This window comes from Frieseomelitta varia, unplaced genomic scaffold, assembly GCF_011392965.1.
Source record: "Frieseomelitta varia isolate USP_RPSP 00005682 unplaced genomic scaffold, Fvar_1.2 scaffold_324, whole genome shotgun sequence".
Taxonomy (NCBI): Eukaryota; Metazoa; Arthropoda; class Insecta; order Hymenoptera; family Apidae; genus Frieseomelitta; species Frieseomelitta varia.
The window spans coordinates 211,693-283,781 of record NW_025110062.1 but is presented as its reverse complement, the minus strand read 5'-3'; the positions used below and the strand labels follow the sequence as shown (position 1 = coordinate 283,781).

Genomic DNA, 72,089 nt, shown 5'->3' with positions numbered 1-72,089 from the left:
TCATTAAATCTAAATAACTATTATTACTTATATAATTTAAATTATATACATTATACAATGAAAGTTATCAAAAAGTTTAAATCATCAATATCAGGCGTCTTTAAAGAGTTAATTAAATATTCAATACAATTTTGTGATCTTTCTTTTGAGAAAGACTCTTAGAACAGCTTTCACATTATATCTATAATTGTTAAAATCATCAAGCTATAAGTTTCAGTTTATACCAATCACTATTAAATAACCTACTAGGAAACATTGTGAAAACAAAAGCAAGAAATAAAATATATCCAATAGAAATAAAACTCTTTTCCTTTTTCAAATTAAAATCTTCTAACTGGGTTTACTCAATTTCAGGTGTCATCACGTTCTGGTCCAATTGTTATTAGTTATTTCAATGTCTAATGATACGAATTAAGAGTTAAATGAAAAGAAAATATTCAGAGCAAACATAGTTACATTAATATTTATCATTTAATTTAATTGTAATATCAGAAACATATTTATTCTATTAACAAAATTTAGAATCTTCAGGTTCAATTTCTGAAACTTACAACGATAAAAATGTTTCTCTTTTCTACAACTCTATTTTACACATCTAATTCTAAAAATTCTTTTGCACCTGTTTGAATTTTGTCATAGTTATACTTGTGTTTGTAACATTTTATATGTAAATATCTTCCATGGAATTGTATAAAATGTATATATTTATTCATTTTTAATTGTACTAGAACGATGAACTATATTTAAATAGATAAAATGACGCGATGATCGAGGAAAGAAATATTTCACTATTTCCATTTTTTGCTTACTAAGCAGGGAGTTAAATGTTAAATTTTATTCATTATTACACGTCATTTCTAGCCTCCAATAATTTTACTCGCGACAGGATTGCATTTCAAAAAACATTTTCTTCAATGTCTTTAGCAGAGATCAAATTCGTACTGAAGATTAATTTACTCCAATTGAAGGCCCGCGAATTAAAACTTTTTACAAATAAAAATTACTCAATATGTTTGTGGGCGAAATACACGGACAGACGAAGCAAAATTTCCGAAATATGATCGCGTCGACGCGAAGGATGGTGGTAGTGGTGAAATGAACGGGAAAAAGAGTAGACGGGGAGGGTTAAAGGAGGATGAGACGAGAAAGAAAAAGCAGATGAACGGGGGTGAAGGGTGAGGAACAGGCGCGGGGCAGCCTAAATCTAAAATGCAAATACACTCAACAAATCACTATCGGTGACAGGCATCCTTACTTTTAAAAAAGAGGAAGGAGAAGCCGGTGGACGGACCCCCTGCCAGGGGTTTCGAGGGTAACTCCAGGTCCCCTGAAGGCGAGTTTACACCGCATGCGGTCAACGCCTGTTGATGCATCCTTCCACCGGCGCGCAGCTTCCTCGCCACGCTCTATTTGCATCACGAAGCGGAATACTCCGCGAGCAACGTCTATTTTGTCATTATCAAAAATAATTCGAGACTAGAGTAATTAGCTAAAAATTTCAAATTTGTTAATTGCAAAGAGAGTCGATAATATAAGTAGAATAAAATTCACATTGAAGATTAATCGTAAATTCGACTTTTTAGGAACTATGAGATCTTTAGGAAAAAGGATTTGTAGATTATAAATCACGCTCGGAAGTAGTAGACGAAGTCGATTGGATTCTATTCGAGTTATCGAACGAGCACTTTTTTGTACAAACGTCGAATTGTACAAACTGTATAATTATATATGTATTCTTTACATAATATTTAGTATCATTTAATATATTTAATAATAATTAAATATAAATATATATATATAACATATAAATTAAAAATAATATTAAATATTATATATTATTATTAATAATATAATTACTATATAATATTAATAATAATATAATTAATAATATAATATTTAATAATATTAAGTAATTATAATTAAATATAAATTAATAATAATAATATTAAATATTATTTAATATTATCAGAAAGCAACAAAGAATTTTATCGATATTTCAACGTCGGTATTATATGATTATCATAGAATTGTTTTTCATGATCAAAGTAATGACTGTGGTAACGAAAAATCTGTTACTAAATTGCGAATTTTCACACAGTTTCAGGAAATTTAAAAATGCAACAACGCAGGGAGTATTTTGCATGCTATGTGCAAAAATATATAAAATCAAGAGTATCATGATATTATAATATCATTGATCAATACTTATAATATCATTGCAATTTTGAAATATTATAATATTACCGTACTAGATATTAGAAGTAGAAATTAATTCAGCGATTTTTTGAAACAAATTTGCCATTTAATTTTGCTTTTGATTCGATGAAAAATTGGTTTCCAGATCTTTTAGTATTTTAGAAATTCCGGAATTTAATTAAATTATAACTGACAATAGAAATATAGTGTACCTAATCCTAGGATAGACGAGTGTTTAATACGGGAAAAATCTTCAGTATAAATATTATTTATAAATATAAAAAAATATCAACCTCAGATTTTCTTTTATCCGCGTACTGCACACATTCTGTTCATTTCTATACTCTCAAATTTCTTTCAAATGCATAAAAATCCTTCTCAATTTCTTTCGAGAATAAATCTCCGAAGATTCTATAGGGTGGTGAATTGAAGAGTTTGAAAAAGTCATAACTTGTTCATTTTCAATCTTTTTTATTTTCTTCTTTAGATTATAGAAAAAAATATTGAAGAAAATCCATTAATTATATTTCCAAATAAAATAATAAAAAAATTAAAAAGACATGTGTTTGCAAAAGTTAATTTTGTTTTGTATCATTCAATCTTTTAGTGACCACCCTATACATAACGTTCAATCCCACACAGTCGTCCTAAATTTTCTTTTGTAGGTTATAGAAAAAATTAATTATATTTCCAAATAAAATAATTAAAAAAATTAAAAAAAAAAAAAGTGTTTGCAAAAGTTAGTTCTGTTTTGTATCATTCAGTCTTTCAGTGACCACCCTATATATAACGTTCAATGCCACACAGTCGACCTAAATTTTCTTTTGTAGATTATAGAAAAAGATTAATTATATTTCCAAATAAAATAACAAAAAATTAAAAAAAACATGTGTTTGCAAAAGTTAGTCCTGTTTTGTATCATTCAGTCTTTCAGTGACCATCCTATATATAACGTTCAATGCCACACAGTCGACTTAAATTTTCTTTTGTAGGTTATAGAAAAAGATTAATTATATTTCCAAACAAAACAATTAAAAAGACACGTGTTTGCAAAAGTTAGTTCTGTTTTGTATCATTCAATCTTTCCTATACATAACATTCAATCCCACACAGTCGTCCTAAATTTTCTTTTGTAAAAGTTGCAAAAGTTAGTTTTGTTTTGCATCATTCAGTCTTTCAGTGACCATCCTATAACGTTCAATCCCTAAATTTTCTTTTGTAGGTTATAGAAAAAATTAATTATATTTCCAAATAAAATAATAAAAAAAAAAAAATTAAAAAGACATGTGTTTGCAAAAGTTAGTTTTGTTTTGCATCATTCAGTCTTTCAGTGACGATCCTATAACGTTCAATCCCTAAATTTTCTTTTGTAGGTTATAGAAAAAATTAATTATATTTCCAAATAAAATAATAAAAAAAAAAAAATTAAAAAGACATGTGTTTGCAAAAGTTAGTTTTGTTTTGCATCATTCAGTCTTTCAGTGACGATCCTATAACGTTCAATCCCTAAATTTTCTTTTGTAGGTTATAGAAAAAATTAATTATATNTTCCAAATAAAATAATAAAAAAAAAAAAAATTAAAAAGACATGTGTTTGCAAAAGTTAGTTTTGTTTTGCATCATTCAGTCTTTCAGTGACCACCCTACACAACACGTTCAATCCAACACACTCGTCGTCCTAAATTTGAACGAAACCAGCAATCTCCACCAAAATCCTCCCGAGCGCGGTTATCAATTTCGAAATCGGAAAGTGACAGGCAAAACGCAGGTCGTGGGGAAGGTAGCGGAGGCGTGTAAACGGTGCTTTAAACCGGTGGATCCTCTCGGTGGTGAGGTCCTGACTAATGGAATCACGCTTTGCCTCCTGGTGATACGTGGCGTCCACCAAGGGTTTCTCTCCCTTCGTTCGTCATCATTCTCCGTCTCGTTCTACTTAACAACGCTAGACAGCCCCGCGTTAGGGGACTCGTCTCTCGCAGGGTTGGAGTTACGCGCGTTATTTATACCGAGGGAAGCGAGACAGACTGGAAAGCGAGGCGGCGAGTGCTGAAAGTATCACATTTATTTCATTGGCCCCGGTTCGAAGGCCCCGATAGAACGCGTAGGTCTCGCGACAGGGAGCACTTTATCCAGTCGCCTAGGAAACAGTAGGGGACGTGTCGCCCTGAAAAAAAAACATGGGTTCATATTGGTACCCTTTTATTATGGCTGCCGTCTTCTGCCGGCCTCGTGGATATTTGTTACGCTGCTCTGAACTGTGTTCATACCGTGTACACGTATTTTTCAAGACGGCAGATTTTCCTCTCGATTACGTCGAAATCGAGTGGATTTAGGTAGCCTCGAGAGAGACACCAGTTTTACAAGATGGCGTGCGTCGATACACACGTCGTGTTACGTCTTCTTCGAGTGTGGAGGAAAAATGATCTAAAGATGAAAGTTTAAGATCCTTTAGACAAAGGTTCATCTATCTCAATCTTTTCTGTTTGCAGAGATCTTTAAAAGATCTTACGCCAGTATCAAAGAGTTTGGATACACTTTAAGGTGTTGCATATTTTATATTTAGTTTAATGATCCGTTATATATTATTATTAATTCTTTCTTGTACATAATGTATTCGAATGATTTGGGCGAGGAAATCATTATTCATGTCAGAAGTGTATTAATATTTTTCAAATTTTTGACTGATAACGTGTATTTACCTATAGAATATATAACAATATATAACATAATGCTATGTAATATATGTATATAATATTTAAAACAGAAAAAGAAGGATTTTTGACATTCCATCTTATCCTATTAATTTGTTGATCAAAATACAAAGGTAATAAATGCCTGGAATCTAAATATTCTTAAAAATATTGATCGTTTAGATCATTCTAAACCGCTGACGTTTAGACATACTCCGGAGGTGAAGATGAGCATGCCGAGGAACATTGTACCTGCTCCTTAAATCATCGTTGGGACTGTGTTGCGCTAATATCGTGTCTCTAAATGAAAAGTAAGCGTACACTGACTCAGGGGTGCGAGTTAGTTTTGCGACGGTAATAAAGATCCGAGAGCTGAAGGTGATACTTGCGAGCAGTTCGCGATTCCAGGGACGAGATTGCCCCGTAAATTACTTTAAAGACCGTCGGAGAACTGTCCGCGTAACTTTTCGAGGTAAAACCGTAATTTTTCGTCGTGCCAGCCTGCAACGCGGCACGATACTTAAAAAATATTAACGACCGTTCCTTGGTGTAAAACTGGAGGTTATTATAATTGAATCAGTGAGCTGGAGAATAGTGCAGGCTCAAAGATACGAAAGCAACAGTGAATGTAGAAAATATCCCTGCGTTTGTTAATAAAAAACCGATAATTCAAATGTTTTGTACTATTTTATGCTATATTTTATACTATATTTTACACTATTTTATACTATATTTTATACTATTTTATACTATTTTATACTATATTTATATTTTATATTATTTTATACTATTTTATACTATATTTATATTTTATACTATTTTATACTATTTTATGCTATATTTATATTTTATATTATTTTATACTATTTTATGCTATATTTTATACTATATTTATATTTTATACTATTTTATACTATATTTATAATTTATATTATTTTATATTATTTTATATTATTTTTTACTATATTTATATTTTATACTATTTTATACTATATTTACATTCTATACTATTTTATACTATATTTATATTTTATACTATTTTATACTATATTTACATTTTATACTATTTTATACTATTTTATACTATATTTATATTTTATATTATTTTATACTATTTTATGCTATATTTTATACTTATATTTTGTATTATTTTATACTATTTTATGCTATATTTTATACTATTTTATACTATAAAATTCTATACTATACTATAAAATATATTATAAATTTCATATACTATTTTATACAATAAAGGCTATTTTTCCAAGTTTATTTCAGCAACTAAGTTTTCCAAGCAGGCTGTGAAAGTTTGTTTCAACAATTATACCTAGTCGAAAACGAGAAAACAATGGAGTTTATATAGATCCGATTACACGATCCATATCACCCGGTTTCCGTATCACGCGGTGGAAGCAGGATCCGTTGATCTATCGGAGCGATTTTTTTCTCGCAGTGAACACCAGGGACCAACGAGGGAAACGAGAGAAAAAGGACAGCGGAATCCCGCGTATAAATCAGCCGGCGACCCGACGACAAGCGGGACATTAATTTAAAAAATAGAATAACATCGGTAAGGAGCGCGGTGAAATCGGCGGCGTCTCCGTTACCACGTCGTCGCGGTAATAGATTTACAAAAGTTGACTCGGTGACACGCGCTCGCGCGACCACGAGGATGACGCGATTAATCTTATCAGACGCTGATTGTGAGCCTCCGTCGTGGAGCGTGGTCGGGTCATTAGCCAGACAATCAACCACTAAGGTATTCAAGTTCAATATTACTCGAGGTGCATACGTATCTACGAATCCGAATCTGAATCGGTTACCTTGCAAACTTCATTTCGCGAGTTTCGAACGTGAAAATGCGCTTGCAACGTATTACATTGCAGAAAATACGATACGATCGATTGTAATGTAAATATACGTGTAGTTCGTCGCTGTTTATATATAATTTCAGGTTTTTACCTAAAATTTTTTTTAGTTTTCTAGGTTTTCATTCAGAACTTCACGCTATTATTTAATTTCTGGTTATTTAATGAGCTTCCTGCGAATTTGAACGATTGTAATTGATCGCACATAATTATGGTTAAATTATTAATTAAATTAGTATTTTGGATATAATTTATTTATATTAAATAAATATATATATATTGTATATATATAATATATTTATAATAAAATTGTACATATATATAACATATAATAAAATTGTATATATATAATATATAATATAATACGTATATTATATTATATGCGCTATTATTTAATTTCTAGTTATTTAATGAGCTTCCTGCGAATTTGTATGATTGTAATTGATCGCATATAATAATGGTTAAATTATTAATTAAATTAATATTTTAGATATAATTTATTTATATTAAAAATACATATATATATAATATATAATAAAATATGTATATTATATTATATACGCTATTATTTAATTTTTAGTTATTTAGTGAGCTTCCTGCGAATTTGTATGACTGTAATTGATCGCATATAATAATGGTTAAATTATTAATTAAATTAATATTTTAGATATAATTTATTTATATTAAATATATATATATATAATATATTTATGATAAAATTGTATATATATAATATAAAATAAAATATGTATATTATATTATGTACGCTATTATTTAATTTCTGGTTATTTAATGAGCTTCCTGCGAATTTGTATGATTGTAATTGATCGCATATAATAATGGTTAAATTAAATTAATATTTTAGATATAATTTATTTATATTAAATATATATATAATATATTTATGATAAAATTGTATATATATATATAATATATAATATAATATGTATATTATATACGCTCTTATTTAATTTCTGGTTATTTAGTGAGTTTTCTGCGAATTTGTACGAATGCAATTGATCGCATATATTTATGATTAAATTATTAATTAAACTAATATTTTAGATATAATTTATTTATATTAAATGTTATACATTCATGTATATATATTGTATATATATAATATATTTATAATAAAATTGTATATACATATAATATATACAACACATTTTATTATTATTATTATTATTGTATATATATAATAAGATTCGAATTATATTATTAATAATTGTATTACATACACAACTCGATGTATATGTCTTTAATATGTCTCACCAGCCACGATCATCCCCATCGATGTCAATCTATGTCTATCAACACCGCGATTTGTCGAAACGTCTGCCGTTCGCGACTGGCGAAAGAGCTGACAGAAGGGAAACAAGCCGTGCAAGAAGAGCAAGGGAAACAAGCGGCAACGAGCTACACGAACGAAGAAGAATCGTGGGTACGCGATCGCGGAGGAGGTGAAGATGCGTGAAAGTGGAGGTTGGTGGTTGGTAGCGATCTAATTATCTACGCGGCGGGAAGCCGCGGCCTCCCTCTGCGCTTCACCGCATTCAGGAAACAAGAGCAAATTGAAAGGGGCTCTCGAATGTGTGTTCTCTGGACTTGCGCTTCGGTTCCCGTATCGCGCGTCAAAAAGATTTACCATTGGCAGACGGAGACTTTGGATCTTATGGAGACAGCCTCGACGAGCCAAATTCGCGCCATTTTGAATCTGACTCGGAGGCAAAAGTTTTCTTCTACGAGTAGAAAATGCACGTCCCAGAGAAGCTGTAAACTATCAGTAATAAAGTAATAGAATATAGAGCGTTGGTGAAATTTCTTCGATTTACGCTAGAACGATCAACGACTAAAATTTTCACAAGAATCGTGCCAGTAATAAAATATAGAGCGTTGGCGAAATTTCTTCGATTTACGCTAGAACGATCAAATTTCGACTAAAAATTTCACAAGAATCGTGCCAGAGAAAAATGAAATGAAAATGCAAGGAAGTTTCATTCTGTTATAAACTATCATTAGAAGTGTATTTTTAAAAGATTGCTGAAATCTTTAAAACAACTTTCTACAACATTGTGAATCTGCAGAACTATCCTAAAGAGAAAAAAAAAATAATAAACTGGTCATTTCGATCGTTTTGGTAATTCTAGTATTAATCGGGAGAGAAGCAACTAAGGACAAGTAAGTGAAAAATGTTTTCACTATACAAAATTTCGTCTGTTGAATTTTTTCTATACAAAAGACAGCATGATCTTCGAGGGAAGAAATTTGGATATATAAATGCAAGTGAAAACGAACCGTTCGAATCGAATACGCTGGCAACTGACTGCGGACCGTAACGAGTGACCAAATAATTACCGTATACAACAATTCGTTTTCTTCTTGAACTCGTTGGTACGATATCACCGGATAGAAATTATTGACAAGTGATAATAAATTTATTATCCGTTTTGCCCGAGTTATACTTAAATATACTTAAAACCGAGAAGACATTGCAATTCTGGGACAAAAAGAATTCTCGACGTGCGTGGCAAGAAATTAAATGAAAACAAACAATTGAAAATATTATAAATAATTAATTCGAGACGGACAGCATGGATAATTGTGACCTGATTAATTAAAATCCCACTGTAAATATTAATTTGAATAGTTAAATATCTGGTGATAATACGCTGCTTGACAAAGTGTGTTTCTGTGAAAAAATGAATGACATAATTTTGTCAGTTGCATTAACTTAATTGCCAGTGGAACACACAGATATATTCGAGATAAAAATTCTTCAAAATTTAAAATTTAATAATATCGAGCAAACGAAGCTTTTCGAATTACTTTTTTTAAATATAGAATCTATTCATTTTTCGGCCATGCCACCAGATCGGAAACACTCGGTTAACTCTGACGTATGCAGATTCAAAGTGTTTCAAATCTCATCACAGGTGCAGAGATCGTCACGAGCGATCTCGATACGCGTTGTATCTCGCGGCGATCGACATCACCCTGATGATACTCACGTGCAATGGCGAGCGATCGTTTTACGAGCCAATATAGGGCCCCCGTTTCTTTCGATCGTTCTAACACCGTCGAATTAGCCCCTTCTGCGGCGCGGAGCACGTGTAAACACGGCAAACGAGCATCACGAATGATAAATGAAACCGGTCGAACGGATTAATTTGTAATCGTTCTTTTTTCACCGCGATGCGTGTGCTTTTTGCGGTAATCGGTGGCGCTCGCCTTTTTTTACAGATTGATTTTGCTTTTGGTTGGAGTGGGATTTCTTGTCTGTGTCTTTTTTTTTTTTTTTTAAGCTCATCGTTAGTCGGTTGCTCTTTTTTTAGCTTTTTTAGGTTTCAGCGTATTTCTGTGTATCTTTCGATTGCCGATTTTTAAGAATTACACACGTACACGGGGAATTTTAGAGTGCGAAATTGCACAGTATAATAATATATAATTGATTCCTTTTGGTCGGAATGAAACGAAGATAATAATAAATCTTGATGGTGATAGTTATAAGAAAAATTTACATTTAAAAATGTGCGAGTCTTACACGTTTCGTTAAGAATACAAAGTACATTTTGAGAAAAATACGTACGTTTATATCAAACAACATGATTGAAGTTCTTAACCTATAGATACTATCGTTAAATTTTAGTCAGATCACCATTGTAGAAATGTTATCCCTTTATATGATTTTGAATATTTCCTTTCATTTTTTCGTAAGAAAAATTTTGCAAAATTCTCAATTCTACAAAAAGTGAAAAATTTGTATTGAAATTTGCTGTTCGCAATTCTAATTTAGATCGAATGTCACCCTAGTTGAAGCATTCCATAAAATTCAGATTGAAAATTTTTAAAATAATAAGAAAGTGTCGCATCTTCGAAGAAGCTTGGGCAAAGCTGTTACCTCGCCACAGGCATTATCAAATTAATTTATTGATTCGTTATTGATAAGAGAAGAGACGGTCGTAAATTTACATTTTACTATACTATAATTCTTCGTCAAACACCATCGTACATTTCTATATCAAGCACTCGATAGTGAGGTTATCTAATACCGCTACTATTCAATAAAAATTCGCTCGCGAAAAGGATTAAAGTATCGCGAATCAACAAAGAAGACAGAAGTCGGAATTGCAGCTGCTTTTGATCGCAGTGATAACAAGCGATAACATTCTTATCTGAACATCTTCGTTATCGTTTCATTTTCTCCGTTACTTGAGTTCTCACTTTCAAACTCAGTTGTTTCCACTAATAACTGACGTTTATATAAGTCATTGCTCGATGTTTCTACTAGACTAAGTTATTGCTTAAAGCAATGAAAAAAGAAGACGGGAAGATAAACGCAATATATAATACGGTTTTATAACGCTATAATAATTGGTATAATTATAACAATAACCCTCGAAAACTATACGTATCATAATAAGATTAATTATATATATGTCTTCTTTCATGTTCTTGTTTATATTTATTTATTTATATATTCATTACTTGCTTTCATTTTTTTACATTCCATGGATTTATATTTATTATTTACATTTATAAGAACAATAGATTGGATTTTTAGGTATATTCATATTTTTGTAGGCACATATAAAGAAATAGAAATCTGTTGAAGATTCATTCCTCCTACTAAATATTTAGTAGGAGAATGTTGCAATGTTGGGACGAAATAGGTTTGTCGACTACAGATTTAAAGTAAAAAGAAATCCAATTGTTCCTAGATCCACGTTTCTTTTGCTCGTTTCGACGAATCACTCAGTAAACACTCTGTGCAATCTAAAAAATACCCTCTACAATCCAAGAAACGATCGCGATTTAATTGACCGATTAAATCATTTCCGGACGCCGGCGAGGAAAATCCCGACAAAAAACACGCGCGTGGTGGAGAGACGCGAAACAGGGGAGAAGAGATGGACAGAGGAACGAACGACAACGGGGCCCGAGAGGATGCGAAGAATGGCACGGCGGAGGGAGAGGAAGAGAGACTGGCCTCTTCGTTTCTCTCTCAGCCGTGAAATGAGAAAGAAAAGCGTCCACACGGTGACGGTCAGCGAAGCGCGGGCCTGAACTCTGACCCCTCCGTCCGTTGTCGTCCATACTCGTTGCCTGCTCTTTCTCTCCCACTGAAGGGGGGGGGGGCCCAACGACGTCGTGGGGCCTCGGCGTGGGCGAAGCTCGCGCGCGGGGGTGAGGGGGAGAGGTAGGGTCCGAGGTGGGCCGCGTGGAGAGGAAACTAAGAGGACGTGGAGGGGGAAGGGGGGGGGGGGTTGGGGGACGGAGGGGGTGACGAGTTGGCCCGCGGGCGTCCCGGGACCGTGAGAACACCACCTATAATATTATTTAGTCTGCCTCTCGGTGTTTGCCTCTCTTCCTCTCCCGAACCACGAGTTCTTCATCTCTTTCCTCGAGCTCTCTCTACTTTCTTCCTCGTCGTCGTCGTCGTCGTCGTCGTCGTCGTCGTCTTCTGCATTTCTCTCTCTCTCTCTCTCTTCCATCACTTTCTTCATCTTCATCTTCTTCTTACTCAGCAGTCGAGTTCGTTCGTTGCTGTCTTCTCCGCTTTCTGTTCCGAGTTCCTTTGGCACTCTGTACGAAACACAGCACGCGTGCACGGAACGTGTCCGTCTTTCTTGGTGGAAAAGGCAGCCAACTATAGGCGCTATACACGGTTCGCTCGCGCGCATTAATTGCCGTCGTAAATTGTTGCGGCTTTGCAGCCAAGTCGAAACGTGGTGGCGGCCACGTAACCCCACCCAAGCGTCGTCGTGCCCTCTTACAGAGGGGGGTGGAAAACATGGCCCCCCGATTCCGTTAGGCGTGATGATGTCGAAGAGATCGATGTTGCAGAGTGGGTCGTCGATTTAGAGGTTCGGATTAATTATGTTGCTTTTAAGTGTGCGATTGAAGTGTGATGGAATTCTTAGATGTATTGTCAAATGATGTATATGTATAGCATATATATAGCACTCGAGTATATATACATAAGTATATATACATTGTAACTGTAATATTTAATTAATATTAAGTAAATGTAATAAATATAATTAATCGTCAAAGAGTATTGTCGAATTAAATTATCATGATTTACCTTCGATTACTGAAATTAATTACATTTACTTTTCACCCCATATTCTCCACAAAAATGAAATTTGCTATTTTTAATAATTATTATTTCTACTAATAATTAACTTTGATAGAATTTTTACTTAAAATTAACTTCAATAAAAAAGTTTAGAAATTGAGCGATCTAATTATAAAGATTTGAAGTTTCATTAACCTCATAATCTGATGATAGAAGTACAATGCTACGATTGAGTGACCATGATAATGATTATAATAATCTTAATTATTATAATAATCTTATTAGAATTTAAGATTAAGAAATCTTAGAAATTAAGATTTTATATTATGTGACAGAGATTACTAGTCAAATTAAAAATCCCAAATTTCTCAAATTCTAAGTAGCCTAATTCTAAATGATCTAATGGAGCCTAAGTCAGGAATTATTAATTTTAAAATATTGAAATTGCACTGAATTGCATTTTGTAATTGTAGTATTCATATTTCTCAGAAAAATGTACGAAAGTATTTATTTCAATGATTCAAGAATACTGAATTATATTTCGAAATTAAATTTATAACTATAATATATATATATATATATATAAATACTTTCAAAAACTGTAAAAAATATTTATTTCACTTTTTTTAATAATTTAAACGTATTAAATTATTTTTCTGGATTGTTATATTATAATATACACAAAAAGATTTGTTTCATTTTTTCTCAATCATTCAAAAATACCTATATCTATTTTATTTTTCTGAAGGAAAGAAATCGTTGCAAATTTCTGATTGAATAAGTGACAAAATTAACAGAAATTTTCGTTTTTCTCAGTCGATATTCGTCAGAATGACGTTTCGCTAGAATGAAGTAACGAAAAGTAGATGAAACAAGATTGAAGGAACGCTGACGTTATGCAAATTGTGAGCTACATTGAGTTATATACATGTAGGGGAGGGGAGAGGGGGTTAATGCGAAAGTACCTGGAAAGTCTTTGAAAGTCTGTGTTCTCGGAGACTGATTATGATTGACTGGTGAAGCGATAGTTTGAGGAACTATGGTTATGCGCAACGTTCACAAGTAATAAAGCTGAAGAAGATATGGCGGACATAGATAGTTAAAATTCGCTTGTTACGTTAAGCGAAGTATTGCTATTGGTCTCATCGGTATATAAAATCGTGTGCAAGTTTGCAACTCATCGCACAGTGATCTATAGAACAATAAATCATGTTAACGGTACAGGTACGCTCATTGAACTTTTACACCATTCGAGGAGTTTTATTTTTTCAACGGGGATCCATCGTTTGTTTGTTTCATCAATCAATTATGCAACATGGTCGCTCTGAAATACTCTATTATTAATTAATTGTATTTTTCTTTTTAACTGAATGGCAGAAGTATTCGAATTAAATAGCAAAAGAACTTTATTAATAATTAAAACAAAATGGAAATACCTTTGCACGTTTGACGTTAGCATTATATCAACAAGTTCAGATAACAGTTTTAAGAGTAACATATAATATTATAAGGTAACATTTAAATAATTTTTCAGAGGCGAGCTTCTCGTGAAATATATGAAGATATTTAATCCTTGACGTTAATGATGATTCGTCGCTCACACAAAGTCGTATTATCTCGCATCACATAATTTTATTCCTCAAGCACGTAAACTTTATTTACAGGGAGTATAAATTAAGAAAACTCGAAGGATTATGTTATTTTCATGAAACTGTTCAAACGTGTGTATTCGATTAAAATAATCAAACCAAATCATGGGAAAATATATAATGAACATCAACATTAGAATGAATGTTGTAATAATTAGCAGCGGAAACAAATTTCTATCGTATTTACCAAAGTATAACATTGCACGAAGATCCACCCGTCTAATGATAACTTATATGATTTTAAGAGTAAAAAGCAATTTAGATTAAATTTAGATTCCTTAATTTTTAATAATTTTTGACGCATTTGAAATGTTATATCTATTTAAAGAATATGAGTTCTTTTTTTTAAATTCTCACTTTTTGAAAATGAGTAATATTATTAAGGAGTTTCAAAATTAACAGTCGAGATAGATTTATTAATTAGAATTAGGTTAAATTTTCTTTACTTTTAGCAACTTTTCATGCTCGAGATATCGTATGTTCAAAATAGTTCAACATTTTCTTAAAATTTCTCGTTTCTCGACTACTAATTTTGAAACTTAATAATTTTAATAATAATATTAATAATAATATTACCAATTTTATTTATACTATTATTCATATTATTTTATTTATATCATAGTTCCAGTTATGTTATTACCTTAATAATATTACCAATTTTAATATTATTATAACATATTACCACTAATAATATTAATAATAATATTACCAATTATCATAGTTATTACCTTAATAATATTATTATAATATATTATCAATAATAATATTAATAATAATATTACCAACATTATTATAATATATTACCAATAATAATATTAATAATAATATTAATAATAATATTACCAATTTTATTTATATTATTATTCATATTATTTTATTTATATCATAGTTTCAGTTATGTTATTACCTTAATAATATTACCAATTTTAACATTATTATAATATACTACCAATAATAATATTAATAATAATATTACCAATTTTATTTATATTATTCATATTATTTTATTTATATCATAGTTTTAGTTATCTTATTACCTTAATAATATTACCAATTTTCGAAAAGAGGGAATCTATAATAAAAAAAAAAATTTACCTTCTTTAAATTTACATTCTTTAAATAAATGTGACATTTCACTGTTTCACTCTGCGAGTATTTCCGTCAACGTGACAGCGTGTCCGCGTATTCGGACGATGTTGGACGCGCGAATAGCTCGCGAACGAACACGAGCTACGTCGCATTTACATTGTTTATTATCGAACGCGTACGTATCGTGACTGGTGACACACACCGTGACAGAATTTGCTGTTCATTGTTGCTTTCACGGTTGACGGCACGTTGCATAAGTATCTCGTAATTCTTAATTCGCGATGTTCTAATGATAGCCGCGGACACAGAAGCACGGTGATTTACCGACACGTTGCCTGACAGAAACTGATTTAACCATCGATCTGTGACACCGTATAAATTGAATGAAACGTCTTGCTAATTGGCGAACAGCGTCTGTCAATTTTAGAAGATTTTTATCCGTTGGTTCGGTTTATGTAAATTGGATGATTATGGTAGAAAAAATAGGCAGAGTTCTATTTATTGGTAGATAAATAAAGAACGAAAGATAACTATTCGTACGTTGAATTTATTGTCCTTCTAGTCACGTTCTAATCGCATCTTTTCGAAACACGCGATTTTCGAATTGAAACACTGCTTGATCGATTATCAAAATTTTTATTCGTTGAGCTTGATAGTTTAAATAATAATAGTAATGATTGATCGTTCTTTTTGGAAGAAATTACGTTGCTCTCTCTGTTTTCTCTTATTATGAATTTCGTCCTAATTAGGTGAACGTATATTGATAAGGTGTGTCACTTTGAACTGCTATTTTCGATTAAAAACATAATATCCAATTCCGTTCGAAACAAGTTTTCCATTTCTCCTGAAGAACGTACTTGTTCGAATTTGAAAAAGGAAATGCTTTTAATTAATTAACCAAAAAGTGTTAATTAATTAACTAAAATAATTCTATCATGTCCATTCTTTATGTTTCTTAATCCACGAACTTCCATCCAAAAAGTTGCCAATCCGAATCACCTTTGACCTATGTCAAAATCGTTGATACTAAATATCACCTACTGTTAGTGACGTTTATATCATAGTGTATAGGAAAAGAAAAAAAAAAAAAAATGAAAATATCCTATAAATTTGTAACTTTCATGGATTAAAAGTGGTTAACCATTCGAAAATGGCCACCAATATGCACCAGAAATGGTACGCAGTGTAGAGTTCAATACGCAAAATATGTAAAATTATGTTATTTCTTAGCTTTTCGAGAGTTTTCTGAAACTTCTTTGTTATTACAATGAGAGTACACTATACAAGAAAAAAAAAAAAGAAAAAAAAAAATTGTATTCATATGAAAAGTATAGAAAAATAGCGTAAAGCAGAAACTTCATTTGAGGTTACCAAATTCGCTACACGCTGGACTCAAAGTGTCAAGAAACACTACTTATCAAGACCTGGGTTGTTTCTTTCTCTTCCAGTTCTGGGAATTTTTAAGGGAATTAATGAAAAAAAATGCACGCGACGCTTCAATTAAAGTTTACGAAACTAGCGTATCGTTCTCAATAAAATTTCTCGAGGTTACTTATTTTCATATCTAATATTATATTACATTATCAACGTTAATCTATGTGGTCCGTGTTGGGAAGTTAGCTGGGAAAAAACGTAAATCTACTGGTCTCGTTGCAACGTTGATAGAAATTTAAAACACGATACACTGTAGTAATTCCCCATTAGCACAGAAAAACGATATGGTAACGACGACTCGAGGGGGTGGTCGTGGCGATGATGTCCCTGTGTCGACGACGTAGGCGCGCACGCAGTCACGCGTGTGCACGCGAGATTACGAACGACGCCGTTTACACCGAAACGGCGAGCAGCAATTGCGGGCCAGCTGTGGGGCTCTCTCTCCAGAATCCGAGGCCCCGTTCCTCGCTGACGGTCCCAACTCGCCTCGGATACCTGCCACCAGGTGTCTCCACGAGCAGTGCCCAGCAGCAAGAGGCAGGAGCAGTCGTCGGGGCGCCTTCGCACCGCCAGCATCGCGCGCGTTTCTCCTCGTTGTCGTTTCTACATTTCTCCACGTTCGCCGCGAGCATCCCTCGACGATCGCACGCGAAATCCAGCCGTGAAATCGCCGAACCGGCATGAGGTTTGCAACTCGAGTCGTCGTCGGCTAGTGAACCAACGATCGAACCTGACACCCCCCCCCCCCTCCCCCGCCCTGTCACCAAGGAAAATCGTCGGATCAAATCCTTCACCCTCGCCAATGCTGTCGGCAACACGTCGGCAGTTGCTCGACCTGACCCGTGACGATTCTAGCGACGGGGAAGGATGCAACAGCAGCAGCAACAGCAGCAGCAGCAACATCAGCACCAGGACCAGGAGCAGGACCGAGGGATCGTAACGGTCCTGTCGTCCTCCTCTTCCTCCTCTTCCATATCCGCCAGCACCGAGCAGCACCGAGACGCCGCAGTTAGCGTGACAGAAACCGGACTGCCGAATCTCACGTTACAAAGCGTGGCACTTGGACTCCAAGGAGCTCTCCTCGCCGCCCTCCAAAGGGTCGCTCTACTTCCGCCCGGTCATGCCGCCGCCGCGGCCCTCAATCTTCAGGCACTGGAGACCTATCTGACTCTTCATCGTCTTCATGCAAGCAGCGCCGCGCCTGGTGTCGGCCAATCCTCTGCCTCGGGGCTCGCTAATCACAGGTGTTCACCGGTTAACGTGGAGGCCGCGTTCACCGCTGCCACACCGTCGAAGAACGATCAGCTAGGTGCCGAACGACTGCTGCAGTCCACCGACGACGAGGAGGACGCCCGGTTGGACTTCATCGGCGATCCGGACGATGATCTGGCTCTGCTCGAGGAGCAGGAAGCGCTGTTGAGGGACACTTCCGTTGGCACGTCGTCGTCGAGCAATCACGAGGCGCTGCTGCGACGGATATCGGAAGGGAATCGCGCGAATTCGAGTTCGACTGGCGTCGCCGCGGCACCGCAGTCGTCGCAGATAGCCGTCTCGTCGTTCGCTTCGTCGTCGTCAGCCTGCTCCTCGTCTCCGTCGTCGTCGTTGACCTCCTCGTCGCCGCTACAAGCCACGTCCACCTCTGCGGCCGAGACGAGCATACCACGGACATGCAGGGTCGCCAGACCGAAGAAGCAATTCATCTGCAAGTTCTGCAGTCGGCAGTTCACCAAGAGCTACAATCTGCTGATACACGAGAGAACGCACACCGACGAGCGGCCGTACTCGTGCGACATTTGCGGAAAGGCTTTCCGACGGCAGGATCACCTGAGGGATCACAGGTAAGTCGGAGAATGGCACGTTGGTACGTAGGCGCGTGTCTGTGACACTTTTGCAAGATTTTGCTTCGAATTTCATCAGTGTGCCGTTTAGCATCCAGCATCTTGGATTTTCTTTCAACCTCTTGCGCTGGAATCACGTGCCAGAATACTTGGCCCAAAAGTCCAATATTTTCTCAATTTTAAGTATACTGAAATATCACCCAGAGTATTACCCTATTTTATATATTATTGTATGTTATTTTATATATTATATTTTGTATATTTAAATATTACCCAGAAATATTACCCTATTTTATATATTATGGCCCAAAATTCCAATATTTTCTCAATTTTAAATATATTGAAATAGTACCCAGGCAAAACGAATAATAAATTTATTGCTTCTTAGTAATTTGTTATATCCAGTGATATCATACCGACGAGATTAAAAAGAAAGCGACGAATTATTGTATACTTGGTTTTGGTCACTCGTTATGGTCCGCGAATCAAGTTGCCAGCGCAAGTGGTTGATGATTCTCTCACTTTTTTGGACATTGTTCCTCATCAGCCATTTTAAAGTTTTTTTCTTTTTCGACTTTCTTACTAACCAGGTTCTTTCTTTTGTGAGAATTTTTTGCTAGGTTAGGTCCTTTCTTTTTTTTTTTACTAGCATTTATTGATCAAAAGTTTATAGTAAAAAAAGTGTTGGCACATCTTCCTTTTTATTAGAAATTTGGATTTCTTTTGGACATTTTCGAAGTCACGTGAATTCAATCTAGATAAATGTATTTGATAAATTTAGGAATATAAAACAGGGATATCGTTGATCTAAACGAATTTTTTCCCTTAACGTAATATCATGTATTTAATTGTATTTTATATTACATATGTACTTGCATAATATCATACAATATTCGTATATAATATAAGCAATGGTCAAATTGGATTTAGGATGATTCTACAATTCAAATCGAGAGGAAAGTCCAGAACAACGAAATTCTGTTCGTCATAATGTTATTGTGATTGTTATTATTTCTATATACGATATAAATGTCAAGGCTTTTTTTTATTATTAATACGATGCATGCTTAATTTACAATTTTTAATTACACCATGTGTAATGTAAAATTGCATTCTTTGAATTGAGTTATCACATAATCTACCTATTACAGCGTATTCTGCATTTTTATTTCTTCAAAAGCTGCAACAATTCTTCATTAAATTACATTTAATTTACTCTCCATACATCGTAATACATAAATATACATATATTGTTATATAAATTATTAAATTATTATATATTATTATATTATTATTAAATAAATATATATATATATATATATATCTATATTACTAAATATAAATATATATACATATATATTACTTATATATAGTAAAGACCTAATATTACATCAAATGTAAAAAGAATCAATAGTAGTTCGTAGTGTCAATCGATCAGTATCTAGGCGCACAACAATGTGATTAATTTCCGAAACTCTCTTTCGTACGCATTTACAAACTATTCACACAGCAAAATAACACAATAGAATTCTGTCATTTTCTCTTTCTAGCACAATTTTCCAAAATCCATCCAGGTCCCTCAGAATACTTCATCTTACACGACACACAACAATAAATTAAAAACAATGTTTTCGCGTGAGAGAAACGTTGAAATTTTCACCAATCTGAAGCCGTGTTAATTGCGATTGTTGGCGAATTGAAGTGGACGATGATAATCGAACTCAATTTGCCGCCATTCAGAGATGCTAATGCCCTAGTGAAAAAATTCGTTTGGCCAGGGGAACTTCATCGCGGAAGAGACACGGAAGACAAAGCTGCCATTGTGTATGCTCGTTGGCGGTTGTGGGAAGTGTTCACGGGCAAAAGTAGCCATACCAATCACGCCACCTCGTGAAACGCGCTTTCAAACCCCGTAGGGTGTTCGCGCGCGCGCTTCAAATTGATTGCAATCTTCCCGCGCCGTCTAAACACGACGAAATGATACGGCCGAACGGTATAATTATGACGGCCGGAATAACGCCGCGGTGGTGTATTAATTACGTTGATCAACTCGTGACAATTTATCAGGCTTTTCGTATCTTCATCATCAATCAACGACGACATCAATCGATAATTGGATTCAGGCATTGCGTGTCTTCTTCTTCTTTTTTTATACTGTTATATTGTATGGTAGGTCATCTTCTTTTTCTTTTGTTTTGTGAGAAAGACGACGCACGGTGATTTTATCGAAACGGAGGGAAGCAATTTGGTGATCGATCGAGATAGATGGAAGTCAGTTTTAGCTCGTTTCAGATCGTTTACTTTTTCCGCGTTTCTGTTTGATTCGACATTCTGTTGTAAACAGTATACGCCAATAATCAGCCGTAAGCTTTAAAACTAATTGCAAGGGAATCTGTTCGAATTTATTTTTCAGGGGAAGAAATATCCCTTAACTCTCAAATATCATAGATAAAAGTGTAGAGTTCATATGAAAACTCAATTTGTATTTTACTTTTCTGCGAGAGAAATTAGAGATGAAATAGAATCAAATTATTATATATACATGATATTACGTAGTTAATATTATAAATTCAAGTATTATAATATTATATAATATCATGTGATTATTAATTTTCTCAGTGTTCGCATAATTTCAATTAGAAATCAATGATATTAATGCTGTCGTATATATTACAAAATATTAAATTCATCTCAAAGTAAGCAACAACAAATAATGTAATAACATTTTAATTGTTCCAGAGTTAATATCATCAACGATAAGAAAGCAAAATTTGTATTAAAGTATTTTCGAAAAATCATTTAGGTCTGGCAGAACGCATTTGTTGCACATTTGTATGAAAAATTACGAAGAACCGGTCACTTCAATTACTTCAATCAGTATCAGTATTAATGACCATTTACGCGTGCCACAAAATTACTTACTACCCGTGTTACCAAACAGTTACCAATATACTTAAAATCCCTTAAAATTAACACAAAACAGCCATTACTCTCCAACCAGGCCAGACATCATCTCTCATCCGTGTGTGAATTCCCAAACATCACCCTCACCATTCTCTGACGCACCTAAACCAATAACAAACCTAACCACTTTCACCGGAGCGCTCATTCGCCTGAAAAAAGCCAAACGAAAATTTCCACGCTCCGCTGGCTCCGACAATCATTAATCCCCCTAAATCCCTCTAATCCCATTACCGACCCATTCCAACCTCTCCGGCGGAGCGCGCGTCTGTCATCGAGAGCTCGCCAATCGTTTCGAATCACCACCGGGTGGATGTCGATGTTCCAGGTACATCCACAGCAAGGAGAAGCCGTTCAAATGCGCGGAATGCGGCAAGGGATTCTGCCAGAGCAGGACGCTCGCGGTGCACAAGATCCTCCACATGGAGGAGTCGCCGCACAAGTGTCCCGTTTGTGCCAGGAGTTTCAACCAGAGGAGCAACCTGAAGACCCACCTTCTCACGCACACGGACATCAAGCCATACCACTGCGCCTCCTGCGGCAAGGTGTTCCGCAGGAACTGCGACCTCAGGAGGCACTCGTTGACGCACAATTTGGGGGTATCGACGTCGCCGCCGCCGCTGCCAGGCACCGGGGCCGTCGTTCTACAGGAGACGTCCTAGTGATACTGTCGACCGATAGCGATAGAAATTTGTTCTCGCACGAGAGTGAGAGAGAGAGAGAGAGAGAGAGAGAAATTGTTCAGGTGGGTTCGTTTCGCTCATCCGATCGATTTCAGAGTCACTTGGACCAGAGTCTTATCGCGCGACTCCTCGAACCTCTTTAGCCATTTAGGATTCGGTCCGAATGAACGACGCTGTTTTCGTCTTTTTTTTTCCCCGAGCGTAGACGACGCTGCGGCGTCTCGCGGGCAAATCTGAGCATCAGGTAAATTTGATTATTCGATTTCTTTCGTAGAATTCTCCGTCATTCTTAACCACTGCCCATTGCGCTGGCAACTGGTCGCGCGGACCGTAACGAGCGACCAAAATACGTGTACAATAATTCGTCGCTTTCGTTTCCTTTCGAACTCGTCGGTGTGACGTCATCTGGATAGAAATTATTGAGAAGTAATATACTTGCTCGTTTGTTTTGTCTGTGTTACGTTTAATTAGACTTAAAACTGAGAATATGTTGCAATTTTGGGACGTCGTTCCAGCGCGAGAGGTTAAGAATGATTTGAAAATAGAAAACCTATGCAAATAAGGTGTGACTTTCAAGTAACAACGAATAAAGAATGTAATTGATTTTATTTTAAAACGACTGTGCAAATTTGTTCTAAATATTTCTCATAAAGATACTGACTAAAGTACTCAAAACTCGTATTTTCTTGTAAATTGCGGTACATGTTAGGAATTCTAATATCTATTTACAGTTGAAATTCGATAAGATTGCCGGCAACTCCACAGTGTCGTTGTAATCAATAATTCTACAAAAAGTGTCGTGATTCAAATTCACAAAGTTTGAGAAAGAAAAACGACAAAAATTTGGTTTCAAATAACCCTCTGGGAAGTCGAAGGAGAAAATTTGATATTTGTTACAAAAGTATAAAAACCTGCAAAGAGTTATGAATCACGGACGAGAATCAATGAACTCCTGCCTAACGAATTACTCGATTCGCGACTCGAATGAATTAAGATTAAAAATTGTAATAACGAAACACGAAGTTTCTTCATTGAAAATTCTATCATACTGATTCTTTCCTTCTACAACTCGTTTCCACGAGTTAACTCTTAACAGAGTCACGGGACTCTGAAAATTTTGCAATTTCCCAATTAAAATTTCATTCTCGATCAATTTTACGATTAAGAATTACTCGATCGATATGCTTGATCGCGACGAAATACAAATGTTCCACTCTATCGGCGATGTCGCTTAAATTTGTCTCGAACGTGTCATTCGTGATAGAATACGATTTGATAGGTGGTTGTTATCACATAAATGAAATATACGCGAGACTCGTTACTGTCCTTGATTTTTTAAACGTGTACTTAGCTGCGTATGTATTTCGTAGTTGTTAATATACGTAGGGTATAATTATAACTGCATATCAGGATGTTATTCACGGATTCATGATCGTTAGATTTGTAATTATGTTACGCACGACGTATTATATGTATAGGTAGCTCGGAGTAGGACATACAAGAGGGTCGCCCTCGTATTTTTTTTTTTTTCTCACACTGTGTACCTACGTGCCCATGTTGTGTTTCGTTTGTACGTGTAAAATAAACTTTTATTATATTATTTTTTAAACTGTTGTCGTTGTCGTCGATATCCTCTCGGCCAGTCCCTCTCCTTGAAGATAAGAATTTATTTCCAGGATTTTTAAATGGCTCATGAATCCAGATGTTTGAATTTAATTTGAATTGGTTTGATTTGGTTGACTAAATAATTGATGATCACTATTTATAGCTGATGTCAGCCAAGATAATTTTGGAATTTTTAATTTGATCATTGAGTTTGTCGATAATCTCTAGCAAAAGAAAGGAGACTGTAAAATAGAAAATTTCAGTAATCTAACACTGATTGTTATAAGTGTTTACACTATTTTGGTGTTAATGGAATATCACGTCTTCTGAAATTTCATTTTAATTTACTACGGACATAACATAACAATAGCTATTGTTTGATGCTTGATAAAAGATCTCAGAGAATGTAAAATTAAATAATCAGAAAGAGCAAAATTAAAATAAAATTAAGTAGTCAATGTATTAAAATTAAATTAAAAATATCCAAGATTTCAGCAACATGTTTAACCCAACTATTTGCTTTTGATCGAATTTTGCATTTAATTCACTATTTCATCGAATTGCAATTAAAATTTTCAAGATATGCAAACTCTTTGGCATACAACTGAAATACACTATGAAATATCAAGTTGTACGTGCGAAACGAAGTATTTTGCAGCAGTCACCGACTATGCTCATATCACAAGTAGATATGTATGATATTTAAAAGAAGAGTAGCATTTAATTACGGTATAATAAGATATAATTCGAAGTAGAAGTTGCAGAAAGAAGAGCAAAGAGAACGACGAAGAAGAACTAAATTATTTGAGGGTTAACTCTTTTATTAACCAGCCTATGATTTGTTTTTGCCCATAGTTTCGGAGTCAACTATCTTGTAGACAATCCGTCAACGCATATGTTTAGAATGACTGGTTGGTTCTTATTAATTAACCACTTGCGCTGGCAACTGATTGCGGACCATGACGAGTGACCAAACCCGTATACAATAATTCGTCGCTTTCTTTTTCTTTTGAACTCGCCAATATGATATCACTGGATAGAAATTATTGAAAAGTAGCAAATTTATATAATATATACATATCCTTATTATAAACAATATTAAATTGTTATATAATATATATATATATATATAATTATTTTATTTGTTTTGCCTGGGTTATACATAAATATACTTAAAACTGAGGAAATATTGCAATTTTAGGAGAAAAAATTCTCGACATGCGTGGAACGTCATTCCAAACAAGCAAGAGGTCAAAATCACATAAATCAAGACTCGTTGAATTTTTGTTAATCGAATTTCGTATCATAATCACATCAAAAATAGTGTCACACTCGATTCGACTAATTCTTGATTGCAAAGCCAAGAAGATTCTCTCGATACTCGATCGTTTCGAGCTCGAGTATTAGGCGAACAGCTCCGAAGAATTCGTGTTGAAGAATAAGGGCATATCGCTACAAGATAGAAGTTGAAGAAGAAGAAGAAGAAGCAGCAGCGAAGACAACGACGACGACGAAGAAGAAGAAGAAGAAGAAGAAGAAGAAGAAACGCGTGTATCGTGTTACAAAGAACGAGGCCGCCAGGTGCGCGGGGACATGACACCGCGATACGTCTAGGGTTACGTTTCTTTTTCGAAGGTAGGTGCCGGAGAGGCACGAGGTGGGCCCCGAGCACGCTATTTTGGTGCCCGGGGAACGGGCCCGAACGCGGGACAGCTCGCGTCGATAAGGAGAATCTCGTACGACCGGTCGGCTTCCACTTCTTCCAACAGGCCGCTCTCCGAACAGGCTAGAGAGTTCGTTCTCGAACCTGGAAACTCGAGGAATTCCGATCCGGATCAAAAATGAAGAAAAAGGAAAGAGACAAAAGGAGAGAGAGGGAGAGAGAAGGTGAAGGGAAAGGGACGAGTGAAACCTCGTGTCTCAGCCTTGTAAAGCGAATTTACATAATTTCTTGACAGCTAGTGTGGCGAAATTAATTCGCCGGGATATAATCCAGGTACCATTCGATACCACACGATCCAGATTTCGTTGTGCTCGTTGACGATCCTGATTCCTGGCTGCTTCGTCTCTTTGCAAGCAGATTTAGCTCACGTGAGCTTCGTTTGTGTCAGCCAAGATATTCTGATTTGTGCGATCGATTAGTCGTGATCGTATTCTTGCTGATTGACAATGTGTCACTTTAACAAACAGTATTAAACGTGAATTTTTGCAACATGAATGAAAAATCACAGGTAGAAGTGGGACAGAAGCGGATTTTTGTTAATATTGAATTCTAATTTATATGAAATATCGAGTATTTTATAGAGGATGTTGCGTTTTAATTTTGCTGCGCTGTTATCTTCAAAAGTATTCGTTTTATTGTAAAAAGTGTCCCACCAGATCTCAAGATTGTCTCTATTTCTTTTTTTTTTTTTTTTTTAATGGAATCATACAATCTGTAAAAATGTTACCTATGCATGTTGAAAAATTATTAGCTTAGGTTAGGAGATATTTTAACTTTAATTTTGTAAAATCTATGATAGATGTATGATAGATGTATATTCTTGTATTCATACTGCCTTTCGTGCGATACAAATTGTTTTATAAACTTCGATTTAGAATATCACTCAAACTAATAACTTTTTATATATAAAGCTTTATATATATATAATATATATTATATAATATATATATTTTATATATAACATAAGCTTTTTATATATATAAACAGCTCAATATAAACAGATTAATATCTTTTTTTTAAAAGAATAGCTGCGTAGCATATTGATCAATGGATGGAAGTGATCTTGAGATACCGGAAACGCCACCACCTAGACGAATCGTAAAATGTCCCCATCGAAACAGAACAAATTTTATTTAAACACTTCTTCGAACAATGAACAGATGCGAAGATAATTGCGTGGAAAGATTAAAATGGGACACTCTGTATAAAACATTCACGTGATATATATTATAATATTATAATATTATAAACTATATTATAAACTATATATACTATATATACTATATATTATATATTATAGTATTATATACTACAACTTAACATTTTCAATATATATATATATATATATATTTAATATATATTAGGATACTACATACATATTACATATATTTTATATTATACTACATGTTAAAATATAAATTCGTATAATCGAACTGTTACTATAGTTTCGTTTAAAAAAAGAAAATGCAGTTGATTCATTAAAATATTGCTTGCATTAACTTCAATTGCTTTTAATTGCAGTTGTGCTAATTTTTATATAAATTAGAATTAGCTATTACATGGTTAGAGCTCATTAAAAAATAAAAGAGAGAAAACGAACTACTACCATTGAAAATAACTGAATAATTTCAATTAACAAATTCAAAAAATTAATTCACCAAAATATAAATAATCCAGATTGGATCGTCTACGAATCATTTCTCGGCGATTTGTAAGTATTATTTCTATTATTTAAAAAAAAAAAAAAATCGAACGACTACGTCAGATTTCGTCGATTCTGAGTTTTTATTATCAATTATTCATTTGCGTTCCGCGTTGGTTCCACCGTCACCGATTTGGAAAGAGGGAAGAGGAAATAAATCAGAACCGTCGTCGAGGAGCGGAAAGCGTATCGTCAGGTAGAGACGCGCATTAAATCGCATATTAAGTCTGTCATTTCCTCATTTAAAAGCGAAGGGAGGTATAAACCGGTAGGATCGAGGAGAGAGGAGCCAGGCACGAGGCGAAGCGAGAGAGCGAGAATGCGATGGGACGAGAGTGGGACCCCGGAGAGTTCTCTCTTTTCCCTCGAGCATGGTGGAAGAGACCGGAGGTAAGGATGGAAGTTAAAGGGGACATAGAAGGACCACACGCACGCGCCGCCCACAGATACGCTATCACCTGGCTACGACCAACGTGATCTGCATGCGCATGTCCTCTCTTCGTCACGAACTCGGGAGAGGGAAAAAGGAAAAGAAGAGAAGAGAAGGGAAGAGAAGAGAAGAGAAAAAGAAAAGGCCGAGGAAAAAGAACGTCGAAGAGCGAGAGAAAGGGAAAGGTGGATCTGCCCTTCGCCTCTTCTTCTTCTTCTTCTTCTTCTTCTTCTTCTGCTTTCACCCCCTTCGCTCACCAACCTTCGCTGATTTAAGGGGTTGGCAGAGCGTCGATAACACGTCCCTGCGGAATTTCTTCTTCCTCGTCGGGATTTCTTTCTCCTCGTTTACACCCTCTCGTTCACTTTCCTTCGCCTGGATATCTTTTACACGCGCGCCTCGAAGAAAAGACGATTGGGTTACTCCTCCCTCGCGATACCGGTGTCACTATCGTACCCGTGACCGCCGGGCTGCTTGACCTGGCAACGCGATCTACAGAGGTGGACGAGAGACTCGGGCCTATTAATTGGAATGATCTTTGAGCTACTTTGTTTCTTGGATATTTTCGTGCGATACTTGAGGTATAGCACGTGTTGTTGAATGTAAGAATCTTGCAACGAAATTTTCTGAATTGATTGACCATTTAATCTGTTGCGCTGGCACGTCCCAAACTGCAGCATTTGCTCAGTTTCAAGTATATATTTAAATGTAACCCAGGCAAAACGAATAATAAATTTATTACTTCACAATCATTTCGAGCCAGATGATATCGTACCGACGAGTTCGAAAGGAAATGAAAGCGACGAATTGTATAGGTTTTGGTCACTCGTTATGGTCCGCGCAACCAGTTGCCAGCGCAGGGAGTTAAAACAATGTTGAAACTCTTCACTTGATCGACACTTTTCACCGTATCATAGCAAGTAAATAAAAAAAAAAAAAAAAACAAGCAAAGTAGTGGATGTTTATTGATTAATTCATATAGACGTGATTTAAAAATGACGTTGAAAAATGGCCACTTTTGACCATTTGTATTAAATAAATAGAAAACATTTGTTCTAGAAAGCATAATTATTCATTGATGTTATTAATTAATCAATTAATGTAAGAATTCATTTTCTCGCGTTCTCTAAAATTTTCTCATCTTCGTCATTGTTCGTAATTATACTAAAGTTAACACACCCCATGTCACTCGTTTTTTCAGAGCTGTTATATAGAAAAAAACTTTCCACAAACTTTGCACAAATCATTTCACACTATGAAGACGTATTAACAATAATTAATAATATCTTCTTGTAATAATTTCATTTAAAAAGTCGTAATCAACTGTTAGGGTGTCATTGTCTCGTAACAAAGGATTCAACTATGAAAATAACGTTTCAATGTTTTTACAATGTGAAAATAAAGATTTGATTCTTTAAAATGATCTCTGATCGTTGTATGATTTAGTTTACTGGTTTCTCCCAATTTTCGCTGGCTTATAATATTTTTAATATGACATTAAAAAAAAACAGAAAATAACAAGAACTATGTAACTTCTTTGACGTTTCCCGAATTGAATTCTTGTTATAGTGACAAAATGAGTCTCTTGTTAAAGAAACGACACCGAAAATTGGGAGAAGAAATTTTTTTAAACCAATTCTTTTTTTATCAAATTATAACAATTCAAATATAAACAATTTTTATAATAAATATCAACGATTTTAAATTACACGACAATCAGTGTACAGTGCTATATATAGTGTATAATGCGATGAACAATGGACGGTTTGAAACAGGTTGACACTTTAGATCGCGCTGGTAATTTAAATCATGCGAATCTTTTGAACATCATTCACGCCTCAAGTCTCGTTTGTACATTGAATTTAGCAGTTCGCGAATACTCCACTACACTTGTAAAGCAAATCTTACAAAAGAATAAATTTATGTTCCTTGAGGTTTCGGGTGAAACTGAAATTCATACTGATCAGAAATAACCAAACGAATAATTTATCACAATAAATACTTCAGCTTCTTGAAACCTCCTAAAATTGCAGATTCTAAATGATACGAAAGCATTAAAACGAGTCTTTGAAATATCCTTTTATAACTACAATATTAAAAAAGTAAAATTTAATTATTTAAATTAATTAATTTAAACAAATAAATCATAACATTAATTCGACGAAAATTTTCAGCGCACGCAGACAAATGAAAATCATAATAATTAAAAGAGGAAAAAGCGCACAACTATTAACGTGTTAATCTCATCAGCGTGATTCTCGTCGATACACGGACGAATCTTGATTAAACCTTTCCAACGAGTGGCTGCATGAGTAATTTCTATTCAGGCGTCGATTTGAACTTTAGATATCAGATTGCGAGAAACGATAGCCGTGTGTGCCGATGCTGTAATTATTTTCATGTTTCAATGCTTAAAATATGTGCTGCTCATCATATATCAAAGTTCACGCGAACGTTGCTTTGTTTCATCTCTCGGCACGTAATATTTCCCATTTTATTTTTTCTTCTTTCCTCTCGTTTCTGCGTGAGATCTCTGCGACGCAAAACTGATTGTTGTTTAGCATATTTGACAGATTGCGATGGCAAGGTGTTGCAACAAACGTGTTATTTAATTGTTCTAATCGTCTTGCGTCTTTATGATCGTTTGTTTAAAACCTGTCTTTGTTAGATTCGCTTCGACGAAATCCAATAATTGCCGTTTAAAAGCGCACGGAATTTTTATTTTGTTAGGTAACCTTGTGACAGCTTAATGAAATTAAGAATTCCTATCAAAAAATGTATATGATTTCCTTTGTGTTTAAAAACACTTTCATGCACGATGAAAAATGTAAGAGAAACGAATATTTTGTATGGGTATTAATCGTTTAAAAGTCTAACGAAATTATAAATTTCTATGAAAGAATGTGTATATTCTATAATTTCTGTTTTAAAATACTTTTGTACACGATGAAAAATGTAAAAGATATATTTTGATTGTAACATTGTAACCTTTAAAAATCTAGCAAAATTACAAATTTCTGTCCAAAGGTGTATAATCCTATTTTAGAATATTTTCACACATGATGAAAAATGTAAGAAAGAAATATGTATAATATATAATATGTAATAATGAAATATAATTTTACATGTATAAAAAACATGTATAACATATAATGCATACTAAATAATATACATATCTTTTATCATGTATAATATGAGTAATATTAAATTTATAATATGATTATGATATATTATAATAATATTATAATATGAATAATATGTATAATATATAATGTGTAATAATGAAATATAATTTTACATGTATAAAGAACATGTATAACATATAATGCATAATAAATAATATACATATTTTTTATCATGTATAATATGAGTAATATTAAATTTATAATATGATTATGATATATTATAATAATATTATAATATGTATAATATGTATAATATACAATATGTAATAATGAAATATAATTTTACAACATGTATAAAGAACATGTATAGCATATAATGCATTATAAATAATATACATATTTTTTATCATGTATAATACGAATAATATTAAATTTATAATATGATTATGATATATTATAATAATATTATAATATGAATAATATGTATAATATATAATATGAAATATAATGAAATATAATTTTACAACACGTATATAGAACATGTATAACATATAATGCATAATAAATAATATGCATATTCTTTATCATGTATAATATGAGTAATATTAAATTTATAATATGATTATGATATATTATAATATGAATAATATGTATAATATATAATATGTAATAATGAAATATAATTTTACAACATGTATAAAGAACATGTATAACATATAATGCATACTAAATAATATACATATTTTTTATCATGGATAATATGAGTAATATTAAATTTATAATATGATTATGATATATTATAATAATATTATAATATGTATAATATGTATAATATACAATATGTAATAATGAAATATAACTTTACAACATGTATAAAGAACATGTATAACGTATAATACATAACAAATAATATACATATTTTTTATCACGTATGACAGTATCGAAAGGATATCGTACATTATTTTGATAGAATTTCGCAATATTTTTCATTATGCATGTTTAATAAAAAAAAATCCGTCGTTTTACTCGTAAGCAAAGAAAAATAGCCAAGCTACACGCCAATTCTGTAACAGCTGCTTGCGAACGACACAACGCAAGAGCAAACACGCGTAATTACACGTACACGGGCGCAAACACATGGCAACGCCTTTAATATTACGCGAACGAATTCATAAAGCCATCGACCGATTATACCCCGTACCCGTTTTCGTTTTACGCGTCGTCCCGCGGATAAATAAATAAGCAACAAGCGGTACATGCTCTTGCGCAAGGGGTACCGGGTATAACGTCTCCATAGCCGGCTGAACGAAGTTGTACTTGCCGATATACGATCGGCGGATGCGCACGCAGAAGGTGGCCACCCGCAATTCCGCAGGCGTGTATCGTTTAGCAGTTGAACCAGAGGCCACGTGCGAATAGTATCGTTGATTTATATTTCGATAATCGGCAGATAAACGGAGTGATCGTCCGCTTCAACTCGATTGATCTTTCGCAATTGTTTGAAATTTCGAATTTACCGAAAAACCACTGAAATCGACAAGCAATTAACTTGCGATAAGAAGGTGGTTCAAAACTCCGAATTAACTAACGTGTAACTTACGATGTATGATAATTCGTCGAGGTGGTAAGCGAGAAGAGCAGCTTTCTAGGAGATGACTATGATTTCCAGAGACTTTAGCAATTTTCCAACTACCTTCTACTACAATTTCTTCTTTTTTTCAAACATAATGATATAATAAATATATCAAGAGCAATATTGCTGAAGTATGTTTAATCACGTTTGAAGACTACGCTCTTAGAATACGTGGATAATAATATTTGTAGATATAATAATCTACCTCTTAGAAATTTTAATAAAAATTAGAAAATCAAAAGAGGTAACGCAATAATAAATTGTATTAAAAATATATTAATAAATATTCTTTTCTTATCGTTTTAATAATAATCAGTTTTCATTAAATAATTCTTATTTTAGTAAATAAATTTTTATTTTAATGAATAAATACCGTCTTGTTTTAATAAATATTAAGTAATTATTCTGATAAACAAACCAAGTTAATGAACCAAGTGACTTGTGTGATATATTGAAAGAATCAATCCTTTCATCTGCAATATATATATATATATATATATGTAATTCCTAAATCCTTTTAAGACGCGAATTCTTCTAGAAATTTTAATAAAATCAAAAGAAGTAACGCAGCAATAAATTGTATTAAAAATATATTAATAAATATTCTTTCCTTATCGTTTTAATATAATCAGTTTTCATTAAATAATTCTTATTTTAATAAATAAATACCATCTTGTTTTAATAAACATTAAGTAATTATTCTGATAAACAAACCAAGTAAATTGAAATTGTATGATATTAAAAGAATCAACCCTTTCGTCTGCAATATATATATATATATATATATATATATATATATATATATATATATATATATATGCAATCCCTAAATCCTTTTAAGACGCGAATTCTTCTAGAAATTTTAATAAAATCAAAAGAGGTGACTTAACAATAAATTGTATTAAAAATATATTAATAAATATTCTTTCTTTATCGTTTCAATATAATCAATTTTTATTAAATAATTTTTATTTTAATAAATAAATAAAATCTTGTTTTAATATTAAGTAATTATTCTGATAAACAAACCAAGTAAATTGAAATTGTGTGATATTAAAAGAATCAACTCTTTCGTCTGCAATATATATATATGTGTAATCCCCAAATCCTTTCAAGACGCGAGTCCTCTTAGAAATTTTAATAAAAATTATAAAATCAAAAGAGGTAACGCAACAATAAATTGTATTAAAAATATATTAATAAATATTCTTTCCTTATCATTTTAATATAATCAGTTTTCATTAAATAATTCTTATTTTAATAAATAAATACCATCTTGGTTTAATAAATATTAAGTAATTATTCTGATAAACAAACCAAGTAAATTGAACTTGTATGATATTAAAAGAATCAACCCTTTCGTCTGCAATATATATATATATGTGCAATCTCTAAATCCTTTTAAGACGCGAATTCTTCTAGAAATTTTAATAAAATCAAAAAAGGTGACAACAATAAATTGTATTAAAAATATATTAATAAATATTCTTTCTTTATCGTTTCAATATAATCAATTTTTATTAAATAATTTTTATTTTAATAAATAAATACCATCTTGTTTTAATAAATATTAAGTAATTATTCTGATAAACAAACCAAGTAAATTGAACTTGTATGATATTAAAAGAATCAACCCTATCGTCTGCAATATATATATATATATATATATGTGCAATCCCTAGATCCTTTCAAGACGCGAGTCCTCTTAGAAATGTTCACCCTTGTCGATAGCTATTGGCACGTCTCGTAACTTAGCGGGGATCTCTCGCGAGCAATTAAAACGAGCCGGTAATGGGCCGGTGATTTAACGACAAGGTGAAAGAATGAGCGAGTAAATTACAATACGCCCTTGCCCGGATGTGACACTTCGAATGGGGCAAAAATCGCGCGGCTTGGCTTGCGTCCGCCGGTGATTGGCGGAACGGAGCCGAAGCGTGTGCACGCTTCGTGTTCCGCGAGCGTGTGCGTACGCTCGTTCGCCGGTGTGTCAGCAGACCGCGAAATATACGGGCGGGCGGACAGGATGACGGACGACGGGACGTCCTGGGCAACCGAGCGGTGACTCGCGCGACGCGGCCTCACACTCGCCCACGCGTATCTCCTCTCCTCGCGAATACGTATCCTCCTCCACCTTATCCGCTTTTCCTTCATTCATCCTTCACTCATTCTTCGCTTTCTATTTCCCTTTCATCCTCCTCCTCTTTCTCTCTCCTCTCCCGCTCTGTTTCATCTTCTTCCCTCGTTTTTCCATACATTTTGTTTTCGTTCCCTTTGGTTTCTTTGGCTTCAGTTTGCTTTGTTTTTGACTTCACAGGGGGTGGTTTCGGTAATGATTTCCCCTTTGCCTCTCCTTTCTAACGTTTCTTTTTAACGTTTCTACGATTTTCGTGGCAGACTTTATTTTTTTTCTGTAGTTTCTTGTCTTTCTTGTATTTTTACACTATAATATATATATATATATATGTGTGTGTGTGTGTGTGTGTGTACAAATAAATAAATAATAATATATATAAATAAATACTACTACCAATATATGTATATATAATTAATAATGTATAAAAATAATAAATATAATTAATAATATATAAAAATATGTATAAATAATTAATAATATATGAAAATATATATAAATAATTAATAATATATAAAAAATATATATAAATAATTAATAATATATATAAAATAATAAATATATAAAAATAAATACTACTACCTATATATATATATAATTAATAATAAATAAAAATAATAAATATATATATAAATAAATACTACTACCTATATATATATATAATTAATAATAAATAAAAATAATAAATATATATACATAATTAAATACTACTACCTATATATACTAGTAGTAGTATTTATTTTTTTCTGTACTGTCGAGTGATTTTCTAGAAAATTATTAATCTCTCTTTCTGTTCTTTCTTTTCTTCATGCTTGTATAATATTTTGGCAACAGTATTTATTCTTTCTGATCTCTCTCTCTATTATCTATTTTTAATCTAGTATCTATTTTCGGATGATTCTCATTTCTGAGTGATTTTGAGTATTACTCATTTAACGACGATGTTCGAAAAATATATATAAATAGTATTAAAACAATACAAAAGTAACAAAAGTAATAAAAAAATTAAAATCTCCTTCATTTGTACATTATTGTACCGTCTAATGACTTTACTCTTCTAAATTACTCACAATCACTACGGAAAATTAAAATTTTTGTATCAACCTACAGTTAAAAAATAATTGACCATTTCAGTATGCTGAAATAAATCATATAAATCATACGACATTTAGATCAATTAATGTTTGCTTTGAAATATATCTCTGGAAAATTTTGTGTTATTAGAAATTTACGTTACTTCGTCTTCAAATTTGAAAAAAGATACAACAACAAAGTTGGGAAGAAAATAGATCCTAAAGCTAAGTGCCCTCCTTACACTTTTACGAAAATTATTATCCAATTCAATTATTACTCAATAATTTAATTCTAGATTAAAAAAAAAAAAGAGAGAAATAAGTGCGTTCTGAAAAATATGTCACGGAAAAAGAGTATGCAAACACCGAGGGGAACGAAATTGTTGATTTTATTTACGACGCGTGTGTGTATAGGACGCGCGCGGACTTCCTTGTTCCTTTTCTTCTCTCTCCCTTTTCTTGCGGGCAGCCGCAAGTATAAGTCGGGGAACGCGCGACCATCATCATCATCATCGTTGTCCAAAGGATATTCAGGAACTACATCGAGAGGGATCATGGTCGGTCGCATAAGCGATCTCTTGCGAAACGTTACAACCTGCGGTCGGTCCCTGCGCTTCCCCTTCGCCTCTTTTCCCCTCTCGCCGTAACCGAATGCAAGCGCGACGAATCGAGGCATAAAATTAGGCGTCGCGTTGTTGCATCTGCGTATGACGTTAGTTGTCAAACCCTTCAGGCGGGGGAATTATTTTATCTCGCCGCGCGGAACGATAGGTGAGAAGGGACCGCGGCGAATCGATTCTGCCGATGGTTCAGCGTAACTTTTCAACTATCGGCGGTGGGGGGGGCAAGTTATTGGAACGGCGCGAGAGAAATTAAAAATGGCGCCAGGTGCCGTTGAGCGAACTTTTCCGCGCGTTTACAGAAATATTTTCAACCGAGTCACGCGACACGCGAACCGTCCAAAATATAATGATTTCAGCAATGATCGTGTGTTATCGACCCCCTTGCGCTGGCAACTGATTGCGCGGACCATAACGAGTGACCGAGACGTGCACAATGACTCGTCGCTTTCTTCTCCCTTTGAACTCGTCGAACTATGATTTGTTTTGCCTGGGTTACATTTAAATACGTTTAAAACTGAGAAAATGTTGCCATTTGAGGCAAAATAATTGGCACGTCATTCCAGCACAATGAGATTAATAGATTGCGAGTTTCTATGAATTTGCAGGAAATTTAAAAATGTAGGCAAAATAGAGAACGCGCGCGATATTTTGTATTTTAAAATATCGAAAAATAACTCACTTTTTAAAATTCAGTAGCGGAGAAGAAATTTTCACATGGACTTCGTTTCTTTAGTTAGAAAAAGTATGAAATTGCATAAAAATTGCCACAGTCCAATTGTTAATACAATAATGTAATAATTAATACAATTGATGTAATAATGCAATAATATATATCACGTTCAATAATTATATATTAAATTATTATTATATATAATTTGTATATTATTAATTTATTTAATATATTGTTATATATGTTTCATGTAAGACCAAAAATTTCTAAATCTCTCTTTCATTTTCAACAGTGTCAGACAAATTTCAAACAATTCTCGAATGCTTTCAGAAGGGAAGTAGAATTATTAAAGAACATTTCTTTTTGCACGAATGCATCCTTGAACATCACCTTGTATTGTTATTATACATTTGTTATTTTATTCCAGTGAAATTACTCAAATAAAATACTACTATTAAATGATTCAAGTCCTTGCTTTTGAACCCAAGATAAAATTAATCTCTCTGCGTTATATTCTTGAAATAAAAATAAGAGATTAAATGATTCGTCGTTTCAACGAAACGATGTTTCAATTTGAACTCGGAGTTTCGAATTTCATTGAGTTATTCATTCCTCCTGTAGAGCATTAAGGAAACAGGATAATTTACGTCGAGATATTCGACACGTTTCATTCGTCGTTTCTGAAAACTGCGAGACAAAGGTTTCGCGATAATTTCAAAGCATCAAACGGAACGAAATGATGCGAAGGTGGAAAGTATCAAGTAAGTACTTCACGACGTGTATACGTATGTATGTGTGTACGTACGTCGTCGTAGTCTCAAATTTCACAGAGCAATCGGGATTTCGAGATATCGAAATATGCAACGGAACCTTGAAAGGGGATGTGTTTAACAAAAGTACACTTGCATCTTGCTACGATATTACGTCTTTAAGGTAACGAAGACTGCTGTAATATTGATACAGAACGACCGCAGAGATCTCGAAGAATATTCTTCGATCGTTTCTCCTCTTTCCTTCCGTGGTGGCGCGTATCACGATCCCTACTACTTATTATATTACCGATGCACGTATACCCACGGTTAGCTACGTATCATTATTTTATTATTTCGCACATTTGCGTGCAAATTATTTAGCTCGAGTCGTACAGTTAATGTATTTTTTTTTTTTTTTTTCGTTCGAATGACGTCAATGTACGATCGATATGTATCTATGTTGTGATATTATAGTAAATGGTGAAAGTGAAATAATTTAATATTTATTATTTATTTGATATTAATATAATTTAATATCTGACATTTATTATTTAATTTAATATCTGATATTTACTATGTATTATTTAATATTTAATATTAATATTATTATGTTTGCACAATAATGTAATATTTCAAATTTTTAATTACGTTTCAAATATTTAAATTTCAAATATTCAAATGTTTAATATTCTAATTGTAATTAAGATCGCATTTCAATATAATCACAACTTTATACTTTATACTTTAATTTATTTGTGCTTTTCAGCAAACAAACGTGAGGAACGTTTGCTCAGGATTTGTGCAATTTTATAAATAAATTAACGTCTACAAAATTTCTGAATATATTTATAGTTACTATCTAAACGTGAAGTTTCGTGACTCACTGTAGGTTCGCTCAACATGAATAATTCAGAAATTGGCAAATTTCCGAATATGAAAACACCGAGTTAATTTATGCCAAGTCGTTCGAGTTTAGAATATTTTGATTTTATTCTGTATTTCATTAAAATTTCAAAATATTTGTAACTTGACTTGTAATTTAACTCTGAATTTTTGTAGTCTTCTATAACTCGGAACTTTCGTTTACAATTCAAAATCCTGAAACTGATCATTATCATTATAAATAGTAGTTTCATATTTTCGTGATTATATTGACGAATAAATATATTTTTGTAAATATGTCGACAGAGTACAATAGTGAAGCAATATGTATGCAAAGTAAAATTTTCAAATATAAATTTATGTAGCGAATATATGTAACTTTCAAGTAATAAATATATGAATATCGTTAATATAATTGTTGAATTATATATATATATATATAAAATATATGATTGTATTATATTAACTATATCATATGTAACATATATAAAATTTTGTAAATCGTATGCATCTTTTTCAATGAGATTTACAGCAATGCAGGCAAAAGAAGAACTTAAATTCTTGAACATCAGTGTCATTTCAAGATTACATTTTTTACATATCTGAAAGTTTATTTATTTATCAGCTACAAGATGCAATAAAAAAAGAAAAAATACACAATTGTATAAGAAAAAAAAGAACATCAATAATCTTGAAAACTTCGGCAAAAGTGACTTTGGAGAAGAAATATTCTTCTCAGTTATCGGTGAAAAATATCTTTTGTATCATCACACACAATTCCAAACGATATTTGACTGGCCTCACTTTAGCAGACCATATATATATATATATATATATATATATATATATATATATCTGTGTATATCAAAATATCTTAACGAATACAGCATTTGTTCATTCATTCCTCCTAGATTCACTCGTTCTCCATCGCGTTACTTAACTACTTCTGCTGGTTCGCGGACCATAACGAGTGACCGAACCGTATACAATAATTCGTCGCTTTCCTTTTCTTTCGAACTCGTCGGTATGACATCGCTGGATAGAAATGATTGTAAAAGTAATATATTTATTATTCGTTTTGCCTAGGTTATACTTAAACATACATAAAATTGTGAGAATATTGCAATTTTGGGGTCAAAAAATTCTCGACGTCGTTCCAGCGCAAGAGGTTATTAAGAACGAAAGAGAAAAAAGAACAGAGATTCACACGGAATCTAATAGTTGTATAAATTTCACGCGGTAGAAGCGACTTCTTTTCCGTAAAAGTATAAAAAGCATTGAAATCGTGCGAGGCGATCCGACTACTTATTACATTACCAATATATTCCTCCGCCTTTGCTCGTTACATTACTTCATTGATTTACACCTTTTACAGTTTATTCACGCACTCCTGTCTCCTCGCGCGCGCGAGATTGACCTGGAACATGATATCCGCTTCGCCTCCTATTGAAATATCGTCGGGCATAGTTAACCCTTTAAGTCAGTGCAGTGAATATATTCAAGCGGCTCGTTCTGTACATAAACCTATTTCAAAATGTTCGACCGTTCGCAGAAGGATTTGTTCGAGAGGATCTCGTGAAACTTCTCCGGGGAACGCGATGCTCCTCAAGCAAGAGTTTATTATTGCTCGGTGTCGTTTGATCAGACAAATTCAGGGAATCAACTAAATAGTTTCCTAACTAACTATAACGTGTCAAATTGTTCGAGGCAATTCTGCAGATCTAGGTTTCATGGCAACATTATTCAGAAGATTTTGGACGAAAAATGAATTCTTTCGAGCAACGATTTGGTCTTTGGAATGAGATAAGAATCACGAAATCACGATTAATGAGATTGATGCTGTTTGAAACGATTGGCAACTGTTTTACAAATAACGTGTTGCGAATTGTTGAAATGATTTTTAAATATTCGTTTCGCCCAATTCTGTTTTATATTTGATGCTTGCACTTGTACTGAGCTAAGCAATTGAATAATTGAGTTTTGTAATGTGTTTAGTTGAAATTATTTTCAAATTGTTTACTTGTTCTCTTCCAATCTTGATTTTCGAGCTAAATATAAAATGAAAAGTTGTGTATTTTGATAATTTGGATTAAAATTAGATAACTTTAAAAATTAAAATTTTTAAAATTAGATAATTTGGTTAATAGAATTTAAAAAATTTTAAAAATTAAAATTAATTAATTTCAAATTTTAAAAATTTTAAAAATTAGAATTAATTAATTTTAAAATTTTAAAAATTAAAGTTAAAATTTTTAAAATTAGATAATTTGGTTGATAGAATTTGTATTTAAAGCGTAAATTTAGGCACATCTATTCTTTGCTAACATTGGAGCCAGATAAAATTCGAATTCAATATCATTTTAGCATAATATCTCCCACGTGAATCTTATAATTTAATTATTTGCTTTATATTTCCATCGCCTTGGCTCTCAATAAATTAATTGCAATACCGTAGAATGTATGAATTGTTAATCGTGACGCGTTAAAAATAATTTGTTTGAAACAACTTGCCCTTTATTAACATTCCTCAGAATTTATAAACCCCGTTTGTAAAAGCTGATAAGATTCCCAAATTCTAGAAACAAAGTGACAGTTTGTAATGCACATTAATGAAGTTAAAGAGAAGCAGTTTCCTTCACTGCTAAATCAAGCCATTGTTGCATCTGTGTGATAAGTCGACGACGGAGTGATATATCACGTTTTCACTTTTGCCTTTTCTTTTTTTTTTTTTTCACCGCACGAAATGTCGTCACTCGAATAATTTATTTCGCAATTCGTATTTTATGCATTCCATTGGATTTAGTCACGACATTTGCCTCACCTTTCGGAATATTATTAAAAATAGACAAATGATCGGAGAGCATTTCTCACGGCTGGTTTCTTCATTCCAAAGACCTCGGGGCCTCTAAATCTTCGATCTCGATTGGACTGCTGCTTATTCGTTATCTCTAATCCAAGCAATGCAAATAATGCTAATGATAGTTCGAAGCGAACTATGAGTTATCAGATGCAAGTAGTATGCGTTCAACGTTTTCTTGACTAAGTGATAAAGTATGTAACATACAAAGATCGTAAGAAAAGAAAAACTGTCGATCTTGGTCGAGCACACTTGTTTCCATTGAAAGATGTCCTTTCTTTCTGGTGCCATCTTTCATTTCTCAGATACTTTGTGCATGTTTTCACTTTAATTTTCGATTTTCTGTATAACATATAAACAAACTTCATTCTTCTTTTTATAAATAATCAATTGGACGTTGAGATGTTTCTCCCTGTTGCTTTTTTCTAGGATCTGCGTGACGTACAATGGAATATGAAAATAAATATAAGACTAAAATGTAATGTATTTAGCAAGAATTGCACAAACAACAAAAATATACAAAATGTTTGCACATTTATCTGTGCATTGATATTAATGTGCTATTGAATTTATTGTAGGCCAAATTTCATCAAGATTCGTAATATTTCTGTATTGTTTTCGCCTTTAGAGTTTCATACGTATCAACATGTATCGCGTAATATTATATATCTTATTGTATACCAAAAGAAAGAGTATCAATATAGATACTTTATATTTTGGTTATAACTTTTCAATGATTTTAATTTTACTTTTATCTATACAGACTGGTAAAGTTTAAATAACATCTAGACCTCGGCGTCGAGAATTGTTTCTTGTCCAAAATTGTAATATTTCCTCAAGTATATTTAAGTAAAACAGAAATGGGCAAAACAAATAATAAATCTGTTGCTTCTCAATCATTTCACATCCAGTGACACTAGACGAGTTTAAAAAGAAAGCGACGATTTATTGCACACAGATTTTCGGTCACTCGTTATGGTCCGCAATCCGGTTGTCCGCGCGCAAAGTTGACACAATGGCGCAAATAAAATTCAATTATTATAAATCGCAGACGATGTCCAGTCGATGTTCGACGAGCTCCCTAACGCCCCATAGACTCTCTGGCTATCGGTTCCAATAAACCAATCCCCCCACTAGGGCCGTGGGGGTAATTGAAATGGTATTTCCGCGATTTCATTTTCAATATCTTCTCGCCTAAAAGCCCTTCTCGCGGCCCGCGGCCGCCGTGGCATTTAGCTCACCTTTCCAGTGTGAAACGCCGTTTGAACGCTACGCTAAGAGCGTAGCCATGGTGGTCGCCGTGGAAGATGGTTTCCTCGTCCGGGTGAGGGCCTGAGCCGCTTAAATCTCCAGAGTTTATGCGATCCTGCCGGCTCTCTCGATCGTTTTACGCGCGCCTCCGCCTCTACGTAGCCGGCACGACGATCTATCTACCTGTATCCCGAGTACTGCTCGCCCGGGACGTGTCTCTCCCCCTCGCCCCCACCCATGGAAACTAGCAGATAACGTAATTTTACGTGTGAATGCTTCGGGGCCAGAGCAGGTACCAGAGCTCCGGCCAATACCACAGCGTCTAAGATAACGTGCCTCGATAATTTACGCTGGCTGATTCATCTCTCTAGCGGCCCTCTATATCCGCTTGGTCAGGTATAGGCCCGTACTCGTGGCCTTATTAATTTGAAACGCGCGCGGCGACCGAGGGACCTTCACGGTGGGACGATTCGTCGATTTCGCGACACTACCGGATCTTTTTCATACTTGTTCCAATATCGATCAGATTGCCGCGTTATCGGCGACGTTTTTATCCGCGGTTATTCGTGGAAGGATTTTAAGGGTGGTAAATTTGTCGAGTTCAACGACTCTCTCTCTCTCTCTGTTATTGGCTGTTCAACGAAAGTCCCTCCAATTTTTGCCAATTTCAGGTTTTTTTCTTTCTACAATCTCTGAAATTTTAGTTTCAAGTTATATTTTATGAATGTTAATAGTAATATCAAGAGTTGCTTTTTTAAATTTTTTTTGAACGAAAAATTTTCAGTTATATGTAAATAAATTATCATTTAAAGGTTTATTTCAACCTTTTGGTGATTTATTAAAATTAATTTTTAAGGAGATATTTCATTCGAGGTTAAATAAAATATTTTATTGCAGACCTATATTTGTGTTTTTTGTATCGTCAATATTATGATTAATTTATCCATGAATTTATCAATAATATTAATATAATATATAGAATAATTTTTATACTTAAGAAACCTTGACTCTATATTTCTTCTGATTTCACATTAATGAAAAATTTAATGAATTCAATAAAATTTAATAAATTTACTAAGTTAATGAAAATTTAATAAAATTTATTAAGTTAATAAAAATTTAATAAAAATTAATAAACTTAAATTAATGAGTGACCAAAAAAAAAACCCTGATTGAACAGAAAAAACAACTCAAGTAAATTTTCGATCATTCTTAATTTTTCAGTTCGTTGAGCTTTCCTTGTTAATCAAGTGGATATCTGTATAGCCGTGGCCTTTTTAGTCGAAACACGCGCAGAGAGGGACCAGGTGGACCTTCGTCGATTTCACGACACTACCGGATCTTTTTAGGCTTCTTTCCCAACTTGATAAGATCGGTGATAACACCGTTGCCGAATGCATAGATTCATGGAAGGATTCCGGTTAGTTCTCGAAGGTATTCTAAATTGGTGAATGTGTGCGCTTGATTTAGTGCGTTCCCTGTTTGTTCACGAGGTGTTGGAACACGTATTTATATAGATAGGTTATTGGGAATGCTTGTTGGCTTATCAGAGTTTCGTGAATGAAAGGTTGGGTTCAGATAGGCGATTTCGAACTTGTTGGGGCTCTTTGATAATTACGATAGGAGGCAGTTTGTTCCCGTGATTCAGTTTCCATTACAATCATTTCTATTCTTATTATCGGTCTTTGGTGACGGGCTTCGTATTTTCCATTGTACACTGCGTTTAAGTGGAATAATATAGATTGTTTATGCAGCCTTTGTTATCGATAGCGTGTAACAGAGAACGTTTCAGCACCGGTCTTTATCTTTAATTCTTAATTGACACCACTCGGACGTTGAATTTCTTATTCACGCGATTTTATGATTTTATTACAATTTAGAGTATTTAATTTCATTATTTATTATTATTATTGTTAATTTCATAAGTAACTCGTTGTTATTAATTTCTGCCTATCCTAGCAAGATATGTATTTCACTGATATTACTTGCTAAATTATTATAGTCAATGAACACAAGAATGCAATAATGGAAAAATTTTCACTCGGATATGGATTTTATAGAGCTAAATTACTAAAATATACTTAAATATACTAAGTTTCTCGAGGTTATACAGATTTTTATGGAAAGTGTCGATTGATGGGTAAAAGTTCATTTAAGAAACCGAAGGTGATCTTCAGATTTCGACAGAAAAGCAACTATAATATTACATGCCTCTCTAGAAACATAGCTAGTTTCTCGTGCAATAAGTAATTTAATTATTTCGAGTCATCATGTTGTGAGACTTCAAATGCATAAGAATTGGAGTTGGACTCGTGTTTTCTGAATCTTGAATCTTATCTTCAGAAGTGATAAGAAGATATAGCGAGTATTGGTTTCATTTCATTTACAGTTGTCAATTACTGCAATATATTTTTTTATATAAATTGCAAACATTCCCCTCGCACAATTTACTCACCAGATCTGAACATACTCTTTGGACTATCGTTCAATCACTTCAATATCATCTAGTCGAAGAAGCAATTGTCTTGAATCTTCTCAAAACCGCGATCGGTTTCATAAAAATTCGAAGGTTGTCTGTTACAAGAGATAAATGTCCTCAAATCGTAAGTATAAGTGATTCATAAACCGAGATATTTAAAAATTTGCGCGTAGAAAAATCGACGCCAAACTTCCCAGGAGATTTATTTGCGTTTATTATCTCAGATACCTGCTCGCATTTCTTCGTATCGTCATTTTCCTATCAGTGACGAAACGAAAGATGATAATTATTCCTCGAACAAAAGATTTATTTTCTATTACAATAAATTTCCAGCGCAGAGCCTGCAAAAAATTAATTGACCCAGAGAACCTAGCAAAACATAATATCAAATCACCTTGCAATTATAATAATTCATAACTCCACGCCACCCTAAAGCGTGAATTTTTCTATTTCTTTCGTTTTCATGTAGGTTGAATCAGGTACAACGTTCGTCTTTAAGAGAACTGATTGCGGACCGTAACGAGTGACCAAAAACCGTGACCACGACAATTCGTCGCATTCTCTTTGTACTCGAGATCATTGAGAAGTAACCGATTTATGTAACATTTGTTTCGCCCATTATTCGCTTTACTTAAAATATACTTGATGCTGAGGGAACATTACAATTCTGGGACAAAAAAAAAGTTCTCCAGCGCAAGAGGGATTAAATGTCTCCTTCTCTCCTCCTCGTTCACGCAGCGACGTTGTACGCGCGGCAAGACAAGCGGATCGAAGCGGGTCGCGGTGCATTCTAACGAGCATGTCCGGAGGGTTAGAACGACGAAGCGCCACGTTGGAATTTATTCAACAGGTTTACAAAGTGACGACGCGGCGAAACATCCGTAATAGCGACTCTCCCCTCGTACCCTCGATTACAATATAAATAAGGAATTTATCGGCGCCGCCACGGCGTTTCGTTAGAATGTTTACGTTTATTAATTTTCCGCTAATGCTCCATCGAGTATCTGCCCGAGGAAACCAACCCGCTTTCCAAGGAGACAACGTCTTCTTTCTTTTTTATACAGCTTTGTGTTTTGTACAACGATGTTCTATACAAGGGTGTTTTCGTGGCGTGACAAACGAGGAAATCGAGGAATAAAGTCTTTCTATTGTGACACTTCGGTTCGATTTCGAACAATCGATTCACTTCGTGCAAATGTTCGTACATTCGTAGTGTGAATATGATTTGTGAAGATGATGTCCATAATGTCTCTTTGCAATTTCAAAAATTTATTACAAAGGCAAATGGAAAGACAGATAAATAAAAATTATTGCAAAATTAGACGTATGTATTTAAGTTTCTTCTGCCTCGGTTAATACGTCTCACAATTAGTTGTACAAAGCACATCAAGACAGTACTCGTTCGCAAGAGGTTAAAATGCCGGACATTTCAAAAAGTGAGTCACAATAAAAGTTGCAGCGTCAAGAGCAAAGGATCAACAATTTATTCTTTATTATCGTTTCACTTTTTGCGAAACTCCTCGTGCGCGACATCGAGGGATCACGCGTCGTAAATTTGCGTCGTTTGAACGATCGGGGTCGACGATTATGCCATAAAGCGCGGTGCAACAGGTGTTACTCTCACGCGTGCGTGGTAGAAAAGTCCGTGGCACGACCGAACCTGGCTAATAATTAATAACGAGTTGCGCCCACCGGCTGTCTCTCCATCGTGTTCACACTTTCCGCTTTTCGACGTAGGTGTCTACCTTAAAATTCCACGGCGGATTTAATCGTGATGCGTTTCGGAATCCGAGGGGCGGGGGAGGAGGAAAGAAATGAAGAGAGAAGAGGGCATCGGGTTTCAGAAGGTTCTTAAGTCGATCCGTGAGTCGTTCTTGACACCAGTATTTTCGGGGGAACGATTGCAGAGAGACAGTTTCTTTTTCTTTTTCTTTTCTTTCTTTTTTTCTCGTCTTACAATTCTCACCGGTGGATTCCATCTTCTTCATATCGTGGCATCGTAACGACATAATTATGCCTGACTGATATTCTGCCTTTTTCAGGAGTTTAGATTATAGACTCTCGTGTGAATTTCGACTTTGACAGAATTTTGGTAGGAACTTGTTTTATCGAGTAACTCTCCACAAATATACAAACATCCGCAGTTTATTACAATCGTCATATATTTATATTCATATACATTCGTTTACAATTCAATCTTGATGAAATCAAGACCACGATCTTGAAGATCAAAGTCTCTCCTTTACAACAACTGCTTAATCGCTTGCAGGTAATATGATTTTTAATTTATTCCAATGTACGAAAGATAAACGTTTAAACAATGAGGTAAGCGGTGCCGTACGATATTTTTGTTTAAATATCGAACAAGCTTGGCTTCAAAGACAAATGACGAATGATCGCTGAAAGAGTTAGCCAACGCCAGGATCAGAGAATTAAAGTCTCTAGAAGCTTGAGATTTCCTGACTGGCCGAGGAGGAAAATTACTTGTTAAAACAGATTTAGAATATATTTATATAGGACAGATTCTCGGAGACGATCGTACGATCAAGAAGAAACTTTCATTTAAGTTGATTAGTACCTAAATCATAGAATATAAACTGTATCGTTACGTATTTATTATATTTCTGCTATGTATCAGCGTAAATATTGCATCTATATTATTTATCAAAATAAAATTATTCGTCTACTAATTATAACGTAACTTTTTACTATTCCCTTACGAATACTTTTCCTTGTCAACTGTAAACTCTTAAATATTATAAAATGCTTAACTTTCCAATAACAAGCAAAATTTATATCTTGTAAGTATATATTCATTGTGAGGAAAACCAAACAATTGCAGCATGACAATAACAAATTTATTAAATTGTATTTAATAAATAAATAATTGATTAAATTTGCCATTAAATTAATTAATAAAAAAGAAAGAATTTTCGAAACTAAAACAGATTTCCCATGACTGAAGGGTTAAAGCACAAATTCGATTAATGGAATCAAGTAATTTCACTGAAGGTGATGATAAGATTAGAGATGTCATGATCAAAGTTAAGAATATTGACAGAAATGTTGACAAAGAATAGAAGACTTTGCTCAATTTCATTGTTGAAGTCCAATGTACGTATGTTCAAGTTTATTCTAACGTTGGAGTACCAAGTACCAAGACTGAATTAGAGTGATGATAATTTAAAAGATTTTAAAACCAACATAGATATTTTAGTAGTAGAAGATATTTCCAAAAAGTTCGTAATCCACAGATAGATAATATTTGAAAATATCTGATCAAAATACAACGTTGCAAGGCTTCTAAATGTCAGCGACGATGCGATTTTCCAAAGCAGACGAATTTTTCGTGATTTACGCGACTAATAAACTTGAAAAGTCGCAAGGGATATTTAGAAAAACGATTGCAAGTAATTAACCTTGTGGAAAATATAATATAATATAATAAAAAATATAATATTAATATTAATAATATTAAAAATAATATAATATTAATATTAATAATATTAAAAATAATATAATATTAATATTAATAATATAATATTATTATAATATTAATATTATATTATTTAATTATTAATATTGTTAATAATATTAATATTAATAATATAATATTAATAATATTGCATAAAATATTAATAAAAATATAATAAAATATTGCAATGAAAAGGGAGGATCTTGCCACGGAGTAAAGATGACAAACCTTCTGGTAAGAAGACTATGTCTCACTAATTTAGAACTCTTCGAATCTGAAAGATCGCAAGTTTCTCAAAATCTTTAACAATCTCTAACATACAGACGCAATACTACGCTTCTAGCATCCCATCGAAAGTGACTGAATTTCGAATTCGCGTACTTAACCACTTGCGTTGGCAACTGATTGCGGACCATAACGAGTGACCAAAACCGTATATACAATAATTCGTCGCTTTCTTTTCCTTCTGAACTCGCCGGTGTGATGTCTCCGGATAGAAATGATCAAGAAGTAATATACTCATCGTTTGTTTTGCCTGGGTTACGTTTAAATATACTTAAAACTGAGAAAATATTGGAATTTCGGGCCAAATATTTCCGACGTGCGTGACACGTCAATCCAGCGCAAGAGGTTAAGAAAACTTATGCAAATAAGGCGTCTTCGTTCAGTGTGACTTGCCAGTAACCAACGAAATAAGAGAATGATAACTGACTTTATTTTAAAAACGACTGTGCGAAATTCGTCAACAATAATCCATTTGTTCTAAATATTTCTCACAAACACCACTGATTAAGATACTCCAACCTCGTCGTTTTCTTTCTTACTTTGTAAATTGCTTGTAAATAAAAATTGTTAAACGAAAAAGAAAACCTCGGGAACTTTAGAAGTTCATCTCGAACACATCACGGTCAACAAACAATGGCCAATCACCGGCTTGAAATACGCGCGGCGGGGAGAGGCATTCCTGAATTAATCACCGATGTTCGTCCGTGTACTCCAGAAAATATCGATCGATGTTTCACCTTTGTCCGCGGTCCGCTAGAAAATCATCGAAACACACCGGGACGAAGAGAAACGGCGAGCCGATGCAGGGAACACCGTGAAAGAGGAGGAGGAGGAGGAGGAAGAAGAAGAAGATGAAGAAGGAGGAGGAGGAGGAGGAGGAGAGACATGGTACATAGGTATATTGTACGGGCTGGAAGGCAGTCTCCTTTGAAGTAACCCGTACGAGCCGGCCGGATGACAGGGAAGAAATCGAAATATGCGATGACTGCGCAGATGAAATATCCGTGTCCCTTAATGGCGAGCTCTTCGGACTCGTCTCGTGGGTGTACGAGAGGAGAGAGATCTCGTCGCCTCTCGTCGGGGCCACCTTGGTCCATTGGCTACGAGGATGTGTATAGGTGAAATCACGCGCGTGCTCGTTTTGCTTGTTAGAATGGCGCGAAAGAAGAGCAACACGAGGTGAGACCGGGTGAAGATAGGAGGAAGAGGTACTTCTTCATTGTTAGAGGGTAGTTTGGGAAAACGTTCTGGCTGGGGGACAAGAAGGAAGGACCAAGAGAGAGTGCAAGATATTGGAACATCGTTCGTGTTACTGTGTTTTGCCGTGTGCGAATGAAAAGGCCACTTTTTTGTCATCTCTCAGGTGCAAATCTCTTCATGGTTCGGACTCAAAGAGGTTCAAAAAAGTTCTTATCCTTCCCGAAAAGAAGAAACTGATTCCAACAATGATCAGTAGTGAAATTGAAATCTTCAATTCAAGTCAATTCTTCGAGACCAAATTCGAAGGCTCTTACACGTCTGGTAACTTTTTATAAGATTCTTTTCTATCTTTCCTCGGGGAAACATGACGAAAATCGTCCGTTTTTGATTTTCCATTGTGAAGATCGACGAGAGAGCAAATAATTGTTAACGAAATTGCTAACTTTCTTCTTCTGAAACAGTCTCAGTTATCAGTGAATGCACGATGAATCTGTGGTTTAAGATGAAGTTGGTTAATTTTAAGACGGATACATATATATCCATCTATTAGAAGAAAATTGCAATTACTTTTTGGCCTACTAACATCAAAACAGAATTTAAATTAACATTAAAATGCAAGAAAATAGGGAAAAATTGTACATTGTACGAAAAATAATTGAAATTTGTAAAGATTTAAAATTTCTAAACGTAAAATAGTGCATTCTTGTACCTAAAACTCGCAACAACACTAATAGTACGATTAGAATATTTTAGATTTCTACTACTTGTAACTAAAAACACTCTTTAACATTAGAATTAATATTGTGTGAAGTATGAGATTTGTAAATGCGAGAGATTTTAACAAGGAGCTAAAAATGAATGTACAAAATTTTTGAGAATTATAAATTGATTATTTTAATCACTCTGGCGGCTCTAGATTATTAAATAATTCATTTTGTTTTGAACGTTGTAGGATGCTCTCGTACAATTAATTATTCTATTCCTTTAAACGATCAGGGAACGTGCCAAATTTAATACCGAAGCAAAACAAGTAAGAGATAAACGTAGAATAGAGTTTAAAGAAGAAGATGGAACGAAGAATAATTATTATTTCCTCTATGTTGGAATGTAATAGTGTTGAATGTATGAAAGTTTAACCCAATGACGTGAACTTTTTGAAACGGAAGTATTCGTGTTGCTTATATCCAGTAAAAAAATAATATTTGACTACAATACGAATATTTGTATGTTTTATGTCCTTTTGCTAAAATAATAGCAACACATAATATATATACATATAAGTATATATGAACATTAACATCAAAAGAATATCTTAGAATAATGCAAAATATATTTAAAATTCTCACATATCGTCATGTAATATTAAAACTACCGACGACTAAGTAGAATATAAAATTCGGAAACATTAGAGCTCAAGAAACGAGAAAAGGTTGATGATACAATAAAGTATAATATATCACATTATTACAATATTTATAATCATTTATTTTATAAAAAAAAATTATTTAAATCCCTAAAAATGCATCATTTATAATGCAAGAATTATGAATAGTAATAATAATAATAAGTACGTTACAAAGCATTGATAATTGGACACTTAGGGCAATTCCGTCAGAAGACTGATATGCCTAATTTTATTTTGCTACTACGGTGTACAATCGATATCACGAGATCTTTGCTAAACTTTGCTAAATTTAATCTCAAACAAAACATATACCTGTATCATTCGATAAATAATTGACACTTCATAAAATTTATATAAACTGAATGTGACTAAAACCAAGTATTTCAAGCTTGAAATCACTCTCCGCAAAATTAGTTCAGCCACCTTCAATTGTTGCTCCTTTATTTATCCCATTTGAAATTGATGAATCGAATAAAATGTATCACCAATAATATTCGATTCGCCAAAAGTAATATATGAATTACACTTTGTAATACTGCTTAAAGTTGTAAACAGTGATACAAATTCAATCATTCTGTATCTGCGGATTTATTATTATACCCAAAAATAAGCCGTTTTAACGGCTAGAACTTGTCGTGTCTTATTTCTAAGACTTCAAGCTACCATTTAAAAGGAAAAAAAAAAAAATCCCGTCACACCAAGAAATTGAAGGAAATGAAAAAGCCGACTCCTTAGCCAAAGAAGCAACAACTGACCAAACAAAAGAAACCAACATCCCAATCCCACACCAAGACCTACTAGCTTCAACAATCAAAGTGGAAAGAGAAGAATGGAACAGAATTTAGACTACGACAAATAGAACCAAAATACACGACATAGCACACCATTTCTATCAAAAAAATACCAAACAACAATATAAGTAGAAAAGAAAGGATAGCTATGACTAGACTTCGAATCGGACACTCCAACATCACACACGAATACCTCCTAAGCAAAACAGAACCACCTTTCTGCAACACCTGCAACCAACAAATCACCACCCAGCAGTTGCTATGCTATGAATGCAGAAAATACTAAAACATAAGAAGTAAATACGGATTAAACCAAAATATCGCTCTAACCTGCCAGAAACAAAACGTTATCAACGTTATCTCAAGGAGACCCAATTACTAGACCAGTTATAAAGAGACAATTCAACACGTTGCTCGTAGTCGATGCGACGCTAAACCCCTGTTGGATTCCGTGTAATGAAGCCAACACGTTTACAATTTAGAAGAGTTTATTCCCTTACAGTCGTGGTCGTGTATGAAATAGGATGATAAACAATGATTTAGAATGTCTTGGAATATGATGAATGTCTAATGCTCTTAACGATATAGAATGATTTAGAATGTTTTAAAAGTTAGCGATACAGAATGCTATAAGAGTTCGCGATATAGAATGTTACAAGAGAGCTCAGATGTCTCTGAAGCATGTCCTTATATATATTGGGTTATCATCGTCAAGTGGAAGGGGAAGGAGCATAGATGACCAACTATTGGATCTTGCCCTTATGACTAAACTATTCACAGTCCACTTTTATGTGGACTGTTGCTAGCTTATTGTCAATATTTGCCTACATTCAATATTGTCCGGGTAGGTCATCCAACACCCCCATTAAAGAAAAAAAAAAGTCGATTTTCTGAAAATTTCAAACTATCCTGACCCCTTAAAAAACACGAACAATTGATGACAGCAATACTCCATTCGAACGAGTAAAAAACCAGCAACGCTGCCGAGGCGGGTTAAAAATAAATCGTGGAATAGACGATTTCGAATTCCAGACAGAGCGAGTGTACAAATTCCACGGCCGTAAATTCCGGCCGCGGAGGATCTCTCCTATTAACAACAATACCGACAACACGATAAAGAAGCATTCATAATGAAATCAGCTCGGGATTGGGACCGGTGATTTCGGTGGGCTCGCTGGGCCAGGAACACGAAGCAGGAGACTCGGGGCTGCCGCTTCGGCATCGGTAGGAAAAGGACGCGCCGGCAGCCCCCATGGAATCCCGTGGCGCGGAGTGGCGTGCATACGGGGGTGTGCCGCGTGCCAGACCCGAGGCCCTCTCCGTACTGGCTTCACAGGGGGCCCGGCGGATGGGGGCCCCGTTTCACCGTAAGATAAGGCCTCCTGGTGCGAGCCGACGACGCGCGACCGACAACCATGTCACATTATTACCATATAGGTACCAGTCGCGTCGTCACAACACCGCACGGCCAACCGTACCACCGCCGTTATCCGCCGCTTGCCACGGCCCAACAACAGGGGAAAAAAGGCGAGCTGAAAAAAAGGGGGGAAGGAAAGCAGCCTCTATTTTAGTTACGAACCGGTTCGATATCTTCCTTCTTCTGTTCATTCAGCCGTTCACCGAGTCACGTTTGTTTCCGTATCTCTCTCTCTCTCAAGAGAGAGAGAGAGAGAAAGAAAGAGAGTGGTGATTGGCTGTTAACCACTTGCGCCGGCAACTGATTGCGGACCATAACGAGTGGCCAAAACTCGGTATACAATAACTCGTCGCTTTTCCTTTTGAGCTCGTAGGGTATGATGATCGCTGGATAAAGAAATTATTGAGAAGTAATGAATTTGTTATTTGTTCTGCCTGGGTTATACTTGGGTATACTTAAGAGGAAATACTGCAATCTTGGGACAAAAGAATTCAGGCCGCGGTTTGAACTGCTTCGAAACGTGTACGTAGGTGCACGTGTGAAGATGAAAAGAATCGGTATTCGAAGATGGTATAATGACCAATTTTGGTTACTACGTCACTGAAAGAAGAAACCAATCCGTGATATATTCGCGAATATGACGAGCACAGGCCGTTTGTGTGAAACGATAGTGAAGCAAATATAGGATGGGCACTGAAGGGTTTGAAAAGAATCACGACTTGTTCATTTGCATTTTCCGTATTTGTGAGCAGAAAAATGGTGGTCATTTGAGGGATGTTGCTTTTCATGCGTAATACTGAGAAACATCCATTGATTATATTTCGAAATAAAATAATAAAAAATTTTTAAAAATATGTGTTTGTAAAAGTTATTTTTGTTTTGTACATCTTTCAGTGACCACTCGGTAGTAAGAATAATTACATTTGATTCCATTTCGTTTGATAAATTATAACAATCGCGCATTAATGAAACATTTAAAATATCTCCGTGACACGAAAAAAGAAATTTTTTAATAAAACTTGAAGAAAAAGAAGGATTTCCCATTTTCAAAACGAAACGAAGCTTTTTCAAAAAAGATTTGCAGTGAAATAGCCAAAATCGAGAAAAGCCGCCCAATTACTTTATTTCTGGAGATTTGTGAAATTCCTCGAAATTGTCTTGAATGCCTTGGGAATCTTGAAGATTTTGATAATTCAACTTGAGTCTCGTTGGGAAAGTTTTAATCGAGTCTGTAATAATTGCTGATAAAATTGCCCTGGAAATTGAGGTAGCACGGATCTCAAAATTACGTAATTCAGATAGAGAGTTTATATTATTTATATTATGAAGAGCAAGATGATTAAAATTTAGCTAGAAAATGAAGTTTGAATTTGAGATTTATTTTCACAACTAAAAAGACTACGCGATTCTCTTCTTAAAATATTACAATTGGCAAATGAGCAGTAGTAGTAGCAGTCTATATTTAAACTATAACAAATTATACCGTTCAGGTTAACACATTCAAAACACTGATTAATAATCAATATAAATATTTACATTAATCAATACTTGACTTTTTTATATTAATAATCGATATAAATATTTACGTTAATCAATACTTGACTTTTTTTATATTAAACGTTTGTCTCTATTCTAAAATATAAAATTATATTATAAATTTATTTCTCTTAATAATTGTATTTCAATTTTGTCAAATTACGACGTTTTCCCCCATTTTGTTCTTTAATCAAAGTTCCACTCTATTAACTTCATCAAAAGTTGATTTCTTCATTAATATTCTTACAGAATATACAGAAAGTATATCGAAGTATGAGAATATGTCCGTTAAGATTTCCAAGACTTAAGGCTACCAAAATTTTCGAATGATTTCTGAAATTACGAAGATTCGCAGGATATTACCGGGTATAACGAGCACTGTTCTTAAATTTCGACAGTCTTGAAGAAACATTCGAGTCGTTTCGAACATCCACCGCTGGTCCATCGGTATGACGAAGATTATTTATGAGGTTGAAGCACGTTAGTTTGTTTGGTTCGTTGTTTTTGGTAATTCGAGAGACGAGGCGAGAGTTTAGAGAAAGGTTGAAAGGTCGATGGCAAATATTGACCGTCCCCTTTGTGAGAGCTGGCCTTCTGGCTTGAGTTTAAGACGGAGTGTGTGAACACGTGCGACTTGGGCAAGCACGTGTAGATTGTTATCTGGTGTTGATAAAGGACCGATTTGAAGCTCTTATCCTCACGTGTCCCGATTTCTGTGTGCCTGAGTAGGATTTGGTGATACTTATAAAATTTCAACCCCGACGCTCGATTCTCCCTGCTTGAAATGAATTCGTCATAACTTGAACTCCAAAATTTGATATTTGGATTTGTATTTCCTCTCGTTCGTTATTTGAATGTAGATTCAAGTTAAATGAAACAAATCTACCAAATCTAAGATTATTTATATCTATCAGTTTCATCGAAAATAAAATATCGACAAATTAAATATTTACATTAATTAATACTCGACTTTTTTTTATATTAAACGTTTGTCTATTCTAAAATATAAAATTATATTGTAAATTTATTTCTCTTGTATAATTGTATTTCAATTTTGTCAAATTACGATGTTTTCCCCCATTTTGTTCTCTAATCAAAGTTCCAACTTTATCAACTTCATCGAAAGTTGATTTCTTCATTAAGAATATACAGAAAGTATATGGAAGTATGTATAAGAATATACGAAATTAATATTCACAGAATTTTTCATTAATATTTTATGCTTCATTCTTCATTCGGTGTTTATTAATTTTATCAAAAATTGCTTTCTTTATTTCGCATTTACGTGTGAGAGAATCCTCATACTTGAGTAGTTTCAAGAAAAAAAAAAAAAAAACTCTCAGATAAGTCAACTACTCACATTCAAGTTTCGAAAAACTCGGATAGATGCTCGAATCTAAATAGTTACAATTATTCGCGTTTTTAAGAACTCCAATTCGAATAATGAAGCATAATTTTGTTAATAAAACGAGAGAAAAGAAAAAGGACGAGCGGAGGCTATCCTCCAATTATCTTCGCTGATAAATTATTGTTCAAAGAAAAAAGGAGGAAGAAAGAAAAGGAAAGAACAAACCTAACCAACGAAGAAAGCCACCTATAAAAACTGTTCTACGATTCACCTTCGAATTCGCTTGAGAAAAGAACGTTTTTGACCTCAAACCCATTCGGCCCACGCCGAGACCGAAAAGACAGTGTTGTGTCCTCCCTCCGATTCCAAGGAAACGCCGATGCCTAACCGTGTTTTGGCAAAATCATTCAGAACTCCCACACCGAGGCCTGGCCAAGGCGTAACGATCGTTACTTTGAGACGATCGCTTCGAAAAAATCGCGTGGAAACCATCCGGCTGTCTCGAATTTCTCCGAAGGCGAGACCGAACGTCGCGTCGTTACCTTTCGAAAATAGCTACCGACAGCCGATCGATCGTAAAATGCCACAGTTTACTAAAACGAACGGTTCGTGGAGTGCTCTTTGAAGAACTCTGGACCAAAACGTACCGTGGAGATCATGAACTGGATTAAATCAAAATTAAATCTTGTCTTTGTGTGTGCATTTCGAGTAGATCAGAAGGTGCAAAGATGCACAGTGCCTATACAAAGATGTGCAAAATACAAGTATTATAAAATAATATTTTTTTACTAAATATTATTTATTTATAATTATTATTAGCTGTATATAATAATATAATATAATATTTATATTATAATTATTGTATATATAATTATTTGTATATTATAATATTATTTGATAGATGAAATAATTTTCTACCCAAAAGTTCTATTTTACGTAAAATATTCACGTAAATATTATACTAAATAATAAAATAATACGTATATTTTATACTGTATAATAAAATACTTACGTAAATATTTACTGTATAATAAAATACTTATGTAAATATTTACTGTATAGTAAAATACTTACATAAATATTATACTGTATAATAAAATACTTACGTAAATTTTATACTGTAAAATAAAATAATTGCGTAAATTTTTTACTGTATAATAAAATACTTGCGTAAATTTTATACTGTATAATAAAATACTTGCGTAAATATTATACTGTATAATAAAATACTCACGTAAATATTATACTGTATAATAAAATACTCACGCAAATATTATACTGTATAATAAAATACTTGCGTAAATTTTATACTGTACAGTAAAATATTTACGTAAATATTATAGTGTATAATAAAATATTTACGTAAATTTTATACTTTATAATAAAATACTTGCGTAGATATTATACTGTATAATAAAATACTTACGTAAATTTTATACCGTATACTAAAATACTTACGTAAATTTTATACTGTATAATAAAATGCTTACGTAAATTATACAGTATAATAAAATACTTGCGTAAATATTATAGTGTATAATAAAATACTTACGTAAATTTTATACTGTATAATAAAATACTTGCGTAAACATTATACTGTATAATAAAATACTCACGTAAATATTATACTGTATAATAAAATACTTATGTAAATATTATACTATATACTATTTTTAATTAATCGATTTGGAAAATGAACAATTCGGTTACTACCGTATAATTGCTGACTTTTATACATTTTTAAATATTTACGCATTATTAAATATTTAATGTAGCTGAAGAAACGGAACCTAAATAGTTTGTCCACTATGTATCACAACAAGTACCTCGTTTTGGACACTTTATCTATTTTTATACTAACATATTTTTTTTACCAGCTACATGATGCAATAAAAAAAAAAAAAAAAAATACATAGTTGTATGGAAAAATCTTGAAATCTCCCTCCCCCCCAAAAAAATGACCTTAAAAAGACAATATCTTTGCCAATTATTGATGTCATTGCCAAATATTCGATGTCATTCACGGCGAAAATATTTTTTTACATCGTCGCATTTCGAAGAAAAACATTTAAGTGGCCTCTCATAAATGAGCCAACGCGTTCCATGTTTGCATGTCTGCATCTTTGTAAAAATCCACGATCTAGTTACCGGTATTATGTCAATCAATCGATTGTATTATTCACCGCGGCAAAATCGGTGGATCGTTGACCAGTTGAAATCGAATCGGGCGAATCGGCCAGCGAAATCAACTTTCTGAAGGTACGGTACCTTCTCTCTCTCTCTCTCTACCTTCGTTTCTTTCGTCTGTCCACTATTTCCACCGAGTCTTGTTCCAACTGTCCCGGCTGTTAGGCGCGTATAGACACGGCCAGGTATGGAACCGCAGGTAAGAGCCATGGTGGTCGGTGGCGGACACTCGCGAGATAAACTTTACTGCGCCCGGGTAACACGTATAGGTACGTACGAGAGCAGCTCTCCACCGGTTGTGCATTGTAACCAGCCGGCCGTCTTTTATCGCGACGATGATTCGTAACGTTCGCACCTCACGAGGGATTTAATCGAGATTGCTGCCGATTTCCCGGAAATGGAATGTGACTCGGAGCGGTATAGAATTTCATTGAATTTTTTCATCGGGTTAAGAACTCGAGAGAGCCGTCTGGTTCGACACTTTTCCGGGATAAAGTTGTGAGCCACGTTTGCTCAATCATTTACCAAAAATAACTTTTTAAAGATTTTAAACACGTAGATGACAACTTTTAACTACTTTGAAAATTACTCCGCGAATATCTGTACAGTAATGTTAATGGTAAATTGTAATGTTAATTTCTGAATGTGTCTCTGAACTGTACTGTATTCAAATAAGTGATTGAAATATTATTTATTAATATTAAAATATTAGGGGTACCCACAAGTAATGTGGTCTTTTGATACTGTACAAAATTTTATTTTATTTAAATTATTCTTTTAAAATTATTATTATTATTAATAATATTAAATAACTATTATATTATTATAAAAATTGTAATAATATAATAATATTATATCATTATGTTAAACTATTATCATTATTACTATTTTTTAAAATTATCACTAGATGGCAATGTTTGTTAAATTTGAAGAAAAGAATCTAATACTGAGATAAATATTTCTCCTAATTACCATTGTGAATAAATGCATGATGATAAGATAAAAAAAATGGATTGATATTATTTTGAATTGCGTTGCTTTTTCAGTTAACAGAATAATATTTAATTACGTTTGAGATGTTTTCCACTTTTCTTGGAAAATATATTTGTCAATATAATACGATTCCAATTATAATTCATTAATCTCTTAATGTCTCTTAATCAAATTGTCATTCGAGCTAAATTTTTAAAACCATATTACAGACACAGAAATATCATTTGTCTCCATAATTACACGTTTGTCTTTCACAAAATATTATTAACTTATCAGCTACTTTTAGAAGACTTATATCTCTCAACATATCATCTTTTTCTGATACGTGAAATTCTTAAAATTCTTATTGTCTAGCAAAATGACAATAATAGAACAATGTTCAGCTCCTTTGAGTTTATTAGTTACTCGTAACAATTTCAAAGAATTAAATCGAGCAAAAAAGAGGCTCGAAAAAATTGGAGTTTATCGAACGTCGCTTTTAACGAAACGAACAAATAGAAAGTGGATTACTTTTTTGCGCCGGAAGAAGAAAACGACGTTCAAGGAGTGTTGTACACTGAAAGTGGACATTCAAGAAAGTCATTTGTTATCGTGTCTTATCGATACGTCGAATCGAATTTCCACCGAGAATTATTAGCACTCCTTTTTATTACATTACTGAGCATTCAAGTGCGTTGTTTTTCGGGACTTTCGTAATATCGGGAATAAAAGACATACCGATCATAAATTCGTAATTTATTATTCGATACCTTGCCTGCCTTCTCAAATAAAATGTGTCGCTGTAATCTCTGCATTTGTGTGTTCTTGTGAGGTAATTCAGTTTTTATTCGTGATTGTTTCGAAAGAGAAAGTGCGCGGCATTCTCAAGTTCACAATTCGGATACCGTTTAAAATGAAAATTAGTTGTGAATCGACTTACGGATCAGCTGAATCTGCTTCGTCGTGTCAGGGAAACTGCGAAAAGTAAAAAGATCATAAGTTAATTTGGGCCAGCATCGAACACATCCCTGGTAAAAACTTTCCGTTCAAATGTAAATTAAATATTGTACTTTATTATTATTATTATATTATTACTGAATTGAAATTTTTGAAGTACAAAATACTGTTGTATAACAGTTGTATAATACTTTGAAATAAAGATGAAGTAATTTCAATTCGTGTTTTTTTCAATAATTTCAGTATTTTGTATTTGATCGAAAAACTTTTTTTTACCAGGATTTAGTATCTTTCGCAAATCTACGAATGTACAATATGTGTATTAGTACACGAAATACCCAGCAAAATGTAAAATTTTCTGAATACAGATGAAAATAAATTTAAAACTTTATGTATGTTTTCTCATTATTAATTTAATACAAGATTAGACAAGATATATATAGTGTATTAAATTAATAATGAGAAAACATACATAAAATTTTAAATTTATTTTCATCTGTATTAAGAATATATATATAATGTTCATGATATATGTTGATATAAAGTATCTAGTATATAAAGTTTTTATTATCTTTATGAGTTTGATGAACTCTGAAAAAAAATTTCAAAGACATAGATATAATTCTAAACGATTATAATCATAATAAATTCAATAGCACATTGATACCAATTTTGTATTGCACATAGGTATATACAGCTTTATATTTCTGTTGTGACTATTTTAATGAAAGTTAAGTCTCATTTAGAAGTTTCGTTCAGGTATATTCGACAGACGATGTAAACTCGTGAGATATCTCGAGATAATAACTAAGAAACGATTATAAAATTATAATAATTTCTTTAAAAGAGTCAAATTATAAACAATATATAAAACAAATATATATTTAAAATGTATTTAAAAAATATATATAAAACAAAATCAAATTACACCGAATCGATCGGTGTGTTTCTCTCCGAATACTTTACAAAACAGGAATAAATGAAACTCGAAACTACAGCCGAGATGTTTGGGAAAAGATCGACAAAGGTGGTTAATTTAATTCTAACCACGCTTTCTATCTTCAGATTTTCCTGGCGAGCTTATTAGAAACCAAAAGAATAACGCCGAGTTCGTTGACTGCGCGTTTGCGTACTCTCGTCGTAAACAAGATACTCGCTTGGTTAATATTTCTGCCAAGGGTGGATAACGAGACGAGTTTTACGCGAAAATTTATCATCGCGCATAAACTGCGTTCCACGAGCACTTCCGAACCACTGTAGTGTCGATGATTACACGCGAATGAAACGAAAGTGGATAGAGCGTAGAGATAAAGTTTCAATTTCAGCCAGAGCTGAGAAAGTGTTGGAAATCCTTGGACGTGCTCTTTCTTCCGAATTTCTTTTTTTGTCAACACGAGCGTAAAGTTTTGAAATTTCTGTGAACTTGGCGATTGACGCAAAAGAAGATGAATAAGAATGGCGAAGTTACGATAAATATGAGAAATACACCAAATTTACAAACATTCGTTCGATTAACGAGTTTGATTCGTAAATCACCACTATTTCATATTAAGTATTATATAGTTTGAACATTGAAGTAGAAATTTTGACGCTGCTTGGTGAAAATATAACATCAAGTGGTATTATTGAATTCACATTTTACATTTCGTGCACTTGGTGTCATTGATGGTCTTGTAAAATGTTGGAAAAGTAAGTAACGTGTAAAACATCGCGAATAAAGTCTGACTTTTAAAAACAAAGAATTGTTTGAGAATTAATTTCATCTGAATGTTATGTTGGTTATTTCCTGTCACCGTCGATTATTTTATTATACAAAATATCTAAAATATTTCTTTCATTCGTTCAAAGAAAAAATCTTATAACTGTCAGAATACTTAAACTAAACTCGACGTCACAGGAACACTTATGTCGAGTCACACTCGACATTTCTAAATTTCCAGTCTAAAAAAAAAAAAACAAAAAAATAATTGAAAAATAATTCGGAATGCAAAGGATTAAGCACCCGACCATCGATCTAGATAGATCTTTCAATAACATCAACATGATGACACTTCCGCAGTAGCCTTATTCCATCCAAATTTCAAATCCATGTATACTCGTACAGAAATCAGTCGTCAATGTGGTCGTAAAGACGATCGTAAAGACCTAGCAGAACCAATCGTCGTTGAAACATCGTTTCTTCAACCCTTTCCTTCATCGAATCGATCAGAAACCCCATCGTAGCGATCTCTCGTTTAGAAATCTGCACGCATCGCGTCAATGGTCGGCCCATGGTAAATCTGTGATTTCCTCAGGGTGAGCGGGACCGTGCGGTTTCGAGTGCAGAGAACGAAGGTAGGGAGGAGAAGAGATTTTTCAGAGGGACATGGACTACACGCGCGTGCAGGCGGCGGTCAATGCGTGTCCAAGGTACGTAGCCGTGGATCGGTGCCGGGGCGAAGACGAATCCATTAGCCGTGAGCGCGGATTGAGCAATAAACCAACTGGGAGGCAAGTCGGCTCCAAGTCGGCCTCATCCCCGCGTCAGCGGCAGATAGAGAAAGGGATGGACGATGCGTTGCTGCTCGTTCCGCCGGCCGGAGCTTTCGGTTCGCCTGTTATTCCTGTTGGGCCCGCATTCCCCATACAAGATGTCGCGCCGATAAAATGTCCCCGAGGAGGCCTCGGTGGTAGGGCCCACCCCGAGCAATTCATTTGAACATTCCCGGAGGTGGTCGCACGACAAATTACTCTCACGAAACCTTCGCGCGACAGCCAAAAGCTCCGTCGATCCTCCTCCGTGGTGCTCCTATCTCCATTCAGAGATCTCCCACTTTCAGCCTCTGTCGTCCGTCTTCTTCTTCCGTCCCTCCGTCTGTTCGCTTCCTCCGTCGGAACCCGCCGCTCTCAGCCTGTCTCTCTTTCTCCCCGTTCTCGGCCGTTCGACGTTTTTCCACCGCTGCGACCGCAACCGCGAGACATAAAACCTGGTGACACTTCTCACCCTTCTTAAGGAGCACCTTAAGGAGGCACGAGGCTGGCAACAACACCCAACGGGAGAGGCGAGCCTGCCTTTCAGGATCTTATCGCTTTACGGCTTGGACGTGTAGCCGCGACGACCGCGTTCATGGAAGCTTCGATCGTCGTCAGGACTTTCAGCGAACTTTCGCCGTTTGACGAACGCGGAGTAAGTTTAACTCACGTTTAAGAAGCAGATACGCGCAGATGCGCAAATCATGCATCGTTTTAATCGTAGACGTAGATTAGCAAATATCAACTTTGAAAGGATTCTACGGACGAGTGGTGAACTTGCGGATGTTGCGCTGTTGCACCGAAAATTCGAAATATCAATTGTATCAAGAGACTCTTGTATTTAAGAAATACGTACACATTTACATAAGTAAATTGTTTCGATTTAGTTAGGCTACAATAAATTATTATAACTTTTTCGTTTGTTCAGTTTAAAATCGTTCGATTTAATACGTTATTAGAACACTTTATATATACTTGTACTATGTTTGTTAGATGCATATATTATACAAGACTTTAGCAAACAAATATCGTCGACATTCTTCATTTTTCCAACATAATTTCTCACCAAATTAATACCCACGACGAGAGGAGCAATAGTTGCAAATTTCCAAATTCTTTCATTAATAGCGAATTAATAGTAAACGAACTAAATTTCTATTCAATCGTGTACAACCAACATGGACTTTCAATTTTACATCACGATCACTTAGACATTTCGTAGAAAAACGTATTTTATTAGAAAATAGTGTCAAACTGAGACACAAGGGACGAGAGTCGTCATCATCATACGCATGTCCATAAATAAAAATCCCAAGTGTTCACATACTTTTGTTCAATCATTTGCACCAAAACTGACCGCAAGCATCTCAAACTCCCAGATCCTCTCTTGGGAAGTACACAACTTGCTCATCCGCTCGTTTCATCCCCCTAACATTTCACTCGAACCCAGACGAGACGAGACAGTGTTTGGTCGTTGAGAAAATTAGCTCAAAGATCGGCCAGACGAAATCTGAAACTGGAGCATGTCGTCTGGCATAATAGATCGATATCTGGCGATACTTTCTCGGCAGAAAGCCCCTCGTTCGAACAGGGATCGCCTCACGTTGTGAAACAGGGACGTCCACTCTCACGCAGGGACGTCGAAGGGTACACGGTGCCGGTGCCCGTGGGATACAGACAGCTTCCGGAAGCGTGGAGATCCGCCGAGCGAGATTGCACGGGCCGTCCCGAGTGCGTCTCCGTTAGACGTGGCGCATCCCCTCGTAAATAAAGTGTCGAGATCCACGAAAAGGCGAACGGGGACCGCAGGGTGGCTAATATATCTCACGGTTCGGTTAATTGACCCAGCGAAGGCTCTCGCATGCCTCCACCCGTGTATCCAATTCGTCTCGACACCTCCGATTCCTTTTTTGGGATTCTTCCCTATATTATAGTCTAGGGATGCCGGCCAGGAATGCGATCTCTCCGTTTCGCGTTATGCGCGAAATCGTACCAACTGATCGCACGACACGAGCCAACATTTGGGAAATTTGCAAAGCGCAGATATAGAAATATTATTACGGTAGCTACGTAGAGCGTCCGAGAGTTGTTTTTTCGTGAGTTTGATGTTTTTACAAATGTGACTGAAGTAATGGAAGATGGATAGATAACTATTGCCAACTAGATTATCATGCTATTATACTTGACAATGCTTGTTATATTATATACGATAACATATTATACACATTATATAATATTATATGTAAATACTAATTGCTATTATAATTATAATTACTATTATTAAATATTACTAATATTATAAATATATAATTTAGTACTATATTATATATATTATTTCGTATTAAATTATATTTATAAATTAGTATCATATTATATTATATATAATATGAAAACTATAAATACTAATTGCTATTATAATTACAATTACTATTATTAAATATTACTAATATTATAAACATATAATTGATAATTATATTATATATATTATTTAGTATTAAATTATATATTTATAATATTAGTAACATTTATATAATTTAAAGCTATAAATACTAATTGCTATTATAATTATAATTACTATTATTAAATATTACTAATATTAAAAATATATAATTTAGTATTATAGTATTACATATATTATTTCGTATTTAATTATATTTATAAATTAGTATTATATTATATTATATATAATATGAAAACTATAAATACTAATTGCTATTATAATTACAATTACTATTATTAAATATTACTAATATTATAAACATATAATTTAGTATTATATTATATGTATTATTTAGTATTAAATTATATATTTATAATATTAGTAACATTTATAAATTAGTATTGTATTATACATAATTTAAAACTATAAATACTAATTGCTATTATAATTATAATTACTATTACTGAATATTACTAATATTATAAATATATAATTTAGTATTATATTATATATATTATTTCGTATTAAATTATATTTATAAATTAGTATTATATTATATTATATATAATATGAAAACTATAAATACTAATTGCTATTATAATTACAATTACTACTATTGAATATTACTAATATTATAAATATATAATTTAGTATTATATTATATATATTATTTAGTATTAAATTATATATATATAATATTAGTAACATTTATAAATTAGTATTGTATTATACATAACTTAAAGCTATAAATACTAATTGCTATTATAATTATAATTACTATTATTAAATATTACTAATATCATAAATATATAATTTAGTATTAAATTATATATTTATGATATTAGTCATATTTAATAATAATAACTATATATAATTATAGTGATAATAGCAATCTGTAATAATAGTATTATAATTATTGTATTGAATTTATACTGCACATATAAATTGTAGTATTAAAATTTTTATATGCAGTAGATATCAATTTAATATAATAATATAACAATGATGTGCTATATTTTATAATTACGTTGCAATTACAATGTAAAACTACAATGATTTATAGTTACAACTCCATACACATACCTACATCTAATTAAACATTTGATATTGAACTTAATAAAGTGTAACTTATTATAACTTAATAAATATCTACTTTATTTTGGCCATTTTATACATTTATACCTTTTGCATATCAGATGCATTGTATGCATTTTCAGTTTTTCATAAACGCATATAAATTTGTGTTGATTAGAAAATAAATTTAAATTATTACTTATGAACTGACATGATCGATGCAAAGATCTATATATAACGTGCAGAACGAAAACTACAAAGATCATGACCAAAAGTTATCAATGATGAGTTAGATATGAGGAATAGAAAGTGTAATAACTAATGCTAAATTATTCTAGTTAAAACAAGTAACAAATTGGACTGGTTTAAAAATAGTTTATTAGGCTATTTTATTATTAGACTATTATATTTTGGACTAGTAATTGAGCTAGTTTGGAATTAATTTAGAATCAGTTTAGTAGAACAAGTCTACAATTTATTGAGTTTTTCTCAAAGATAGAAAGATAGAACAGAAGCATCATTGTAAAAAAAGCAATGTCATTAACTATCCATTTTTCGTTTCACGCAACAATTTGCTTCAAAAATGATATGATGATGTGATGAATGTGAAGAAACATTATGTCTGTCAACTATTCTAAACTAACATAAACTTGTTAAATCATAAGATATTGATATTTGTCGCGTAATATACATTACTCTGAATCAAATTTAACATCTCATTTCCTATGTCTCTATATTTATCATCAACGAGACAAAACTCTGTCAAGAAAATTCTTAAATCATCTCTGAAACCTGAATCCACTTCCTGCGTCATATACACTCGACGAACTATATCTTTCTATTTTCAAATATGAAGAAAACAGAAGTATTCATTTTCAGGGGGAGAATTAAACGATAAATGCAATGATTCTTTTTGTTAAACTACATATGAAAAAGATTGAGATGAAGATACAAATAAGAAGAATATGCTAACGATATAACGTTGTGAATTATAATGAAAATGATGTTCATTATTCAGAAAATAATACTTTTATTTTTAATATTTAGGACTTGTCGTGTATGTATATTTTACAATACAACATAGTACAATATGTGTATTATAATAATATAATAACAATATATTAATATATTAACTTATTATAACTTTTATTGTATAAAATATGTTTCTTTATTGTATTTAATTATATTGTATTGTACTGTATTTATTGTAAATACAATAATTCATGTTGTTGCAACATTGCATATTGTACAATATGTATAATATGCATAATTTACATTTATTGCATCATTTTTATATACAATACATTAACAATATATTAATATATTAAAGTCTTGATTATATTGTACGTATCTTTAATTATCAATACATAATCATAATGAAAAATTCAACTCAAAGAAAAATTGTACGTATCACATCTTTCATTCGTTATCGATTAATCACACGTGTGCTGTCAAAAATTAGCGAAATTCAAGTGCACGTATCTAATAAATTTTCGAACATAATTCCCTCGAGATTTCAATGCCCTATTTCCATCTACAAAAGTTTAGAAATCGATAGAACGCGATCAGGATTTGAACAGGAAGAGGCGAGAACCTTCGAACCTTCGATTCGACAGGTATTGCCCGCGCGTTGACAATGTCGGCGATTTCAGGTGGCGATACGCATTGGCCCCGTGTAGATACCTGAGAGGATACGATTGTATGCGACGTGTTACACAGGCGGATTCGCGTACGTGGGTGCGCCATGACGTTAATTACGGGGAGGGGAACGACGACGTCGTCGAGCAGCACGAAGAAGACGACACCACGAAAGCCGCCTCTGGCGATGCGAGTTTCTGTCGCCGGTGTCGCCAACCCAACCGGTGCTGGCGACTCCTTCCCAGACACCCGTTATTATCTCGCATATATATCGCCGTGTGCGCGCCGGGAATGGGCGAAATAGTATTTCGAGATATCAGGTTGTAACGAACCAGCCCCGGTTCGCCCCTTTACCCTCTTGCAAATTAGAAATCGCCGGATGACACGAGCATCGGTGTTGCGTGCCTTTACAATCGTGAGTCGCGAGTTTGGAGCGAGTTAGATTAGTAAAATTGTACCGCTCGGAGTTGTCAGTTTGTCAGAGAATTGAATACCTCTTCCTGATACAATGAATTTCCATCCGAGTTCTGAATATTATGATGATAAGTAAAATGAATTTGTCTATATGTAGTTGTCTCAGGTCCTTATCAAAAGTGAAATAATGTATTGTTGTTCATTTAATATAATATAAAGAAAATGTTTCACTCACTACCAATTTGATTTATCAGAGCATTGTTCAAGATTAATCTTGAAACTAGAATTAATCTCTAATTGTAAATTGATCGAGGAACAATTGAATTTTGAAAGATTATTCGTTCAGGATAATTTTTGACTTGTTAGAGGAATCTCAGTTAGTAAACGTTGACATACGAAATTCACTGTGGCTTTGTCAATTTTGAATGAAATTGAAAGAGCATGTATACAAAACACAAAATTTTTACTCGAAACGTGCTTGCACATATCAACAGTACAATTTAATTTTATTTTGTATTTTAAATTCCCCATGACGGGGAATTAGTGGCATTTACGCATTTTTAGGAAATTTAAGTTTCCAAAAATCTTTCAAAAATTACGAAGAGGCGCACAGAAATTACAGTTTTTCACGAGTATGCAAAACTATGTGAAATATTCAAAGTATACTCGGCAGATAAAAATAAAATATATTATAATATTAATAGAATAATATATTACACATTATATTATAATATTAAAATATAATATAAGAATAAATTTTTTATTTCATTTCTCTACTTCCACTCATAAAAATATAAAATCGCGTAAACGTCTGTCGCACAGTGTCATAATTAAAGTTCAGTAGAATAGAAAATTCTAAAACCGACAGTAAGTAAATGTAACTTAATTTGTATATTTCTTATAATTCTGTAATATCCACAGATGAGAGCCAGAAGTCGAACACTTTCTACTCGATTCGACACAGAAAGACTTTGGTGAAATTTGACCCAGCGTCGTAAAATACAATTGAATCGATTATGAAATTTTTTAAGTGCCAAAAACAAAGATAATAATCGTCCATCATTTCAGCTGTACAAATCAAAACTGCAAATTTCCGTAAAAATCGGTCCACTGACAGACACAATTCGCGTAGGCGTGATATCGTTATTCGCAGTATTCTCTTAGCGCGCTGCTAAACGAACTAAAAAAAATCCTAGCGCCGAGACAACGATAAAATTTCCCCGCGCTGCCCACACGCGTATCATCCACCTACCCTCGGCGAATAAAGGCCGGACGAATAAAGCAGCCAACTTAATCATTCAAATTTCCGTTTCCACGACGCTCGTTACCTCGTCCCGAAACGTCAGTCCGTTCGCGTACGAGCCGGCCGAGGCTCAGGGATCAGGGCGAATCCAGCGGGTCCGGAGCAGATTGCAGCAGCGTGCTCGCGCGGAACAATTCGCCATTAAGATAAAATCCCGGCAAAATGGCTGGTGGAAGCGTGCCTATTCCCGCTATTCGAGCTTAGGCGCCTCGCTCCCTCCGGGGGCCAAAAAATCCGCGCCAACTACCGAGTGGGGGAGCCAGAGGAAGATTCACACACTCGCCCCTGGGACGCTGAGAGCGCGAGGTCGAGGGGTCAGCGTCGAAGCAACGGAGAAAAATCTGATTATGCAACGAGTGCTCGTCCTGCGCCGGAACGTTTTTCGAGTGAGCGGTCAGACACGAGGAGGATAGCGGAAAATAGAGGACGAAGATGGAGGGAGAGAGGTGTACGAAGGTAGACGAAGGGGGCAAAAGGTGATGAAGCTGGCGGGTTCAGGAGGGGTGGAGGTGGAAAGGGGTCGCCCACGCACGCGTAGGATAATTGCACGCGTGATTCTCCCTCGGCGCTCGGTGCCTGTCTTCCTCTCTCTCTTTCACTCCCCTTGCACTCTTCGGCGTTCGCCTTCGTCTCGCTGGCCCGCACTGGATTCCCCGGCCCGTGTGTACGCGAGTTAACATCTGCATGCGAGAGAAGTCTCATGCATAGGAGAGACCGAACCGAGCTGGAAGGAGCGGAGGTGCCCGAGCACCGAGGTCAGAGGTCAGCCGCACTCTCGACGAGGTAGACGCGACGCCCACCGAGCGACACCCACGCGAAAATCCTTCTGCTCGAACCTCTCGTCTTTTGCCTACTTCCTATTCTTCTTCTTCTTCTTCTTCTTCTTCTTCTTCGTCGTCGTCGTCTTTAGTGTCTTCGTCCTCTTGGTCTTGTTCTCAGAGGACTGTTTCGACTTTTGGTTCTTTCGAACGTGACGATGGTTCTGTTCGAAACGAGTCGATGACGCAAGTGTCAAGTTTTCAGTGTCGGGCTTGAATTTTAATTCTTAAGCTGGACGTCGTTTAGGATCAAGGATTAAGTTAATCCTTCGAGATTAGAATTTAGGAACCTTGGAACTTTTGATTTAATTATATTCCACTACTGTGGAGAATTGAGAACACTGGTGAAAATTAGATATTCGTGTTATTTGCGGTCTAATATTTATAGTTAACAATACCATTCAAGAGTAATATTTATTTGTTAATTTACTGTCTAAGGGTTTATCAATCTACATTTCCTTATGTTATTAATTAGTGGGAAATAGTGAGAATTTCATTTCACTAAGAATCAGGAAATCATTCATATTGCAACAATTTCAATTTTTTTGAAATTTCATAAAGTTGTACATAACGATGAGAGAATGTTGTAAGTAAATTTGTCGGAATTTCTTCTCGCAGCTTCAACATTAAAAAATAGAGCTTGACTAGTATAAATTGATTGAAAGAAACATTCCAAGTGAAATTTTGGTTCCTGATTCTCCACATTGCATAATTTGAATATTACCTTTATATTCTGATTTTACATACTTTATAGAGTATTGTATTTCATCGATATAACTCATTATGTAAATTTCATCACTATGTTAGTCACTGTTTCATTGATATAAGAGTATTCACATTTACAACAATTATTAATTTTTCCAGATTTTAAATTAAAGAACTGTGATTAATT

At 34.0% G+C, this 72,089-nt stretch overlaps 1 protein-coding gene across 1 annotated transcript; it reads left to right on the top strand.

Annotated features, from left to right (window-relative positions):
- Positions 1 to 17,338: 17,338 nt before the first annotated feature.
- Positions 17,339 to 24,092, top strand: LOC122530050 (protein sister of odd and bowel-like). Its single transcript, XM_043656686.1, has 2 exons — positions 17,339 to 18,846; positions 22,136 to 24,092. The coding sequence occupies exons 1-2, from the start codon at positions 17,876 to 17,878 to the stop codon at positions 22,467 to 22,469; spliced, it is 1,305 nt and encodes a 434-aa protein (XP_043512621.1). The 5' UTR covers positions 17,339 to 17,875; the 3' UTR covers positions 22,470 to 24,092.
- Positions 24,093 to 72,089: the final 47,997 nt, after the last annotated feature.

Coding starts and splice junctions, on each gene's coding strand:
- LOC122530050 (XM_043656686.1), top strand. CDS start 17,876: ATGCAACAGCAGCAGCAACAGCAGCAGCAGCAACATCAGCACCAGGAC. Junction 18,847..22,135: donor GATCACCTGAGGGATCACAG/GTAAGTCGGAGA, acceptor TCGATGTTCCAG/GTACATCCACAGCAAGGAGA.